This window comes from Narcine bancroftii, chromosome 2 (assembly GCF_036971445.1).
Source record: "Narcine bancroftii isolate sNarBan1 chromosome 2, sNarBan1.hap1, whole genome shotgun sequence".
NCBI classification, from domain to species: domain Eukaryota; kingdom Metazoa; phylum Chordata; class Chondrichthyes; order Torpediniformes; family Narcinidae; genus Narcine; species Narcine bancroftii.
In genome coordinates, this window is record NC_091470.1 from 51781017 (window position 1) to 51852343 (window position 71327).

At 42.8% G+C, this 71327-nt stretch overlaps 4 protein-coding genes across 13 annotated transcripts in view; 3 read left to right on the forward strand and 1 right to left on the reverse strand.

The window, feature by feature from the left end:
- Window positions 1–1349: 1349 nt before the first annotated feature.
- Window positions 1350–12466, reverse strand: LOC138753533 (transmembrane protein 17-like). Of its 3 annotated transcripts, none has more exons than XR_011351227.1 (5): window positions 12276–12466; window positions 10054–10157; window positions 9439–9552; window positions 6844–9019; window positions 1350–5412 (listed from the first exon to the last, which is right to left on the reverse strand). XR_011351227.1 is itself a non-coding variant. In XM_069916668.1 (4 exons), exons 1-4 carry the CDS (start codon window positions 12307–12309, stop codon window positions 8732–8734), a joined length of 540 nt encoding a protein of 179 aa, XP_069772769.1. In that variant the 5' UTR covers window positions 12310–12466; the 3' UTR covers window positions 1350–8731. The 3 variants fall into 3 exon arrangements, 1 of the variants encoding a protein (XP_069772769.1); XR_011351228.1 differs by having other exon boundaries at window positions 1350–4117; window positions 4215–9019; XM_069916668.1 differs by having other exon boundaries at window positions 1350–9019.
- An 11625-nt stretch (window positions 12467–24091) lies between these two features.
- On the forward strand, window positions 24092–29147 carry LOC138753534 (actin, alpha cardiac muscle 1). The gene is made up of 7 exons (XM_069916669.1): window positions 24092–24196; window positions 25053–25194; window positions 25480–25804; window positions 26080–26241; window positions 26325–26516; window positions 28351–28532; window positions 28810–29147. The coding sequence occupies exons 2-7, from the start codon at window positions 25066–25068 to the stop codon at window positions 28951–28953; spliced, it is 1134 nt and encodes a 377-aa protein (XP_069772770.1). The 5' UTR covers window positions 24092–24196; window positions 25053–25065; the 3' UTR covers window positions 28954–29147.
- Window positions 29148–48284: 19137 nt separating this feature from the next.
- On the forward strand, window positions 48285–51550 carry LOC138753539 (gap junction delta-2 protein-like). Its single transcript, XM_069916683.1, is given in 3 exon segments — window positions 48285–48478; window positions 48704–48717; window positions 48893–51550. Coding segments are annotated over 3 exon segments (957 nt in total). The 5' UTR covers window positions 48285–48364; the 3' UTR covers window positions 49722–51550.
- An 817-nt stretch (window positions 51551–52367) lies between these two features.
- The window catches only part of LOC138753536 (uncharacterized), a 107644-nt gene continuing 88684 nt past the window's right edge, over window positions 52368–71327 (forward strand). For 2 of the 8 annotated variants that reach the window (XR_011351230.1, XM_069916675.1), the window contains exons 1-4: window positions 52370–52520; window positions 68862–68948; window positions 69561–69669; window positions 70055–70272. Coding sequence is in view for 7 of the 8 variants with exons in the window: in XM_069916675.1 (XP_069772776.1) it covers window positions 68895–68948; window positions 69561–69669; window positions 70055–70272 (381 nt within the window). In the remaining variant the exon portion in view is untranslated. Of the gene's footprint in view, window positions 52521–67680; window positions 67707–68861; window positions 68949–69560; window positions 69670–70054; window positions 70273–71327 lie in introns of all 8 variants that reach the window. The other 6 variants (XM_069916671.1, XM_069916674.1, XM_069916670.1 and 3 more) reach the window with 6 other exon arrangements.

The following is a 71327-nucleotide window of genomic DNA, read 5'->3' on the forward strand; positions in this document are numbered from 1 at the left end:
TCTGATTATCTACTAGTATCTTATTCTACACCTTGTAGCTCTTTTAAAGCTGGTGAACAGCACATGAAGTGTTGGAGAAAATCAGCTGGTCATGGATCATCCATAGAAAGTAAAAGGCACACGATGATTTGGATAATGTAATTAATACTACCACACCTCACCAATGAAGCCAACTGAATATATCCATGTAGGATTAATGTCTTCCCTGCCTGCAGCCCAATGATGTCGTTGCCACTGGCTGTATAGAAATCATGAAGAGGGATTTTCTAGTATATAATGGGGTGGGGGGGAGGAGGGAACATCAGAATTCTTTATGTAAATTTGTGATATTGTTTGCCTCACTGGCTATTAAGTAACAGCTAACATTGTAATACCATCCCCTTTTTTTCACCTCCCTATGTTACAAGCTCAGCACTATGTATCAAATTGTCCAAAGGGGTTGTCTCCCTTTCTCTCTGAGTAATAAATCACACATCCCCATTTGGGTAGGTATTATGAGCCACTCTTCCTGCAGATATCCAAGAATGATAAACCCATAAATTTGTGTTTGCTTTAAGAGGGTTTTATGATATGTTATGCACTGACTTTCTTTCTTTCTTTTTATTTTTTTTTATTGAGTTTAATCCTATATACATGTTCTACTAATGGAACAAAGGAATATCATAACATATATCATATAATTTACATAAATGCACTTTACAACAAATTTCACCATAATTGTTAATTTGACTTAATTTGTTAAAATAATTAAGAATATAAACTACTTGAGTTACATTATACCAACATTCGTCATACCTTGGTGTAATACCTAAGTATTTGTTATAATTCATTCCCATCATAATTAAACCATATATGATCAACTTATCTAAAAAAAACTAATACTAATCTAACCCCTCCCTCTAATCAAGGTTATGTAATAGGACCAAAAGAAATATGAAAATGGATCAAGTAGCAACCCTCAGAGGGTAGACGGAGCACCTCTAGAGCATCCAAATGACCTAAAACTGCCAATTGTGATAGCATTCTATGAATGGGCCCAACATTTTTTCAAACTGAAACTTTCTACCTTTAATATTTTATCTAATTTTCTCTAAACTTGGACATGTCATTACATCACGTAACCATTGTGCATGAGTTGGTGAGAGTTCATCTTTTCATTTCTTTAAAACTCCTCATCTGGCTATCAACATGCTAAAAGCAATAACTTTCTCTTAAGATGCCAACAAAAGTTTATCTGGTTCGTGAGAAAAGCCAAACAAGGCAATTAAAAGGCACAGGTCTATTTGAATCTTAAAAATCATTGATAAAGATCGAAAGATAATCTCCCAAAACATATGAAACAATGAGGCTTCAAAAAATGCACTTTTAATACAGTGAGTCAACATCTGAATAAAAACGAGATCATTTCAGTTTAGACATATGTATTCTGTGTACCACCTTAAATTGTAATAAATAGGGCCTTGCACAAAATGAAGAATCATTGATTAAATTAAGAGGGGAATATCAATCCTCATCAGAGAATATTATTGAGATCACACTCCCAATCATTTTTAATTCAAGCCATTGAGGCTGATTTTAAATCATTATAAATATGTGATATCAATCCACTGTGAACAAACTTTAAGTCAAGAAATACATCAAGAATATTTGAATCTGCAATTTGAGGAAAATCATGTAGTTTAGACTGAATAAAATGCCTAACTTGCAAATTTCTTTTAAAAAAAAGTCTATTAGAGAGATTAAATTTAACTGATAACTTTGCCGCTTTTGAACAATTATCTTAAATAAATAAATCTTTATAACTTTTAATGCCTAATCTGTACCATTCCTTAAATCCTCCATCTAAAATGGTGGGTGGGAAAAGATGGTTATCTATAATCGGACTAGCTAGAGAAAAACTGTTATAACCAAAAGATGTCCACATTCTCAACCTATTTCTCATTATCAGATTATGTGTCAATTTAGAAAATGAAAAGGGTAACACTAAACCTAAAATTGCCAACATTTCCATTTCTAACCAAAGTGGGCGGGTTACTAATTAATCAAATTTTAATAAATAAAAGTAAACTGTGTATATTAATTGCTCAATAATAGAATCAAAAATATGGAAGTGATAATCTCCCATTCCTTATAGTTTTCTGAAGATGGGCTTTATTTAAATGTGGTTGTTTTTCCTGCTATATATAAGAAGAAATAACCAAATCCAATGAATTGAAGAAGGATTTTGGGATAAAAACTGGTAAGGCTTGAAAAATGTACAAATATTTAGGTAGAATGTTCATTTTAATCAAATTAATTTGTACAATCAATGTAATCAAAAGTGGTGACCATCCCAATAGTAAAACTTTAATTTGATTAAATAATACTTCAAAATTTTCTTTCATAAACTTTTTAGAACTTTTTGTGATTGTAATTCATAAATATTGGAATTGGTCTTTCACTATTTTAAATGTAAAATTAGGATACATAGAAAAAGATCCCCTTAAAGGTAAAAGTTCATTCTTGTGCAAATTTACTTTATAACCTGAAAATTTTCCAAATTGAGTGAGCATAATTAATATATTTGGTCTAGAAATCTGGTTTGAAGAAAAAAGCAATAGACCATCTGTATAAAGAGATTCTTGATGTTCAATTCAGTTTCTGGTTATTCCTTTAAATTCTCTACATTGTCAAAGGGCAACCACTAATGGTTTTAATACTCTATCAAAAAAGTAAAGGACTTAATGGCCTAAACATTTTCAACTGTGGTAAATTCAAATTAATTGAAGCCATAGGACATGAATATAATAATTTAATCCAATTTTAAAAATATGGACCAAAATTAAATGTCTTTAAAGTAGCAAATAAATATTCCCATTCTGCCCAATGAAACATTTTTTTAGCGTCTAATGAAACAGCTTATTCTGTCATAGGGATAGAGGGAAAATATAGTTATTCAATATGTGATAGATAAGGATAATGATTTTTAATAAAACCTGTTTGGTCAGAGTTAATCATTATTGATAGAGTAGTTTCTAATCTGTATGCTTAAATTTTAGATAAAAATCTAATGAAATTGGTCTGTAAAAAGCACCTTCTGTGGCTACTTCCCTTTTTTCCAAAATAAGAGAAATACTAGCCTCATTAAAGGAAGAAGGTAGCTTTCCCTCTTTAAATGAATCTTGCAACACAGAACTTAAGTTAGGTACAGGCCATTTAGAGAAGGGTTTATAAAATTCTACAGAGAAGCTATCTGGTCCTGGAGATTTGCCAGACTGCAATGAAGAGATAGCAAGAGAAATTTCCTCCTGAGAAATAGGTACATGCAGCCTTATATGGTTGTCCAGTGATAAGGTGGGTAAATTTATTCAATCTAGAAAATCTGACATTGAAGTAAAATTATTCTTAAATTCAGAATTTTAGAGATTAGAATAAAATTGCCTAAATGTCTTGTTAATTTTAGAATGATCTGTCATTATTGCACCATCTCTCATCTCAATTATTTTTTTAAAACTGCAATACCTTCCTGCAGTATTTTTCACCATGAATATAAAAGTGGCTCTTACTTCTCAACAATTGTTATTCAATAGGGTATGTAGAAAGAAGATCATATTTGGTTTTAAGTTCAACTTGTAGTCTCACTAACCACACAGTGAGTGAAAAACCACACAGTCGAAAGTGAGTTTAACCAACTGCTTTACTGATTTAAAAGCCGTGCACTTAAGACCCCTCTCCCAGCAGCCTCTGCGACCTGCAGGGTGGAACTGATGTCAGCAACCAGGCTGTGGGCTTACCCCACACCCAGAGCTCTTACAGTCAGATCTTCCAGAGTTGCCTGTGAGCCAGTTAGCTTTCTGCGTGGGTGAGCCACCACATGACTCCCTACCCCACACCCCAGGACTGGGATTAGGAGGTGTAGAGTCCACGACCAACACTTCTAGTCTGTTTAGGCAGCCAACCTCATCAGCGTCGGGGTGGCACAGTCACAGGGTGTTCCAGGTCAAGGTTCACCGGCTTGAGGTGGTCAATGGTGAAGGTCTCCTCATGGCCATTCATGTTGACGAATGTGGTTCTGTTCTGATCCACCACCTTGTGCTGACCCATGTACAGCTGCTGCAGTGGAGTCCAGTGTATTCCCCTGTGAATGAAAATGTAGTTGTAGCCCCAGAGGTCCTGGAGACAAAGGAAGGTGTCAGGCCATGGCATAAGGTTGGAACAGGAGTTAGTGTTCCTACCTTCTCTTGGAGTCCTGGGTGTCTCCTCTGTGCCATTGGTTGTTGGCACAAACTTGCCTGGAACCATCAGTAGAGCATCATATACCAATTCCGCCAACGATGTGGCTGTCTTCTTTGGGAGCCAGACGTATGCCAAGAAGCACCCATGGGAGCTTGTCAACTCAATCCAGGCTTCAGAGGCACGTCATCAGGGCCAACAAGGTACCGGTGGAAAGACTCTACCAGGCCTTTGGACTACAAATGCTAGGCCATGGTGTCATGAAGCTGGATCCCAAATAGATGTGCCAGTGCCGACCATAGGCTGGATGTGAACTGCAACTCCCTGTCTGAGGTGATGTTGGCAGGCAGGCCAAAACATACAAATCAGATTGCAATGAGGGCTCTGGCACAGGACTCAATGGATGTGTCAGTCAGTGGTACAGCTTTTGCCCAGCTGATGAACCTGTTGACCATGGTGAACAGGTACCTTGCCCTCCAGGAGTCCAGAGGCAGACCAACTACGTCCACATGGACATGCTCAAACCTTTTGTGCATCTGCTGGAAGGGTTGGGGGGTGCATTCACGTGCCTTTGGACTTTGGAGGTCTGACAGTGTATGCATGTCCTGGCCCAGTGCCCAACTTGCTTGCGTAGGATGTGCCAAGCAAATATATCTGCCACCAGTCAGATGATTGTCAGAATAGACTGGTGAGCCAAGCCACGTATTGCATTCCTCCAAGTGGCAGGAACAATGGGCCAGGATTGGCTGGTGGACACGTCACAGAGGAGCTTACTGCCTGTTCAAACTAGACCTGTTGTGGCTGTAGGTCCAAGAAGTCAGCAGTTTCAGTGAAAGTGCTTGGGTCATTCATCATTGGATCCAAATACCACTCGGGGTCACCAATGTAGTCGTGCTAGCCACACGGCGAATGAAAAACCACGCAGAGTCAAAGTTCAACCAACTACTTGAATGATTCAAAAGCCATGCACTTGGAACTGACATCAGCCGCCAGGGTCTGGGCTTGCCCCACACCCGGAGCTCTCAGTCAGATCTGCCACAGATTTGCCCATGACTCCGTGAGCCAGTTCATCTGTTGCTTGGGTAAGCCATCACAAACTCTTCTTTGTCATCTGTTGCTTGGGTGAGCCATCACAAACTCTTCTTTGTCATCTGTTGCTTGGGTGAGCCATCACAAACTCTTCTTTGTATAGTTCTGGACCTTTATTTTGAGCAAATAGTATATCAATTTGTTTAATCTGATTAAGTCCAATCTTTATTAGCTGTTTACAAAATAATTTGTCCCCTCAAATAAGCTTTCGTAATATCCCAAACAATCAAATTGGGCATCAATGAGGAGGAAGTAGTATTAAAGAAAAACTATATTTGTTGTTCCAAAAATCTTAAAAATCCTTTATCTCTAAGTAAAATGGTATTCAATCTCCATTGTTTTTTAAAAACAGGAATATTAGAAAAATTGAAGGATAAAACTACAGGAGCGTGATCAGATATATTGCATGGTAGTCACGTTTTGGTTGAACACTGTACATTCAAGAAAAATGAATATTCTCTGCTATTAGGATTTTAAAAATCTGAAACACTAAAATTTGATAAAAAGGAATGAATGAAAATTGCCAATTTAGAAAAAATAGCAGATCTCGAAGAGTGATCTAAACCCACATCTAAACAACTGTTTAGAACATCAGGACCCGAGATCAATGAGTTGTGATTTAAATCGGGTAAGGCTGAGAAAAAAAAAAATACAGGTTCAGTACATAAACTTTGGCCAATACAATCAATTTGTGAGATAATGACTTTATTCCCCAAATGTCGTTTTCTTTCCACTGACTTCTCCTTCTTTAGGATCCTATTTGAAAGCCTAAACTTGTCACTCTTGCTCAGAGTGCCTTTGACTTTGGATCCAACTCTGTTTAATCAAGCCTCCACAAGCATCTTGGTGAGTCTTCACAAGCTCCTGTTTAATCAAGCCTCCACAAGCATCTTGGTGAGTCTTCACAAGCTCCTGTTTAATCAAGCCTCCACAAGCATCTTGGTGAGTCTTCACAAGCTCCTGTTTAATCAAGCCTCCACAAGCATCTTGGTGTGTCTTCACAAGCTCCTGTTTAATCAAGCCTCCACAAGCATCTTGGTGAGTCTTCACAAGCTCCTGTTGAAATGCCAACTTAATGTGATGGACTCATTTTGAAAATATTGTCCATCATCCCTTGAACGATGAGACTTAAATGTTTTTAAAGTATGATTTCAAAGATCTTTTGATGGCTCTACTTTCATCAAAAGGAGCCAAGAACACTTAAGTGTAATAATCTGACATTTGACACTATTGATAGGTATCTTTGTGCTGTAATTGTTCGAGTTGCTTTGTGATGTCATCTTATCACTGTGACTTCCTGCTTCATGTATATTTTTTCTTCTCCTCCAGCTGTAAGTTGCCGTGAGTATCTGAAGTATATTGAGTCACTCGAACTGCTCTGATTTTAGTCGATCTACATTGTTTCGCTTCCTGCCATTAAATCGCTGGAAAGGAAGTGACTGCAAGGTTCCAGCAAAGGAACCCTGCCCATGTCGTGAGCTTGGAATCTTTTAACACATTATTTAGTCAATCGAAGGTAAATTCTTGTCTGCTTATACTTACCGTTAATAGATTCCAATTAATATGGATTAATCGCCCTCAGAAGTATCAGTGCTGATGGATGTTTTTATACCAATAAGATTGTTCTGTTCCTTTCTTTATGGAAGAGACTTGCACTCAGTTGCACTGTATATGAAAGCTTGTAGAAGAGATTTAAGGGGGTTATAAATCCAAATTAAGAGCAACACGCTTGACAAGTCGTCATTCAGCAAGTTCCACTGGTTACTTAAATGTGTTTAAGTTCAAAATGGAGATGGGAGTTGCGTAATAAACTTATTCGAGGATTTTAACTTGTTTCCATATGTTTTAAAGTATTTTCTTCCTGGTTGCTGTGACTCGAACCGTCAGCTAAGCCACCCCAGCTTTTATTTTATTGTAGTTTTAACAAAATAACTCTTTCACAAGTGAATTCCCCATTTTGTGCAGCCTTGCTTAAGGGAGGTGCAAAAATAAACTCGATTTGTAAATTGTGATCGCAGTATATTTGGCTGAGCAGGGCGCAGTTTCATATAGAGTCACTTGTTGAAAAATAGCGAAGTTATCTTGCATTAGGATCTCATATTAAATCACGGAACTTGTCGGTGCAAGATTTTAAACCAATTTGTTTTGTCTGTAAAACACAAAAAAGTGGCAAAACAACAATGAGTTGCTGGTGGGACTCCCAAGGTCAGAAGGCATCTGTGGAGGGAAATGGGGTTGACGTTTTGGGTCAAGACCCTTCATCAGGACTGAATGTGCAGGTGGAGATGGTCACTACAAGGAGCAAAGGTGGATGGATGAGGCAAGGCTCATTAGGTAGTTGATGGATGGAGGAGGGGTTAAGGATGACGGATCGAAACATAATCACATATAAAGAGGCTGGGTTAAGGATGACGGATCGAAACATAACCACATATAAAGGGGCTGATGGTCTATTGAACACAAGTCAAAAGTAACATATTTGTGTTCCCTGAGGGACGACATGTACCAGCAACAAGAGTGAAAACAAATAGTATTATCCTGTTGATGTCACATTGCAGAAAAAAACCCAATGGCAATGTTAACTTGTGGAGATTGGGTCACTCATAAAAATATCTTCAATGACCCGTGAGAAAATAGCTGGCATTATAAATAAGATTTGCTATTCACATCAATATTTAATGCAAAGTGCATTTCTTAGCAATTGAAGTATATTGTTTCAATAATTTTTTGTTTTCTTCTCTCTAGTACTTGGTATTCAGCCAGATCCAGTCTGCCAACCTTCAAGGCAACATGCCCAGCTGCGGGGAGCTCTTATGGTCACTTTTCTGGCTTATTGTATTGTTCTTTATCGGCTGGCCACTCAGTATATTCTTCGGAGGCATCTATGGGTTTTTGTCACCACTGACTACATGTGTTGGATTGGATCAGGTCACAGATATTCTGCTCAAAGGTGCAAATATAGGCAGATCCTGTGCTGAGAATATTAGATCAAGCAAAGCCCTCTGCTAAAAAATTACATCAGCTGCCTTTTCAGTGATGAAGAAATGCCATCTCAACTTCGAGCTGTCCACTTCAACACAGGTTAATATGGACCAGCCAGTTCAAAAGGCAGTCAGATAATTCTCCCTCATGCTTCTGACCTAAACGAGGACCGCAGATTTTACTTTTTTTCTTTTATGGCTTATTTTAGCAGAATAATGCATTTTAGATTATTTGTAAGTGATATTGCAATAAATGGCCATCCTCTCAAATGTACCAAATAATCAATAGTTTTCCAATTCCTCATTTATATCAATGACCCATCTTATTATTTCCATGAAACTGGCTAGAGTATTGGTGTCATCAGTGAATCTAGAGGTGCTTGGCCATGCAGTCACATAGATGTGCAGGAGATACAAGGGATAGGGTACTTCCCTCAGCTCCGAACCGCTCAACCTGGATGCTGGGTGAAGGACCTCCTCTGGACGCAGGGGGAGGCTCCCTCCTGCGCTTCCCGGCCTGACAGGTGGGCCAAGTGGAAGCTGAGCTCGAGCTGGGAGGCAAGTCGGCGGAGAGCGAGAAGGCTCAACCACAGTTGGGTCAGGAGAAGTGTCAGGTAGACAAGGCCCAGACCCCACTCCAGGGGCAGGACTCTCAGCTGTGGGTTACAGAGCCCAAACAGAACCATGGGGAGCTGGAGGAGTAGAGTTAGCAGCCAGGAGCCCGCTAGGGCTGGGACCTGTGGGGAAAGAGAGAAAGAGTGGGGGAGGGGATGTGGGGGAGGGGAGATAGAGGGTGAGTGGGGGTAGGAGAGAGGGCAAGGTGGGGGTGGAAATAGGGAGGGAGGAAACACCTCAGTTTTCTCCAACACTGCAATCCCAAGACCCATCAGCACATTAATACTATCCCTCCCCACACCCAAGAGAAGGCACAGCAACATCCAACAAGCAAAAGAATGTGGTGTGAAGTCCTTCCCTCGTCACTGCCCCCTCACCCCTCCCTCACCACCTCCTCGTATGGCCCCTCATCCCCTTCCCTTCCCCCCTCTCCTCCATTCCCCTCCCCTTCCCCCTCCATTCCCCTTCCCTTCCCCTATTCTGTTTCCCTACCCTTTTGCCCCCTCCCTCAGTTCTCTCCCCTACCCCTCCCAGCCCTGACCTTCTCCTGCAGATTCCCCATGTAGCCCAGGGCCAGTCGGGCTGCTTCCACCAGGGTCATGACGACAATGAGAGCGCTGAGTATGATCCGGTAGTAGGTGCTGAGCATGTGGTACTGGGGGTAGGACAGCAGGTGAGGGGAGGGGGGGAGAGTAGAAGGGTAGTGAGTGGAAAATTAAATAATTGTTACATTGACTTCAACTTGCATTTACAGGATCTCTGGCTCCCTCTCTCTCCCCCCCCCGCCCCCCCCCCCCACTGATTCACAGACGCTCTCTCTCCATCACGACATTTAGAGGGAATCTCTCCCGATACCCATTTATAGAGGGAATCTCTCCCGATACCCATTTATAGAAGGAATCTCTATCCCATCATTCCCCATTTGTAATAGATCCCTCCTTTCCATTCCCTATTCACTTTCCTACTCTCCATTCCCCCCCCCCCCACCTCCAACAATCACAGAGGGCATCTCTATACTCATTTATAGTGGGAGTCTCTCTCTCCGTCCATCCTTTAGAGGGGTTCGCTCTCCCTCTCACCCTCACCATCCCTAATCCAGGAACCACAGGTCACTAATGGGTTGCAGGCTGATGTCTCCCCTGACAACAGAACTTACCTTCGTCTCCAACATCACCACCTGGCAAACCCACCAGAAAGGAAAGAAGAAGGTATTGAAATAGAGGGACATCTGTAGAGGGAGACTGGAGACCAAAGTCCTTCCTGAGAAAGAGAGGGGTGGGGAAATTACCCTGTGTTCCAGAAACCCTCCCACCCAGACCTCTCCATGTCTCTGTAGCCCCCTTCTATCCCCTGCACTCCTCCAAGTCCCCACAGTCCCCTACACACCCCTCTCCTCCCCTCTTTCTCCCTTCCCCTCTCTCCCTTCTCCTCTCCCTCCCTCCCTCTCCTCTCTTCCCCTTCCCTCTCTCCTCTCTTCCCCTCCCTCTCCTCTCTTCCCCTTCCCTCTCTCTTCCCCTTCCCTCTCTCCTCCCCTTCCCTCTCCTCTCTTCCCCTTCCCTCTCCTCTCTTCCCCTTCCCTCTCCTCTCTTCCCCTCCCTCTCCTCTCTTCCCCTTTCCTCTCCTCTCTTCCCCTTCCCTCTCCTCTCTTCCCCTTCCCTCTCCTCTCTTCCCCTTCCCTCTCCTCTCTTCCCCTTCCCTCTCCTCTCTTCCCCTTCCCTCTCTCCTCTCTTCCCCTTCCCTCTCCTCTCTTCCCCTTCCCTCTCTCCTCTCTTCCCCTTCCCTCTCCTCTCTTCCCCTTCCCTCTCTCCTCTCTTCCCCTTCCCTCTCTCCTCTCTTCCCCTTCCCTCTCCTCTCTTCCCCTTCCCTCTCCTCTCTTCCCCTTCCCTCTCTCCTCTCTTCCCCTTCCCTCTCCTCTCTTCCCCTTCCCTCTCCTCTCTTCCCCTTCCCTCTCCTCTCTTCCCCTTCCCTCTCCTCTCTTCCCCTTCCCTCTCTCCTCTCTTCCCCTTCCCTCTCCTCTCTTCCCCTTCCCTCTCTCCTCTCTTCCCCTTCCCTCTCCTCTCTTCCCCTTCCCTCTCTCCTCTCTTCCCCTTCCCTCTCTCCTCTCTTCCCCTTCCCTCTCCTCTCTTCCCCTTCCCTCTCCTCTCTTCCCCTTCCCTCTCTCCTCTCTTCCCCTTCCCTCTCCTCTCTTCCCCTTCCCTCTCTCCTCTCTTCCCCTTCCCTCTCCTCTCTTCCCCTTCCCTCTCCTCTCTTCCCCTTCCCTCTCCTCTCTTCCCCTTCCCTCTCCTCTCTTCCCCTTCCCTCTCTCCTCTCTTCCCCTTCCCTCTCCTCTCTTCCCCTTCCCTCTCTCCTCTCTTCCCCTTCCCTCTCCTCTCTTCCCCTTCCCTCTCTCCTCTCTTCCCCTTCCCTCTCTCCTCTCTTCCCCTTCCCTCTCCTCTCTTCCCCTTCCCTCTCCTCTCTTCCCCTTCCCTCTCTCCTCTCTTCCCCTTCCCTCTCCTCTCTTCCCCTTCCCTCTCCTCTCTTCCCCTTCCCTCTCCTCTCTTCCCCTTCCCTCTCCTCTCTTCCCCTTCCCTCTCTCCTCTCTTCCCCTTCCCTCTCCTCTCTTCCCCTTCCCTCTCTCCTCTCTTCCCCTTCCCTCTCCTCTCTTCCCCTTCCCTCTCTCCTCTCTTCCCCTTCCCTCTCTCCTCTCTTCCCCTTCCCTCTCCTCTCTTCCCCTTCCCTCTCCTCTCTTCCCCTTCCCTCTCTCCTCTCTTCCCCTTCCCTCTCCTCTCTTCCCCTTCCCTCTCTCCTCTCTTCCCCTTCCCTCTCCTCTCTTCCCCTTCCCTCTCTCCTCTCTTCCCCTTCCCTCTCTCCTCTCTTCCCCTTCCCTCTCCTCTCTTCCCCTTCCCTCTCCTCTCTTCCCCTTCCCTCTCTCCTCTCTTCCCCTTCCCTCTCCTCTCTTCCCCTTCCCTCTCTCCTCTCTTCCCCTTCCCTCTCCTCTCTTCCCCTTCCCTCTCCTCTCTTCCCCTTCCCTCTCCTCTCTTCCCCTTCCCTCTCCTCTCTTCCCCTTCCCTCTCTCCTCTCTTCCCCTTCCCTCTCCTCTCTTCCCCTTCCCTCTCTCCTCTCTTCCCCTTCCCTCTCCTCTCTTCCCCTTCCCTCTCTCCTCTCTTCCCCTTCCCTCTCTCCTCTCTTCCCCTTCCCTCTCCTCTCTTCCCCTTCCCTCTCCTCTCTTCCCCTTCCCTCTCTCCTCTCTTCCCCTTCCCTCTCCTCTCTTCCCCTTCCCTCTCTCCTCTCTTCCCCTTCCCTCTCCTCTCTTCCCCTTCCCTCTCCTCTCTTCCCCTTCCCTCTCCTACCACTCTCTTCCCTTCCTCTCTCTTTGCCCCCACCCCTGCCTCTTCTCACCAGGGTAACAATTCAGAGCTGGGTTTCCCTCCATGGCGACAGGGGTGGACCCAGGCTTGCTCCCCTCCCTCAGACGTTTTTCGGTAATCAGACGCTAATGTCGGGGCGGCCCCCTCGCCGTTGGTAACCAGTCGGGGCGGGGGAGAGCAAAGATGCTACCGCCGAGGGGCTTCTGCGCTGGCGCATTCGCGTTTTCGAGACGTCTTCGACGTCGACCAGCCGGTGCCCATCACAAAGATGGCCACCAGGGCACTGACCGCCATCTTTGGTCCTGGCCAGTAGAAAAACAGTTGGCCATTCAGGTCAACTTAAGTCTAGTATTGGGACATTTAAATTTTTTTTAGAGAGAATATAACTTTAAGTGTAATGATTTTATAGAATACAGTACATTAATCTAAAGTAGTGTACCACATGGTTAATATAACGATACATAATTAACTCCATATTTAAGATAATATACAAACATTAAAATAAATTAATGTCTTCAAAGGAATGGGGGTTACAGAGATAAGGAGGGTTGTAAGGAAACAGAAAAGGTCACAGAGACAAATGAAATCAAGTCAACTTTATTTATCATTCACACCATGCGTGCACGGTAGGATGAGATAGCGTTTCTCCAGGACCACAGAGCATATTTACATAGCAGTTAACACATTAAAATATTAAGGTTTTAAGACATATACACTGAAAGTCTACGGTGCACTATGTGGGAGTTCAGGAGCCTGATGCTTGGGACAAAAGCTGTTTCCCACTGTGGATGCAAAGGCCCGAGTGCTTCAGTACCTCCTGCCAGATGGCAGAAGGAAGAACAGTTTACACGCGGGAAGTTTGGAGTCTTTCACAATGTTTATTGCTTTTTGCCTGCATCGAATATAGTAGATGTCCTCAATGCTAGGAAGACATTCCCCAATGGTCTTTTCCACTGAACTCACTATCCTCTGCAGGGTCTTGCGGTCCAAAGTGCTATAGCTTCCAAACCAGGCGGTGATAGAGTTGCATAGGATGCTCTCAATACATCCTCTGTAGAATGTAGTGAGGATGAAGGGTGGGAGATGGACTTTCCTCAGCCTTCACAGGAAGTAGAGGTGCTGATGCGCTTTCTTGGCAATGGAGCTGGTGATAAGGGACCAGGTGAGGTTCTCCGCCAGGTGCACACTGAGGAACTTGATACTCTTGATGACCTCAACAGTAGAGGTATCAATGGTCAGGGGGGAGCATGATCTCCCTGGGCCCTCCTGAAGTTGACAACCATCTCTTTTGCTTTTTTTTACATTCAGATACAAGTTTTTTGCTCTGCATCAGTTCATTGGTGTCTGCACTTTCTCTCTGTATGCTGCCTCCTCGTTCTTACTGATAAGGTCTACGCTGTTGTGTCTTCAGCGAACTTGATGTGGTTCGAGCTGTGTTTGGCTGCACTATTGATGGTCAGCAGATTGAACAGCAATGGAGTAAGCATGCAGTTCTGGGGAGGGATGTGATGGTCAGTGTGATGGTCTTGGAGAGGTTGTTTCCAATCCGGACTGCTTGAGGTCTCCCCATCAGGAAGTTGAGAATCAAATTGCAGAGGGAGGTGTTTAGTCTCAGCAGGCCCACCTTCCCTGTCAGGTACTGAGGTATAATCGTGTTGAATGCCGAACTGAAGTCAATAAACAGCATTTGAACATGCAAGTCTTTATTTTCCAGGTGGGCGAGGGCTAGATGAAGGGCAGTGGTGATAGCATCCTCCGTGGAGCAGTTGGATCTATATTTGAACTGCAGGGGTTCTAATGATAGGGACAGCAGGAGCTTGATGTCCTCCATGACAAGCATCTCGAAGTACTTCATGATGCTGGACGTGAGTGCGACAGGGCGGTAGTCATTGAGGCAGGGCACAGATGACTTCTTTGTCACAGGGACAATGGTGGTGGTTTTGAAGCACGTTGGGACCATGGCGCTCCTCAGGGAGATGTTAAAGATGTCAGTGAGAACATCTGGTAGCTGAGCTTCACAACTCCTGAGCACTTTGCCAGGAATGTTACCCGGTCCAGTAGCTTTCCTTGGGTTGGCTTTGCCTAATTCAATCTTAATATCAGCCACTGTAAGACACAACACCTGATCATTTGAAGGAGAGGTGGTTTTCTCTGCTGCCACATCGTTTTTCACCTCAAATCACATGCAGAAGTTGTTCAGTTCACCTGGAGGAATTAGAGAGAACTGGAAATGGTTACAGAGACAGGAAGGGGTGTAGGGAGCAGGAGGGTCCATGTTACAGAGACAGGGAGGGATGTAGGGAGCTAGAGGATCAATGTTACAGAAACAGGGAGGGGTGTAAGGAACTGGAGGATCCATGTTACAGAGACAGGGAGGGGTGTTCAGAACTGGAGATAGGTTTACAGAGACAGGAAGGAGTGTAGGAGACCAGAGTTGGGTCACTAGAGAGAGGAAGGGGTGTAGGGGACTGGAGTGGGTCTTCAGAGACAGAGGGGTTTAGGGAACTGGAGCAGGTTTACAGAAACAGGGAGAAGTGTAGGGGCTGGAGTTGGGTTTATAGAGACAAAGAAGGGTGGGGGTGTTACAGAGACAGGGAAGGTTGTAGGGGGGTTACATAGGCAGGGAGGGTTGTAAGGAACTGGAAGTGGGTTAGAGAGACAGGGAGGGGAGGAGGGGGGGTGGTTTACAAAGACAGGTGTGTAGAGGGGACTGGAGTGGGTGAGGAAGGAGACCATGGATATACTCAAAGGACAGTACCTGTCTAAAATCAATGTCGTCTACACCAAACACATTCTAGCGACTCGTAAACAATGACATGGTGAGTGCAATGGTGAATTTATTTGGGCCTTGTGAGCACTTGGATGGGCCTGTGAATGCAAGGCCGTGTCCACTGCAGAGTTACACAGAGGACCTGATCAGGGACGCTTGGGTCGCGGAGATCAGGTTGAACTACATGTGACAGAAACTCTTAGAGCAAGGGGAGCTCAGTCTCCGGAGGGCAGTTGAGCTGGCTGGTATGCTGGATGTGACTCTCCAGAACATGGAGGCTTACTTGACCGACAATGCAGCCACCTCGTAGTTATCCTGGGCGCCACCACCTTGGGACGTGCCGCCACCCCTTCGCTAACAGCGAACACAGCAGCAGTGCTCTGCGACCACCTCCTATCACTTTGGTCCGGCTCCAGTGGTGATCCAAACACAGCTGAGGTGGTACAGGAGCACCCAAAATGCTACTTCTGTGGCCTGGGTAAGCATCAGAGATAACACTGCCCAGCTGAAGATTTAACTTCCTATAGCTGCGGGAAGAAGGGCCACTATGCCAAAATGTGCAAGTCAAAACCCCTTCCTAGCAGTGCCATATATATATCATTGGGGTCACTGTCCTAGACACAGTCATCACCTGGAGCCAGCAACGCCATGTGCAATCTGTGGGGGCCACCATCTTGGGTGCCAACTTCGGGACCCAGCAGCGCTGTATGTGGGCCATGGTGGCTACCATCTTCTGGATCACGCAGTGCTGCGTGCCAGCCCTGTTGGCCACCATCTTGGACATCACCATCTTCCACAGCAGTGATGTGCAGTGTCTTGACAATGGCCTGCATTACATTCGACCAGGACAGCCCACATCAACTTGCCAGGTCGATGATGGATATTCAGGTAAACAGCCATGAGATGAGTTGCTTATTCGATAGTGGGAACACAGAGGGCTTTATACACCCAGATACAGTGTGATGCCTTTCCCTTACAGTATTGCCAGTGAGCCAGAAGGTCTCCTTGGCATCCAAGTTGCACACAGTGGACGTCTGGAGCTTGTGCGTAGTGACTCTAACAGTGCGGGGTACTGAATGCAAGGACTTTAAGCTGATGGTAATGCCGCAGCTCTGTACTGCTGTGCTATTGGGACTGGATTTTCAGTGTCACCTTAAAAGCTCAATGATGGAGTTTAATGGGCCCCAACCACCCCTCACTGTGTAGAACAAGCAATTTTCAAACTGACCACTGCACGCTACCCACCCGCTGCAACCCCCCCCCCCCCCCCCCCCATTGCACACTGCCAACAACCCAACTGTTCACCACGTATGACCTGCAGGCTTTCCACACTTAAAATTAGCCCCCCCCCCCCCACCGTCATTATTCGCCAACCTCACTCTCAACTGTAAACCTATCGTCACTAAAAGTAGGTGGCATACTGCCAGGGTCAGGGCTTTCATCCAGGCAGAGGTACTGCACTTATTCAAATAGGGATTATCAAAACCAGCACAAGCCCCTGGAGAGCACAGGCAGTGGTAGTATTGAATGGGGAAAAGAATAGGATGATCATCGACTACAGTCAGACCATCAAGAGATGCATGCAATTGGATGCATACCCCCTCCCACATATTGCCAACAAGATCAACCAAATTGTGCAGTATCAGGTCTTTTCGACCACTGACCTGAAATCGGCATATCACCAGCTCCCTATCCAGATTATTTAATAGATAGTGTTCCCGTCGTATGTAAAGCAAATGATTTGGGACCCAGTCTGCTGGAATAATAAAAGAGTTTAGGAGCCCCCCACTGTCCCATGAATCCTGACGAGCACAACATCACCTAGCAGCAGTGCAGACACCGGACTACCTATTGTCCAAGTTGGGGGATAGGTAGTTTGGTGCCTGTTGCCGGCAGTGCCAGGTCGTGTTGTGCTAGATTGGGGGGGGCACCTAAACTCTTCCTTGTTATCCAGCATACAGGAGATTATAGGCAGGATTCAACCCCCACCCCTCCAAACCTCCACATTTCCTTCAAAGTATTAGATTTTTAACCTCTCTCCGACCAAAATGGATGTTAAAAGGGACCTTGGGGTATGAGGGTAGGATACGGTGAATGGTGAGGACTGTCAAGGAACATATATAACCCATATGAAGCTCCTGAGGAGAATCAAGATGGGGAAGTCCCAATGTAATATACCAAGGAAGCCAAGAGATGGTTCTAGACAAACAAGTGAGTGTCGAGACATGGAGGGACATCAGGGCATGAGGGTGGATGCACAGTGTGTTTACTGATAGAGGGGCCTTAGAGTATGAGGGTGGGGAGTATAGAGGGATGGAGGGATCTCAGGGTATGTGGGTGGGATATGACACTCCCTGCCATTTACTAGTGAGGAGTGTTGCAGAATCTCTAGATTCAACCCATTTGAAGCCAGTGGAAGGATCGAGATGGGCTATAGGGGGAGTCGCCAATGTGAAAACAAGACATGATTCCAGAAGAACAATGGAGTGCTGAGGGATGGAGGGACTGGGGAGGGGGGGGGGTTTGAGGACATGGTGAATAGAGGGGAGTGTTGAGGGATGGTGGGTCCTCAGATTATGAGGGTGGGACACAAGGAAAATGCTTATGAAACAAAATTGTAATGATTTTTCTTCCTACACAGAAGAAATCCTCTCTATTCATCAGATCCATGTAATGACACACAAGGTAAATAGATCAGTCTCAGTCCTCCTCCCTGTAAGCCTGCTATTTTATTTCCTCCCACATGCCCATTAGTTCTCCTCAATACTTTTGCCACTTGCATACACAAAAGGCAGCCATCACGTTGTTAGGATGTTGGAAGAAAGCATAGCACTTTGGCTAAGATGACACAAATAGCACCCAAGCTCAAGGCCAAACCAGACACACTACATCTGTTCTCAGGATCTTTCTCACCTTCTTCTGTTGGTTCTCACATGCTGTCATGTGGATGAGAGGGTTATGGAAGGATGTGGTCAGTGCAGGTCAATGAGTCTAGGCTGAACAATAGCTTGGCACAGACTAGAAGGGGCGAAGGACCTGTTTCTGTTCCATGGTTCTATTCAAACTTACACCTTGCAGACTAAAAAAAATGATGTTGCTTCCTCTGTTATGCAGGTCCCAAATGCCCAGCAGAGGGCACCACCCCGTATCACAAGCTTGGTGATCATCTGTTGAAAGAATGGTAAGTGGAATTTGTTAGCAAATGGCCACAGTCATAGCTCTTACAAGTTGTGTTGTTTGGTTGATGGGTAAAAGGGAATATATTCCAACATTGGTTGATACTGAACAGTAAACGTAAAATAATTTCACAGGTCAACAAACTCATTCACTTCAATTTTCCTTCAAAAAATAATTTAATCCACTGACTTCTGGAATTTTAAGGATTGTGATGGCAATGTACTGGGAGATCTAACTTAAATGACCACTGTCACAATTATACATTTAGTAATATGATAGGAAACCGATAAAAACATGAACAGTTTTAGTTATCTGTATGTACTTGTGTTGAAGTGTGGCATATGGTTACACTGGATCATGATAGTTTGGACTGACAAGATTCTTACTCAAAAATGCAAATGAAAATTATTATGTCAGGATACAGATTGTGACTTGACAGTCTAATTGCAGAAATAGAAAGATGACCAAAAATGTTGAAATTTTCAAGCAAGATACCCTCCCTGTAAGAGAGCTTTCCTATTTCTGTGCTAGAGTGAAGATGATGCAACAAGTTTGGGATTAATTGTTGAACAACTGCACTAAAGGCTTTCTTGACTGTGCCTCAGTCCTGAGCAATAACAGGTGGTTAGAACAGCTGATATTGGCAGGAGGATAATGTCTGGGAAATAATTTGGGCTTCATGTGATCATAGTGCACTTTCAAGAATTACATTTGCTCTGTCAGTTGTTGGTGTAACTCTAAATTTATTATTGCTTTTTAAAAATATATATAGTTCCCATCCATTCCAATATTGCTGCAGGTGCTAAATTACAGAGAGCAGTTGATAATCTAGAATCCACTGCGTAAAAGGATCCATTGGTGCTTTGCAATGTGAATTGGATGGGCAGTTTGAAGAGCTCCAGGGAAAGAACAGAAATTGGACTGATGAGAATATCGATAACAGGCTTGAATGTAATAAGATGATTGGTTTCTTGTTATGCTATAAATCTATGATAACATCCAAGCCACAAGTGCCAGCTAACAACTAATTCTGTTGGTCAAACACGTTATCATTCTGGGTCCATCAACATTCCGGGGTTATCAGTGACCAGGATCTGAGTGAGAGCACTTTCCATCTCATCAAAGTTTGTCTACCATTCACATGGTACTGCTTAGGAATATTATAGAATATTCTCCACTTGCCTGGATGCGTAGTCTCAAGAACTGTAATAATGTGGTGAAGATGTGGGATCTTTTATACATTCAACATAGTCTTATCCCTATGTGAGACCTTTTTGGGTGACTATAGGTAACTTTTTTGGAACAAGTTACAGGAGTTGTTTCTTTCCACTAAATCCCGATTTATTTTTGTTAGGAAATATTGAAGGTTCAAGTCCTAAATTGAAATTAGCAATTTATCAATTGAAATTTGTTAAATTAGTATTAGCGGTAGCAAAAAAATATATTGTAATTAGTTGGAAATCGAATTCATCGTTAACTGTGCCAAGGTGGCACGCTGAAATTCAAAGTTGTATTCCTTTGGAAAAAAAAATTACATATAATTTAAGAAATAAATATTCTATGATTTTACAAATTTGGTACCCATACACTCAAATAATGGGATTAAATTTGCAGTGATATCCTTATTCCTCTAGCCCACAGAATTATCCTCTGTATGTTTATGTTTGAACTGATGAGTTGTACTGCATGACATCTCTCTCTGCAATCCAAAGATTTTTTTTAAACTTTCTGTTTGCTTTCTTATCTTTTTATACCTGTGATCGATTATATTTTATATTTCACAAACAAACACAAGCACTTCACAAAACAGATCTCATTTAAGATGCCAGAGCTTTTCTCAAGCCAGACAATCCAGGCTTCGAGTGCCTTTGTAAAGACAATAAAAACTGTTTTGCTAGAGGTTTTTATGAGGTGCAAATAGAAGAAACTGAGCTCAAGAGACTTCACAAGTAGGTGTTAATTGGACATACTGTGGAGTAATGGATTATTGTTTTGAAAACAATAGTTGAACAGGCTCAGATGTTTGGGTCCAGTGCCACAATCTGTCTGGTTGCAGTTTGCTGTTCTAAGAAAGTCACGTGGTTTTGCAAGCAGAGAGCGAGAGAGACCAAACAGGCTTTCTCTGAGAGAGAGAGAGAGAGAGAAAGCTGGTTTTTCTGCAGTGGCTTTTGGAGGCTGTAACAACAAGCTGGCAGCTTCTTTAAACCCCATTTTGAAGATGGGTTGTGAGTTCTGAGTTCAATCTGTTGAAAACCCTTGTGGTCCGTACAAGAGGAAATGGCTGGCTAGAGTGTTTCACCTGAAATAAGGGGAACAAAAGGAACTTTGTGGTGACCTGCAGAAAAAGAGGTTATCATTTAGGAAAACCCTGATGGGACAAATTTCTTCGGCAAGACACTGAAGTGGCTAATCAGAAGGAATCAGTTTGTGGGTGTCCAACAAGCAACAAATCTCTCTCTGAAACCAACAAGAACCTTTCTGAGCAGTAACCAATTACCTTTAAAAACTAGAGCTTGGTGAAAATTCATAAATGTTAAATTCTGTGCACAGTATAAGAATTACCTGATACCGGTGAACTCGGAAGAGTGAGAATGAGATTGGACTGTGAATCAAATAACTTTTCTGCGCTTACGTACACATTACATACATATGCGCTTAGAATTAGAAGGGGGCTAAGTTAGGTTAATGGTGATAAGTTAAAGTGTGATCCTGTTTTCACGTTTAAAGATAATTAAAAATGACTTTTGTTTAAGTAACCATTTGTCTTGGTGAATTTCTATTGCTGCTGGGTTTTGGGGTCCTCTGGCCCTATTTTTTTGTAAACTTTTCTCAACTTGTATTTTTTTGGGGAGGGGTGAAAACCATCATCTATATAATAATTTGTTCTTTTGTTGATATATGTACCATTATAATAATTGTAGTTACTGCATATGGAATATTAAATTAATTTTTTTTGGACTGTAATAATTTTCATGAAAAATGAGTCCATTTTGCTGCACGCACCATTTTCTGCTTTAAATCCACCCACAGGATGGTCCTTAGGTGGTCATACATGCAGTTAAAATGTGAAAACTAAAAGTTACTGTCCAAAACATGATGCATTTTCAAAATATATCGAAGAGTATGAAGATCTTGGATGTACCAGAGAGACAAGGACTAAATTCACCAGAAAACTTCCAGTCTTGTCCATTCCAGCAAAGTAACAGTCTAGCAAATGTTAGTCACTGTGAAATGAGTCTTCTAGCACTTAAAGTTGTATTTTCCATTTGTAGAATCTTAAAATTGTAACTATTATTGAATACTTTAAGTTTCCTTTCCCTTCTCTTTCTGTCTCTTGTCCATCATTAATCCATTCATTTCTTTCACTTTATTTCATTAGTTGTATCTGATGTAAAATTGACTTAGAATATTCCAAATGCTGCTCAATAAGAGTCCTGCAGCTGGATTGGTAGAGGTTGCTTTTCCTTTTTTCATGTCCCTTTGATTTTGTTGCTCTCGGGTTACAGTTAGTTCCATTGCCATCACTAGATAGTCTCTGGGCTAACACGGGGGGTGGGGGAAAAGGAAAGCAGAGCAAATTCTGCCCCAGCTGCATTATATAACGCCATTTAATCTTTTCATTAAAATCCGCAGGAGGAACATAAAGGTCCAAATATTTTCTGCATTCCAAACAGACTGTATCATCCAAATCATAACCCTGCCATCCAAGCCTGACTGTGTGACAGCTGAGACGACACATTACATCAAATTCAGCATTTCATTTGAACCATCACCTCTCTATTCTGCTGATAGGTCATCAACCTGAAATCCCAACCATGCCTCTCTGCAGATGTTGCCTGACCTGCTGAGTGTTTACAGCATTTTCTGTGCTTAATCCACTGATCACCCATGGCAGAAACATAAGAAATAGGCCATCCGGCCCATTGAGCCTGCTCCGCCATTCAATAAGATCATTGACTCAACTGCCTTTTCCCCAAATCCCTTTATGTAAAAATCTAACTGAACCTTAACTATGTTTAATAAAGTAGTCTCAACCGCTTCCCTGGGCAGAGAATTCTACATAATCACTACTCCCTGGGAAAAACAGTTTTCCCTCATCTCCATCTTAAACCTACGCCCCTGAATATTGAGGCTGTGTCCCCTAGTTCTGGTCTCACCTACCAGTGAAAACAATTTCCCTTGCATAATTTTATATGTTTCTATAAGATCTCCCCTCATTCTTTTGAATTCTAGTGAGTATAATCCCAGACAATTTAGCCTCTCCTCATAGGTCAACTCCCTCATCTCTGGGATCAACCTCCTCTGGACTGCCTCCAAGTATGGAGACCAGAACTGTGCACAGTACTCCAGGCGTGGCCTCACCAGTCCCTTGTACAGTTGCAACATGACCTCACTGCTCTTGAATTCAATTGCTCTAGTGATGAAGGCCAACATTTCATTTGCCTTCTTAATAACCTGTTGTACCCGCAACCCAACTTTTTGCGATTCATGCACAAGCACTCCCAAGTCCTTCTGCACAACAGCTTTTCACTACTTCAATAATAATTTGCTCTTTTATTGTTCCTACCAAAGTTGGATGACCTCCCATTTACTAATGTTGTACTCCATCTGCTAGATCTTTGCCCACTTGCCTCATTTAATTATAGCCTTCCGCAGCCTCTCCACATCCTCTGCACAATTTGTTTTTCCATTCAATTTAGTATCATCCGCAAACTTGGCTAGAATTCTGGGTGAAGTTCTCAAATTCTAGGAAATGTCTGTGATGTCTTTACACTTTCAATGATTTTAATGGGGGTAAAAGCTCAAAAGAACAATCCTACTGAAAGACGATGCACATTGACTGTGACTGGTTGTCCCTTCACTTGGGCTCTCTAGAAATCTGGAAGCACCACTGATGATCAACGCGCTAATTTTGTTCGAGGCATTCACTCTGCCATAGCCACTGGCCAGTTGTAAGGCATTTTTTTTGGAGGGGGGGGGGGAATCACCTTGATTCATAATGAGAGAATTAAGAACGAACAATCAATGGGTCTTGCAGAGGGAGGTTGGCCCAATGTAACGTTTCTAAAACATATCCTCAATCTAAGAAAAACTAACTCTAATTCCACCGGTTATTCTCACTTTATGTATTTTCCTGGCAACAAACTGGAATTCAGGTGTGCTCAATAACTCTGCGGATTGCTCCAGTGAAGCCGGATCGTTGCCGCCAGCCGCTTGACCCAGCTGGGGTGGTCCCGGAAAATTCCTCGCTCTTTTGGTTATTTTGAGTAACCAAACTATCAGCCGCTGGAAGACGTTTCAGAATATGCCACACTGGCGACAACAAAGGGATGCATCTCCAGTCAAGGCCACCTTATCTGTCATGTTTGAAGCCCCCCCTCACTGACATAACTCTTAACCGGAACGTCAGAGGTCGGACCCCCCCCCCCCCCGCGACCCCAAATGGTTCACGGCCTCAGAAAGGTGCCCGGATCATTCACCCGAATTATGCACAGAAAGGTTTGCATTGATGCCAGTTGCACAAGAAAACAAAAACCTTCTAAAATAGAGGTTACAGCAAGAGTCGAGACACTTGTGGCACGGCGGACTCGCCCACAACAGCAAGCTCGGCTCGCTGTCCTCTTTTTGTCTTGCCCTGACATTCCCACCTTTCGGCAGTCGCGAATGTTTTCACTTGCAATTCCCTATTTGGCCATTCCTTTGATGTTTCTGTCTGGAGCGCTTCAGAGTTGCAGGCGCCCAAACCCAAGTCTCCTTACATGGGCTCCGGCAGCAGTGGCTGGGACTGCGAGCAGGCTCTGCCTGCCCCACCGCCGCTGTCTCCATTAATGGATCCACACAGACTCGGTGGCGTGAAAGCTACCAAATAAGGGCAAGGTCCCGGGCTCTTCCTCAAGGGGCTTTCTGTTTCACCAGCACGTCGGGGATTATAAATCCTTGTCTCCCTCACACTCAGTCTCGACCTCAGCCTCGCAGAGGAGCGTGGAACTGAAGGTGCTGACCTGGTGAGTTCTTCAACTCGATCCAACTCACGGGGGTGAGGTGAGAGGGGAGTCCTCCCAACTGGAACCGCTTCCAACTTCCACATTGCTCGAACGGAACCGAAGAGTTAAAGCCGAGTCTTTACTACTCTTTAAAGGAAATTTAATTGAAAGACCAGCTCTCGAAGAAGTGTTCATTGTTAAAGAACGGGGGGTATTTTTTGTTTTCAAAGGGGAAACCATCTAAAGGTTTTAATTATCATCTAATGCTGGTTGGTTGTCATATACCCAATCTTTTTAAACGATTTGACAGGTTTCCTTTAGGGAAATATAAAGATTTAAATACACATCTTAACTTTGGTGGGACATAATAGAGGACATATTTCCTGGACTTTGATAACAGTATTCTAAACAAATCATGGAATTGCAACACTTCAGCGACCTTGAGTTCACTGTTTTATTTGTGGAACTTACAATTTTAGCCGCCTAATTAACCTGTGAAGAAGTGAATTGAAATTGTAAAGGACTATTTAACCCATGTTTCTTATTTGCTGTAACTTTCTTTGTATTCAGTGATGTGGCATCAATGAGAGGAATGCCAGGCCAACCGGATACAGTCCCAACGAACTTTAATGGAAGGAGTTGAGCTATAATTGTAATCAATATATGTTAATTATGCCAGACTGTGCTTTTTTTTTAAAGAGGGCTTTCCGAACAAATTTCTCAAGTCGTTAACTTCTTAAATGTGTAAAATCCATGAAAAGCTAAATTATATCATGGCTGAATTTTTTGAAACTGTACATAGATCCATCATGTTTTATTCTGTAGTGCAGTGTCATTGCCTACAATAGCTTGCCACCATCTCTTGTTATCCTTTTAGATCCCAAATCACCATGTGCGACGACGAGGAGACAACCGCCTTAGTGTGCGACAATGGATCTGGTCTGGTGAAAGCTGGATTCGCTGGAGATGATGCTCCCCGAGCTGTCTTTCCATCCATCGTCGGCCGCCCTCGCCATCAGGTATTCATTCCTGCTGTAGTTTCGCACCATGCCACGCAACACTCCCAACCTCCCCCGGAAAATGTGAAGCATGTGGATATTGGTTGCATTATGTTCATTGTTGTGTTTTGCACATTTGATAAGCTTTTCCCCCACAAGGATCTGCAAAGTTGCATTCCAAGCATTCGCCTCACTAAAGAATTATTTTTCATATTCATGATCAAAATGCTTCTTTGTGGATGCTAACATCAATGTGAAAATAGTGGCAAGGTTCATGCTGTTAACAGAGTTATTTATATTTCATAGGGTGTCATGGTTGGCATGGGTCAGAAGGATTCCTATGTTGGTGATGAAGCTCAGAGCAAGAGAGGTATCTTGACTCTAAAGTATCCCATCGAGCACGGTATCATCACTAACTGGGATGACATGGAGAAAATCTGGCATCACACCTTCTACAATGAGCTTCGTGTGGCACCTGAAGAGCACCCTACACTTCTTACTGAGGCTCCTCTGAACCCCAAGGCTAACCGTGAGAAAATGACTCAAATCATGTTTGAGACCTTCAACGTCCCAGCCATGTATGTCGCTATCCAGGCTGTCCTCTCCCTGTACGCATCTGGTCGTACCACAGGTAAGTGAAAAAAGGCCAAGGTGGTAGTGCTTTCTCTCTGACCCACCAGGCACTTCAGACAATCATTGCTCTAACTTTGCAATGCAATACTGAGGAAATCATAAAACATAAAGAATTTTGACATTATATTTAAATTTAATAACAAATATTCATTATTTTATTAAGTGCACTAATAAGCCTTATCAGTATGCATTTGGACTAAATATACCATTTCTGATTTCTTTGGACATTCAATGGAGTCTATAAACATATAAAATTGATCTTCTCTTCTTTAGGTATTGTGCTGGATTCTGGTGACGGTGTCACTCACAATGTTCCAATCTATGAGGGATATGCTCTCCCACATGCCATTATGCGTTTGGATCTGGCTGGAAGAGATCTGACCGACTATCTCATGAAGATCCTCACTGAACGTGGATACTCCTTTGTGACAACCGGTATGTGGCAATCAAGTTGCTAGAACCTCCCATGAATTGCATTCACCCAGGGCTATCTCAGTGATTTCCTTGTCTGTCCACAGCTGAGCGTGAGATCGTCCGTGATATCAAGGAGAAGCTCTGTTACGTTGCCCTGGACTTTGAGAATGAAATGGCCACAGCAGCTTCTTCATCTTCCCTGGAAAAGAGCTATGAATTGCCTGATGGTCAAGTCATCACCATTGGTAATGAGCGTTTCCGTTGCCCCGAGACCCTCTTCCAACCATCTTTCATTGGTAAATATTCAGTTTTACTCACATTGAGTACATTATTTATGACTTTTGTATTGCTTGGTTGGACATTTTAAAATATAAGACCAGAGGACCATGAGATATAGGAGCAGAATTAAGCCATTCAGCCCATCAAGTCTGCTCGGCATTCAAATCATGGCTGATGTATTTTTTCATCTCAACCCCATTTTCCTGCTTTCCCCCCCTAACCTTTGACACCTTTACTAATCAAGAACCAATCAACTGCTTTAAATCTACCCAATGATAGCCTCCACAGTGGTTTATGGCGACGAATTCCACAGATTCACCATTCCTTCACTGAAGAAATTTCTCCCCATCTCTGTTCTAAAGGGATATCCTTTTTTTTATGAGACTGTACTCTCGGGTCCTAGATTCTCCCAGTACTGAAAACACCCTCCCCATGTCCACTCTACCCTGCCCTTTCAATATTCAATAGGTTTGAATGAAATTCCCCCTTCCACCCCCCCACCCCCCACCCCTTCATCCTTCTAAACTCCAGCAAGGGAGTACAAGCCCAGAAGCATCCAAATGCTCCAGCAGAGCATAGATGTATAATTCAGAAATATTCCTGGCCGTAACACCTAACTTTTATGAGTGCAAGGCTCAGGATGTCCCCAAGATCTTGCTGCTGCAGCCCCTCCTCAGACTGGAGCAGTCTGTAAGAGACATCTGGCCTCTGGCAGTGGGTTCTGAGAACTCGTACCTCGGCTATCTTGACGACCTGTCAGAATGTGCCTTCGCAGGCCTTTTCATCTGCTTAAAAATATCTCTGACTAGAACCATGCAAAATACATACAGTTACTTAAACACAGGATAAAATTATTTTTAAACTCTGTAACAAATGAAAATAAATTTAGTTAAAAATAAATTAAATGGGGCACAATGATAGCGCAAGTTGTATAGCTCCAGAGATCCAGTTCACTCCTGACCTCCTGTGATGTCTGTATGCACAATTTCCCAGTGACTGCCTGTGTTTCCCTACAGATACTCTGGTTTCCTTCCACGTCCCAAAAATGTGGATATTGGTCGAATAGTTGTCCACTGTAATTTGCACCTTGTTTTTTTCGCTGAGGGGTTGTATCTGCTGGGAGGTGATGTGAATTTGGGGAAGATAAGATCAGATCAGTGTGTGGGGTGCTTGATGGTCAGCACAGAGTTGGTGGGCCAAAGGGCCTTTTACTGTGCACTAATGCTCCACGATTCCATGCTAACTACAGTAAACTCATTTAAAATGTAAATATAAATTAAAGACTTTGCTTTTTTGTGAAAGTTTGGTGGCACCATTCAGACATATAAGCTCCGTTAGCCATGATTTGCATTAAGTTTAGGTGCCATAACCAGCCCTTTAGCTCTGGTTGATCAAGGCCTGCCCTGGATTCAGTGTTGAGTCAAGTTACTTCTGTATGGCAATATGTGGCCATGGAATTAATGAACATGCTAAACTGTTGGGGGGGTGGGGGAAGAAAAAAAACATAACCAATGGTCCCTTAATGAACTGCTGATCAAAGATAGATTCAATCCAGCCAGAAAATCAATTCAGTCAGACTTCTCCAATAAGTCTGAGCCTCAAAGTCATATGTTATGTGGTAGCAACAACCTGATAGTGCAGCCTGCCTTTGGCCTGCATTAGAGGTAAGACACCAGATTTTCTGATATCCCATTGATAGAGCAGCTGTCAGTGTTCAGATACTAAATCAAGCTTCACCTGAATAATTGCACAGTGTTGTTCTCTCCAAATCATGTGGCATCATTTTCCTGTTTTCCCTCTTGTAGATTTTCATATAATGTATTTCTAAGACTCAATCTATTTGCACATCAGGTATGGAGTCTGCAGGCATTCATGAAACTACATATAACAGCATCATGAAGTGTGACATTGACATCCGTAAGGATCTGTATGCTAACAACGTCCTGTCTGGAGGTACCACCATGTACCCAGGTATTGCTGACCGAATGCAAAAGGAAATCACTGCCCTGGCCCCCAGCACTATGAAGATCAAGGTAAATGATGCAAAACAACAACGAACAGTCAATATCAACTTAAATCTCAGTTCAAGTCAAATAAGAAAAACCAATACATTATGTCCATAACAGCAATATAGTGTGGGAAATGATCTGCTCTTGCAATGCATAATAATTTGAAAGCATTTACTCATTAATCATCATTGTTAACATTTCATTATTATTCAAAATATTCTTTCACTGCACTTGTATGTTGCTTCTGTGACAATGAATTTACTTTCATGGGTTCCTAATGACCTTTTCTTTAATATTCCAGATCATTGCACCACCTGAGCGTAAATATTCCGTCTGGATCGGAGGCTCTATTCTGGCTTCTCTGTCCACCTTCCAGCAGATGTGGATCAGCAAGCAGGAGTATGATGAAGCTGGCCCCTCCATCGTACATCGCAAATGCTTCTAAGCACCATGATTTTAAATTCGTTTCATCTCAGGTTGACAAGGTTGCACCTCTGATTACATTGAATCAAAAGGCCATTGGGAAACACAAAATAGTTTTAAAACTATTTTCATTGTACAGTTTGTTTACACATGGGCAATTTATTTGTGACAATAATATTTATTGATCTATGAATAAAACAAGACCGGGACTTGCAATTTACGATCAATGTCTTAATTAGGGTTTGGTGAACGGAAACTGGATGTGCGAGTAGTTCACCACCATGACACTTCCCAGACTATTCTCAGAACACTTGCATTTTCAATAGTTTGCCATTGAGAGTTATGTTTGCACACATATCCAACTATCCAACTGAATTCAAAACCACTAACACAAATTGTTCTAGTCTATGAAGGTAACAATAACTTATTTTTGTCTTCCTGGAAATGCCGTTCAGTAAAGAATATAACCATGCTGCTGTAATATTTTTAAAAAGCAGAATGATACACTGAAGACTGAGAAAGAAAATGAGGGAAATACTCAGTGGGTCAACAGCAGCTCTGATCAGGGAAACAATGTTTCACTGACCTGAAAGATGTCCTACTGACTGGTGGCTCTGACATTCACCATTATGATGTGCTTTGAGAGGCAAATCCTGGCTTACATCAACTCCAGCCTCTCAGCCAGTCTTGACCCACTTTAGTTTTCCTCCTATCTAAACAGATCCACAGGGGAAACCATGTTCCTTTTCCTTCACTTGCCCTGGAACACCTGGACACTAAGCTCACCTATTGGTTATGGACTATAGCTCTACCTTCAGTACCATTGTCCCTAAACTGACCTCCTGTGATCAGTGCCCCCCTCTGGAACTAGATCCTTGACTTCCTGTCTGAAGACCACAATCAGTGAAAATGGATAAATAACTTCTCTATGATCACATTTAGCACTGGTACTCCTCAAGGATATGTACTCAGTCCCTTTCTATACTCCCTCAACACACATGACTATGCAGTCAAACACTGTTCCAATTCCAAAATCAAGATTTCTTTATTATCATGTACACAAAATTTGGTCTCCTCTTTATTTGCCCCGTAAAGGCACACAGAGAAGTGCACTTGTTCAATGCCACTATCAAGATGCAAAAGAGAGTTCCTGCAGAGACATCATCTGAGGACCTCACCTCCTCTGATGCTATGATCTCCTGCACTCCTGAAACATCAATAGCCACAAGGCCTTCTGACCATCCCAGTGGTGATCCTGAGCCTAAGCTTTGTCTTTAATTAATTGGTGACATCACAGTAGTAGGCCAGGTATCAAATAATAATGAGATGGAAGGTGGGAAGGAAAGTGAAATGATGTGTAGAATAACAATCCCTCTCTCGTCCATCTAAGATAAAGGAGATGATGAGGAGTCATGTGATAGAGTAGTGGCCGGACAGGAAAACTAGCCCTCTCCAGGAAAATAGGAAAAAAGTTAGGAAAAAGCAAAGCATAACCAAAATAAAATATAAGAAATAGATAAAGATACAGAGAAGAGAAAGAAGATAGCTTCCAAGAAGGAGAAAGTAAGAACAATTGGAAAAAAAGAAGTAGAAAGGTCACCAGAGAAGAAAGAAGAAGGACTTACCTGCAAGAAGGTGCTGTGGTGGCGAGGAATGCCCGACCCTCGAGGTCAGTGCCTGCCCTGTGGAGTCGCGACTCACCAGCTGGTGGACTACAAAAATGGCTCTCAGAGTCAAACAAAAGTGCGCAGTGTGCAATCAAAGGAGAAAGAGGACATTGGCGGGAGGGGGGCTCAGCAGAGGAGCGGGCTGCCACAGCGCGAACAGCTGAGGGATGCCCGAAACCAGGGCGCTCAGCTGGAGAATGAGGAAGGCAGCAGAAGAGGGAGCGATGAAACAGACGTGGGAGATAGAGGGAGGGGTGACCGACAAGAAGATCAACGTCAGGAAGCACAACAGACGAGCAGCCCAGGAGGGGAGGACCAGCAACAAGAGGCCCAGCAAGAAGAGGCACGACAAAGAGATGCAAGCAGCTCATCAGGAAAAACAGAAGAGACAGACACAAAGAAGAGAAGAAGAAAACACAAACACAGGTACAGACACAGAAGAAGAGGAAGAAGAAGACCAAGATCTTTACAGAGAAATAGAAGGTAAAACTGATAGACAAAGAGAAATAAAAGGTAAAACTGATGAACAGAATATAGTTTTTTTTGAAGAACAAATGAGATCACTAAAAGAATGGTTATCATTAGAATTTAATGCAATTAAAAGGAAAATGAAAAGAACAGAAGATAAAATGCAAAGTTTAGAACTGGAAATGACAGAAATAGGGAAAAGAGTAGAGAATGTGGAAGAGCGGGACACGGCTGTAGAAATGGAAGTGAATGACTTAAGAGAAAAATTGGAACAAAGTGACAAAAAAAATTAGAGACACAAGAGTGTTATCTCAGAAAATTGATATGTTGGAAAATTATAGTAGGCAAAACAATATAAAAATAGTGGGCCTGAAGGAGGGTGAAGAAGGCACATACATGAAGGAATTTATAAAAGGATGGATCCCGAAGGTCCTGGGAACAACAGAAATGCAGGAAAAAATGGAAATAGAAAGGGCACACAGAGCATTAGCTCCAAAACCACAGGCACATCAAAAACCAAGATCCATCCTAGTAAAATTTTGAGATACATGACAAGAGAAAATATACTGGAACAGGCAAGGAATAAAGTTAGAGAAGATAATAAACCATTGGAATACAAGGGTCAAAAATATTTTTTTACCCAGACACAAGTTTTGAACTCTTAAAGAGGAGGAACGAGTTTAATACAGCAAAATCGATTTTATGGAAAAAAGGTTACAAATTCATGTTAAGACATCCAGCCGTGCTTAAAATATTTATACCCGGGAAGCAAAACAGACTGTTCTTGGATCCAGAGAAAGCACAAGAATTTGCAGAATGTTTGCAGGGCAGGAGAAGAGATGAAGAGATGTAACAAGAATGAAGAACGGTGATAAAGTATATATAAAGATGTAAAAACAATGTATATGTAAAGAACTAAAGAGGGAAAAGAGAAGGGAAGGAAGGGAGTAAGGGGGGGAAAGAAGAGAGAGAGCTTTGTTATATGTGTTTTAAAAAAAGTGTTTTCTGGACAGGGCTGGGTAGAGGGGGAATAACCGTCACTGCAAAATCAGTTGATGCTGCGAACAAGAACACAATCCAAATGAAAAGGGGAGTTGTGGTTGCCCGGCAAGGGGTATGGGGCAACTCAGAGAGGGGGGGGGGAACTTTTGGGTTTAAGATATTAGTGGATGTGGGAACTGCGGGGGTACTTTATGTCTTAAATGTGTTGTCATACATTAAGTGTAATTAAGAGATGAAAAGGGGGATGGAGGTGGCAAAATGGTGGAAAAGAGGTGTATGGAAGATATAAGATGGCCATGTTGAACTATATGACTATAAACATTAATGGATTACATAACCAAATTAAAAGGAAGAGGCTACTAAATTTATTGAAGAAGGAAAAAATAGATATAGCATTTGTGCAGGAAATGCATCTAACTGAAGCGGAACATAACAAATTAAAGAGAGACTGGGTAGGACATGTAACAGCAGAATCCTATAATTCAAAAGCTAGAAGCGTAACCATACTAATTAACAAAAATGTACCAATCAAAATAGTGGAGGAAATAATAGATCTGGCAGGGAGATATGTAATGATAAAGTGTCAGATATACTCAGAATTTTGGAATTTGCTCAATATATATGGACCTAACGAGGAGGATCAAAAGTTTATGCAGGATATTTTTTTAAAGATTGCCAACACACAAGGAAATATTATTGATAGAAGGGGATTTTTACCTTAATTTGGACTCAATGTTGGATAAAACTGGACAAAAGACAAGTAAAAAGAATAAAGTAGCCCAATTTATGGTTAAATCAATGCAGGAAATGAAACATGGATATATGGAGGAGGAAACACCCAAGAGAGAAGAAATTTTCATATTATTCAAGTAAGCACAAAACTTACTCAAGGATTGATATTTTTTTGTTGTCAGCCCATATTCAAGGGAGAGTTAGGAAAACTGAATACAAATCTAGACTACTATCAGATCATTCACCCCTATTATTAGCAATAGAACTGGAGGACATCCCACCAAGAACATATAGATGGAGGTTAAGCTCCATGCTACTTAAAAGACAGGAATTTAGGGAGTTTATTGAATGCCAAATTAAAACATATTTTGAAATAAACACAGGATCAGTGAAAGACAAATTTATATTATGGGACGCAATGAAAGCCTTCATTAGAGGGCAGATAATAAGTTATGTGACTAAGATGAAAAAGGACTAAAATCGGGAAATCTTCTTCTTCTTCTTCTCTTTGGCTTGGCTTCGCGGACGAAGATTTATGGAGGGGGTAAAAAGTCCACGTCAGCTGCAGACTCGTTTGTGGCTGACAAGTCCGATGCGGGACAGGCAGACACGATTGCAGCGGTTGCAGGGGAAAATTGGTTGGTTGGGGATGGGTGTTGGGTTTTTCCTCCTTTGCCTTTTGTCAGTGAGGTAGGCTCTGCGGTCTTCTTCAAAGGAGGTTGCTGCCCGCCAAACTGTGAGGCGCCAAGATGCACGGTTTGAGGCGATATCAGCCCACTGGCGGTGGTCAATGTGGCAGGCACCAAGAGATTTCTTTAGGCAGTCCTTGTACCTTTTCTTTGGTGCACCTCTGTCACGGTGGCCAGTGGAGAGCTCGTCATATAACACGATCTTGGGAAGGCGATGGTCCTCCATTCTGGAGACGTGACCCATCCAGCGCAGCTGGATCTTCAGCAGCGTGGACTCGATGCTGTCGACCTCTGCCATCTCGAGTACTTCGACGTTAGGGATGTAAGCGCTCCAATGGATGTTGAGGATGGAGCGGAGACAACGCTGGTGGAAGCGTTCTAGGAGCCGTAGGTGGTGCCGGTAGAGGACCCATGATTCGGAGCCGAACAGGAGTGTGGGTATGACAACGGCTCTGTATACGCTTATCTTTGTGAGGTTTTTCAGTTGGTTGTTTTTCCAGACTCTTTTGTGTAGTCTTCCAAAGGCGCTATTTGCCTTGGCGAGTCTGTTGTCTATCTCATTGTCGATCCTTGCATCTGATGAAATGGTGCAGCCGAGATAGGTAAACTGGTTGACCGTTTTGAGTTTTGTGTGCCCGATGGAGATGTGGGGGGGCTGGTAATCATGGTGGGGAGCTGGCTGATGGAGGACCTCAGTTTTCTTCAGGCTGACTTCCAGGCCAAACATTTTGGCAGTTTCCGCAAAGCAGGACGTCAAGCGCTGAAGAGCTGGCTCTGAATGGGCAACTAAAGCGGCATCGTCTGCAAAGAGTAGTTCACGGACAAGTTTCTCTTGTGTCTTGGTGTGAGCTTGCAGGCGCCTCTGATTGAAGAGACTGCCATCCGTGCGGTACCGGATGTAAACAGCGTCTTCATTGTTGGGGTCTTTCATGGCTTGGTTCAGCATCATGCTGAAGAAGATTGAAAAGAGGGTTGGTGCGAGAACACAGCCTTGCTTCACGCCATTGTTAATGGAGAAGGGTTCAGAGAGCTCATTGCTGTATCTGACCCGACCTTGTTGGTTTTCGTGCAGTTGGATAATCGGGAAATAGAGCAGTTGGAAAGGGAGATAATAAGTACAGAAAAGGAATTAGTAAAAAGGGATGATATAACAAAAGGGAGAGAATTGGCGGACAAAAAAATTAAATACAAAACATTACAAACGTACAAGGTGGAGAAGAACATAATGAAAACAAAGCAAAAGTATTAGGAACTGGGAGAAAAAACACATAAAATATTAGCCTGGCAACTTAAAACAGAACAAGTTAAAAGAACAATACTGGCATCAAGGAAAAAGGACAAACAAATTACATATAATCCAACAGAGATTAATAAAAATTTTAAGGAATTTTATGAACAATTGTATCAAACTGAGAATGAGGGGAAAGATAATAAAATAGAAGAGTTTTTAGCTAAAATTAAAATGCCGAAATTGCAAGAAGAGGAACAAAACAAATTAATAAAACTATTTTAAATAGAGGAAGTACAGGATATATTAGAAAAGCTGCCCAACAATAAAACACCAGGAGCGGATGGATTTCCAATAGAATTTTATAAAACATTTAGAGTTATTAATTCCTCCTCTCCTGGAAGTAATGAACCAGATAGAAGAAACACAAAACTTGCCAGATTCATGCAAGACAGCAATAATTACAGTAATACTAAAGATAGGGAAGGATCTATTAACACCAGCATCATATAGACCAATATCTCTACTTAACACAGACTATAAAATAATAGCAAAATTATTAACAAACAGATTGCCTGATTATGTACCTAAAATAGTAAAACAAGATCAAACTGGATTTATTAAGAAAAGTCAACAGCGGATAATGTCTGTAAACTTATTAATCTAATTCATGCAGTTCAAGGAAATAAGAAATCAACAGTAGCTGTTGCTCTAGACGCAGATAAAGCCTTTGACAGAGTAGAGTGGAACTACTTATTTAAAGTATTACAGAAGTTCAATCTACCAGAAAAATATATAAATTGGATTAAAGCATTGTATAATGGACTGTTGGTGAAGGTAACAGTAAATGGGTATGTATAGTGTAACTTTAAATTAAGTAGGTCAACTAAACAGGGATGTCGACTTTCTCCCTCATTGTCACCTTAGTAATAGAACCTTTGGCAGAACTGATAAGAACAGAAAATAAAAGGGATAAAAATAAAGAATAAGGAGTACAAAATCATCTTATTTGCAGATGACATCATAGTATACTTAACAGAACCAGTATCAGTAAAAGAATTACATAAGAAATTGAAGGAATATGGAGAAATATCGGGATACACGATCAACGCAAATAAAAGTGAAGTGATGCCAATGAGTAACGCAGACTGTACAGAATTTAAAAAAGAATCACCATTTAAATGGCAAGCACAAGCAATCCGATACCTCGGGCCACTTAAGCCACTTGTACAAACTAAATTATCAGCCACTAATAAAGAAATTGCAGGAAGACTTAGAACATTGGAAAGAATTACCGCTAACATTGAGAGGGAGGGTAAACTGCATTAAAATGAATGTGTTCCCAAGGATACATACTTATTTCAAACATTACCAATTCCTTTAACAGAAATATTCTTTAATGAACTAAAGAGAGTAATAAGGAAATTTTTGTGGAAAGGGAGGAAACCAAGGGTAACATTAGATAAATTAGCAGAGAGGTATAATCAAGGTGGTTTGCAGTTCCAAATTTTAGAAATTATTATAGAGCCACACAATTAAGATATTTATCAGATTTTTACCAGACAAGGGAAAAACCAGACTGGACTAAGATGGAACTAGATAAAATAGGGAAGAAGGTACCGGAACATATACTTTATAAGTGGGTTGAAAAGCTGTTGCAATATAAAAATTCACCAATACTGCATCATTTACTTAATACATGGAAGAAGATCCACTTAGAAAGAAAAAAAATGAACTATCAAATACCAAAATTATTATTGACGCAAAATCCGGTAATCCTTTTTACAATAGACAACCTTTCCTTTGGAGAATGGGAGAGAAAAAGAATCAAAAGAATAGAAAATTGTTTTTTGGGAAATAATTTATTAACATTTGAACAGTTGAAGTACAAATATGGAATAACTCATGGTACAATGTTTGCATATCATCAATTGAAAGCTTATTTAAAGGATAAATTGGGAAACAACTTGAGATTACCTGAAGGAAGCAACTTGGAATATGTGATTTCAGACACAATGATCATTAAAAGATTTATAACCAACATGTACATTAAGCTGCAAGATAAGTAAAATGAAATAAACTATAAACCTAAGCAGAAATGTGAAAAGGATCTAAACATAAAAGATAAAAATGAAGTATGGGAAAAGTTATGTTCTGGAACTATGAAGAATACAATAAACACAAGGTTATGCTTGATACAGTATAATTGGTTACACAGGGTATATATAACTCCTCAAAAATTAAAAAAATGGGATTCAACATTATCGGATAGATGTTTTCGCTGCAAGAAGGAAATGGGAACAACATTACATGCAACTTGGGCATGTACGAAAGTTAATACGTTTTGGGAAGAATTAAATCAGATACTAAATAAATTACAAAAAATAACATACCAAAAAAAAACAGATATTTCTTTTAAGTAGAATTAGGCCTCAAATTGGATAAAATGCAAAATAAATTCATTATGATAGCCTTAGCAATAGCAAAAAAATGTATAATGTCAAATTGGAAAATGGAAGAGAGCATGAGTCTCGAGCAATGGTTCATGGAAATGCATAAATGTATTCCATTGGAAAAAAGAACATATAATTTAAAAAAATAAAGTCACAATGTTTGTACAAATTTGGGAACCATACATGGAACATATCAGAGAGAGCTTGCCTATGACCTCCATCCCCTAAAATGAGAATGAAAATGATAAGAAGACAAAACGACTAGATTCAGTGTGTAATAAATAGATGAAGCATTTTTCTTGTTTATTTTCATTTGTGCAAAGATATTGTTTTATGGTTTTATTGGATTGTATATGTTGAATATTTATGGGTTTTGGAGGGGGGTGGGTAGAGGGGAGGGAGGGAAAGGGGGGGGAAGGGGAGAAAAGACCACTGTGTAAATTTAATGAGAAACATTTGTACGTATTTTGGTTGATATGGTTAATAGGGTAAAATTAAAAAAAATAATAAAAAAAAAGATAAAGGAGATGATCATTGACTTCAGGAGAGGAGCAGTCCACACTCCTATCCACAATAATGGTGCAGAAGTCAAAAACGTGGATAGCTTCAATTTCTTGGGAATAAACATACTCTAGTGACCTTGACCTGGGAGATGCACATTGACATGATGGTCAAGAAAGTCCACTGAAAACTTTCCTCAAAAGAAGTTCAGCATGACCCTCTTGTCTTTCAATGACTGTACAGGTGCACCATGAAAACACACTTTCTGGATGCTTCACATCATCTTATGGGAAATGCTTTGTTCTGCAAAACAGTTGTAGAAGATGGTGAATGCATCTTAGAACATCTACAAAGTTCCTTCACCTCCATGCACTCCATCAGAATCTCCCACTGCCTCAGGAAGGCAGCTAATGTACTGAAGGACCCATCACACCCTGGACAAACTCTTCTTCTGCCTCCCTTTGGGGTGAAGGCACAAGAGTGTGATTGCGCTTTCTGAAAAGACTGAAGTGGGTGGGCTACCGGTCATCAATATGTCAACCTTCTACACAAGCTCCATGGAGAGCATCAGGGCCAGATGCATCACAGAATGGCATGATTGCTGCAGAGAAATGGATCGGAAATCAAGTCAATTCACGTCAAGTTTATTGTCATATGATTGCATAAGTACAACCTGATGAAACAGTATTCACCAGTCCTCAGTACAAAACATGTAGACATACAACCAGACATAACACACATACAGACAAACAATGCATATGCAGGACAATTATTTCATAAAAATAAATAAATAAACATTACTTCATGAATATGAGAGTCTTGGGTGGTTAGTGTGAGCAGTTCCTTTGGTCGTTCACATTCTCACTGCCAGTGGGAAGAAACTGTTTCTCAGCCTGGTAGTGCTGGCTCTGATAATCTTCTATCTCTATCCTGATGGGAGCAGCTAAAAGATGCAGTTGTCAGCATACTTTCCACCACACATCTGTAGACATTTGCCAGGGTTTTTGATGTCATACCAAACCTCCACAAACTCCTTGTGAAGTAAAGGCAATGACGTGCTTTCTTCATGATGCCATTAGTGTGTTGGGTCCAGGAAATATCCTCTGAGATAGAGAATCCCAGGAACTTAAATTTGCTCACCCATTCCACCTCTGATCCCCAATAATCACTGGATCATACACATCTGGCTTTTTCTTCCTGAATTCAACAATCAGCTGCTTGGTTTTGGTGACATTGAGTGCGAGGTTGTTGTTGATGCACCATTCAGCCAAGTTTTCAATCATCTTCCTGTATGCTGACTCAGCACCCCTTTTTATACAACCCACTATCGTGGTCTTGTCAGTGAATTTGTAGATGGTGCTGTTGTCATATCAAGCTACTCAGTCACAGGTGTGTAGAAGGTAGAGCAGAGGGATAAGAACACAGTCTTGTAGTACTCCAGTACTTATGGTATGGAGGAGAGGAAATCACACAGTGGCGTGTTGAGTCTCAGGGCTTGGAGTTTGCTGATCAGTTTTGAGGGAATGGCGATGTTAACTGCGGAACTGTAGTTGATAAAGGGCATCCTGATGTATGCATCTTTGCTGTCCAGATGTTCCAGGGCTTTGAGTTGAGCCAATGAGATGGTATCTGCCATCAACCTGTTGCTATGATAGGCAAATCTGAACAAATCCATGTTGGCACTTAGACAGGGGCAGATCTGCTTCAACACTAGCATTTCAAAACACTTCATCACTGATGATGTGAGTGCCATTGGTCGATAGTCATTAAGGCAGGTTACCATACTTTTCTTAGACACCATTATGATCGGTGGCTGTTTGAAACAGGTGCATACTATACCCTGCCAGAATGAGATGCTGAAGATATCTGTAAATATGTTGGTAAATTGGTCAGCACAGATTTCTAATACTTGGCCAGATGCTTTCCTCAGATTCACTTTCCTGAAGGCAGCTCATATGTCATCCTTGGATACGGACAGGATGGGATCATCAGAGGATATGGGGGTGTGCACTGGTGATTCTTTCTTGTTCTTGTGGTCGAATCAGCTGTAGAAGGCATTAAGTCCCTTCTGACATCGATCCTGGTAGATCACGTCGATCGGGGGAGGGAGATTCCAATGACCCTCTCTGCCACTCTTATGGTCCTGTGGATTGACCTCTGATCCATTTCTCTGCAGCAACCATACCACACTGTGATGCAACCAGCCAGGATGTTCTCGATAGAGCTCCTATAGAAGGTTGACATAATGGTGATCAGTAGCATTGCTCGCTTCAGCTTTCTTGGGATGTGCAGTCACTGTTATGCCTTCCTGACAAGTGTGGAGATATTGAGTGTCCACGATTGGTCACTAGTTAAGTGAACTCCAAGGTACTTGGTGATCTCCATTCTCTCTACTACAGAGGTGTTGATGTCTCACAGAGGCTGGTAATTCCTGGTCCTCCTGAAGTCCACGATCATCTCCTTTGTCTCATCCACGTTGAGACTCAGGTTGTTACTGTCGCACGATTTCACAAGATTTTTCACCTCTTCTCTGTAGTTGCTGATGAGGCCAACTACTGTGTGTCATCTGCAAACTTGATGACACTATTGGAGCTGGATCTGGCAATGCCCTCATGGTTTAGTAGTGTGAACTGGAGTGGGCTGAGCACACAGCCCTGAGGTGCGCCAGTGTTCAGCTTGATGGTGCTCGATATTCCGCTACTGACCCAACAGACTGTGGTCTTTGTGTTAGGAAGCCCAGAATCCAGTTACAGAGGGGTGCTAAATCCGAGAGGGAACATTTTCTCCACCAGCCTCTGAGGAATTATCATATTAAACGTTGTGTTGAAGTCAATGAACAGTATAAAGCGTCATCCTCCAAGTGGTCAAGACGTCTGTTCAACAGTTTCTTCTATAAGTGGATTTAAATGGGTTCACAGGACCATAAGTGTGACAGAGAGGGTCACTGGAGTCTCCCTCCCCCAACAACTTTGTTGTTTGAAGAGGGTACATAAAATAATTGAGGACCCCTTCCATCCCATGCACAGCATCTTTCAGCTGCTCCTATTGGGAAAGAGATAGAGGAATATCAGAGCCAGCACCACCAGGCTGAGGAACAGCTTCTTCCCATGGGCAATGAGACTCCTGAACGACCAAAGGAACTGCTCATATTCACCATCTGAGGCTCTCATACTTACAAAACAAAATCTTTATTTATTTGTTTGTATTGATGAAATACTTGTCCTGCTTATGTATTGTTTGTCCTTATGTGTGCTATATCTCATGTTTTGCACTGAGGATTGGATAACAGGTTATACTTGTGCATCAAATGACAATAAACTTGACTTGACTTGAAATATGGTAATTTCAAGTAAATTATAACAGGATCTAGATAAACTGGAACAGTGAGCTGATGAAATTTAACTCTGTGCAAGATATTGCATTTTGATCGGTTAAACCTGGGCAGGACATACAGTGAACAGTAGAGCTCTGGAGAGTGTTGTAGGACAGAAATCGGTACATAGTTCCATGAAAGTTGTAACACAGGTAGAAAGGGTGGTGACGAAGGCATTTGGTACACTTGCTTTCATTGGTCAGCAGAGTACAAGAGAAGGATGTCACGTTACAACTGTATAAGACATTGATGAGACTGCACTTGGAGTATTGTGCACAATTCTGGTCACCCAGTTATAGGAAAGATACCATGAAGCTGGAGAGGATACAGAAAAGATTCACAAGAATGTTATCATGACTGATGGTTTAAAAAGATAAGGGAATGAATTGAAAGGCTTGGACTTTTCTTCTTGGAAATTCATTAAATCATGAGGGACATAGATAAGTTAAATAGTTATGGACACTTTTTCTCAGTGGAGGGGAAACTAAAACTAGACTAATTATTCTTTGAGTCCTACTAAATAAAATGTATTTAGATCCTGGAAACAATACCTTTGAATTATAACAATGTTAGAAAAAGAACCCATGAGTTTAGCATGAGTTCAGGATAAAGAAATAGCTGCTTTTTGGATTGAGAAACAGAAATAGAAATTGAAGCCATTTTCATTACCTATAAATACAAATTGATTTTCACTGTAAAAGTAGCTTTTTGCTGATTCATCTGCAATATTTTCGAGTAATATTATCAACTGCATGCAGTTGAATGTCTCAACAGCTAAAGTCATAGAAAAGTGAATTGGGAATCTGTTGCAATATATTGAGTTACACAATTAACTGTTGACAGTTGAATTTCATTCCTCAGGAACCAATTTTATATAATGTATATTAATGACATAGTTGTAAAGACAACTATAAAGGTGCTTACAGATGATGCAAAAATTGACTGTTTCATTGACAGTGAGGAAAAAGAACAAATTACACAGATATGAATGGGTTTGGTCAACTAAAAAGAAAAATTGCAAATTAAATTTAACCCAGACAAGTGTGAGGTAATGTGTTAGGGAGAGTGAGAACAGTGATGGAACATTGAATGGGGTGGAGGAACAGGGCCTTGGAAGAATGTTTGTCGATTCTTATAAATCACCATTGTATTCATTTTATAAAATTTTTAAAGGCTTCAAAAAAAAATTTGCAAAGTTGTCATATTGCATTTCGAATGATTCCCACAGGTCAACTGATATCAACATTGTACTGCTCCCAATAATTAAGATGAAACTTCTCATCCCTTTAACAAATATTCAACCACCTCTGTCTTCAATACTCAAAGACTCTGCTTACTCTTGTCACTTGAAGAAGAATTCCAAAGTAGCCAACCTACTGAAAACAATAAATGCCTACTATTTTAAGGGGAAAAATGGTTGCAAACCTGATGATCAGACAATGGTGTTCACCTTCTAAAGAAAAAAAAACATGGGCAGTGGTAAATCAATTCTTTTTATATTGCCTCAAATATTTTCTCAATGGCCTCCAGAGTTGTAAATTTTCTTAGACATTTATATCAGCAGTGTGCTGTGGCTCTTCAACTACCACCAACAGGATGGGCCCAATGGCCTCCAGAGTTGTAAATTTTCTTAGACATTTATTATCAGCAGTGTGCTGTGGCTCTTCAACTTCAATGTGATCATTGCACACTTCCTTCTCAAGTGCATTCAGGATTAATTTTACCCACAATTATACTTCCTCTTTATTTGTATAATCTCCAGGTTAAACGAGGGACAAGTTTACATTTAGAAGTATACAAAGCAAAGTTCTAATTGCAATTCCAAGCTTGGTCAATTGGAAGTAACTAAGACAAGAGTGAAGGATTATAAAACAGGAACTCAGAAATGAGTTTAATCGTAAATTCTAGTTCGGTGCAGTGGATTGGAATTATATCCAAAGTAAATGCTTTTAAATAACATAAATCAATATTAAACCATGTCCAGTATTCTGTTAGAATTGAGGACAACACAACTAAGCTGTTTTGTTTCAGGTTCTTCTTTTGCACGTGAAAACATTTTGGGTATTGAGTTATTTCTTGGGATTTTTGTTTGTAAACAAAATAAGTTAAAAAAAAACTTCAACAAAGAAGACACTCACTGAGAAATGAGTTCCTGAACAATAATGAAATGGTGGAATTCTCAGCTGATGAACAGGCAGACAATTGTCCCACTTAAGTTTATTGTGCAGGATGACCCTATTTCCCTCAAAGTATGATAAGAGATGTCACCTTCAAGATCTTGTTTGAACAGAGTACCTGAAATTTCTTTTTCCATTGATGAAATAGTATGGAAATGAGAGAAAGAAACAAAACAAAGAAAATGAATCAATAATTGAATTCTAAAATGTTAAAAAGTGAACCTTAATTTCTTTTGAACACTCTAGTTGGCCAGAGGGGTGGTAATGGATACTGATATAATAGGGACATTTAAAAGATTCTTAGCTCAGCACATGCATGTAAGAAAAACAGTGTTATGAATATGAGTAGTGAAGGATTAGATTGTTGACGAGTATGTTTATATAGGTTGACACAACAACACGGACTATGTGTACTATGCTCTAATGTTCTATGTAAATAACTTGATTGTTTCATGAAATGACTGGATACCACAAACTTAATTTTAGAATGATGAGATAGAATGAAGTACAATGAACAAATGTGGTTCACCTGTAATGCACTCTCAATTTTATATCAGCCAGGTTTACTATTACGATAAGCTTGATGACATTATTGTGAATAGTTACATAATGATGCAGGTATATAATCAACGTAATATTGAATTAGATACCCAAAAAAGTAAAGACAAAAAAACCCCACTCATTCATGGATGAAGACAACCTGGCTACAGCCAGTAATTTTAGGCCAAACCTCAGTAAGGTGAGGGTGAGCAGGCGAATGGAAATCTTGCATTCTGTGTGTAAAAGTTCCTTAATAGTGGTAAGTTAAGAGTTGTAGGATTTTGAACCACAGACACTAAAAAAAAAGGTATTAAGTTTGCAAGCAACACTTGCAAGTGAAGTATTCCATCCTCGTGCTTGCCCTTGGTCTTCTTAAAAGGAGAATTGCTGGTTTATGAGGTGTTATTCAAGAAAGCTTAGCAAGGGTCTCTCATGTATCTTGTAGATATACAAAAGGAATCCAGACCACATCAGTTCTGCATGTTAAACTTTTTAACTTTTGATAGATAACCACTTAGGCAAACAAGTGGCGATTACTATCATACTCCAGTCTTCTGGATGGAAGAAAGGCTTGCAGCCACAGTGTTTAGTTGACCCAGGATGTTGAAGACGACTGTCACAACAATTGTGACATTGAATGTCAATAGGTGAACAATCATTGCCTGGATCCGTGTGGCATGAAGATTAGATACCACTTACCAGCCAAATGTGTAGGATTTTCCTATATATTTGGGAAAGGCAGGAAATGGGAGAATTTGTGGAAAATCCCCCTGATGTATTGGCCAACCATATATCAAAATTATGTCTGGGTTTTATTGCTTGAGATCTGAGGAATGTGAGTGGAAATGAACATTGCTCAGTAAACATGGCTACTTCTAGGAAAGGCCATTAATGAAGCAATTGAAGACGGCTGAACCGGCTCTCTTACTTTTGATGTTGTGCAAGAGGATGGACCTAACATTCAACATCCACAAGATCAGAGAAACAAATAAGACTGGAGATACTGGAATCTGGAGCAAAAGTGTTTCAGGTTGAGATCCTGCATCAGGACCAGATGCAGGGTCTTGAGTCAAAATGTCAACCATCCCTTTGCCTCCATAGATGCAGCCTAGCCAACTGAGTTCCTCCAGCTGCTGATCTACCAACCTGTAGATCAACCAATTTGATCTACCAACCTGTCCCTGCTATAATGTGTTGTTCTTTGGCAAAAAGATTTCATTGTGAGACTCCTTCCCATTTGCCAGGAGCCACCTCTCAGCTAACTTGGACATAGTGATAAAATTCATTTCAGCATTTGGTCAATTGAGGAAAAAGACATTTGTAGATCAAAACCTCAGAACTGGCAGAAAGGTTAAGGTCTACAGAAAATAAAGATCTCTACTGTCTCCTATTTGCTTCTGGGACCTGGACCATCGAATCAGATTTTCATGATTTCTGATTTATTGTCAGATTTCAGTCATCACAATGAAAAATAATACACATGCTGTCTTCTCAAAATCCTTTGAATTCATTGGAAAAACAATTCTCATTTCCCATCACAGTAGCCTCAATTATCAATGTTATTTGCATTTTCCATGCGAGAATCCTGAAGCAGACATTCCACTGAGAGCTCTATTCTGAAAAAACATTGTGAGGTGAATGGAGAAAAAAAATTAAGAAGGATGTGCTCAGAGTCTCCTTCCCTCTCTTACACTCTCTCCTGGGAATTTCTGTCCCATGGCTGCAGAAAGTGGAGAAGGAGCTTTGGCAATACTTTTGAGAACATTAATCCATGCACCAGAAGCAAACAGAGGTCCTGGGTGAATGGCAGAATGAGCAGGGCATCTCCCACAGCAGCCTCATTGGTCATCTCAGAACCCCCACACTCAAGCAGAAGAATCAGTACCGAGATACAGTGAAAATCTTTGTTTCATGTGCTATCAAGATGTCACCCCATATTTATATATAGGAGGGAGAGCAATAATAAAACAAACATGCAGGGTGTCATATTATGGTAAGCCACAATAATCCAGGGGCATAGTGTTGCAAATTCAATGCAGGGTAAAGAGAAAAGTGCAGTTACAACAATGTAAGGACATTATCTTTTACCAATAAGAAGTCCATTCAAGAGTTGTACAGTTCCACAGCCCAGAAAGAGGCCCTTTGGCCCAACTTGTCCATCTTAACCAAGCTTGTCCCATTTGCCTGTGTTCAGTCAAGAGTTTGATAACAGCAGGAAAGGAACTATCCTTGAATTGGGAGGCTTCTATATTAAAGTTCATGTACCTTCTGCCTGGTGAGGGAATGGAAAGTGTGTGACTGAGATGAAATGAGTCCATTAATACATTGGCCCTTTTCCTCAGACAGTAGGAAGTATAGACAGAATCAATATGTGTGTGAAGGGGTTGGGTGGGGGAAGGTTTTAGGCAATGGCCTGAACTGAATTTTCTTGTGGTCTTGGGCTGAAGAGTTCCTACAACAAGCTCTGATGCATGGTCAGTCCTCATGGACTGCTGACAAAGGCCAGAAATATGTGATATTTGAGTTGGAAGGGAACTTGAAGCAGATGTGAACTGATTATAAATTCCAGAATTTATCAGAATCAGAATTTATTGTCATGAGCATGTGTTTGTTGTTTTGCTGCAGTGTTACAGATGTAAAATCATTATACATTACATTGTTTTAAAATTAAATACATTAGTGAAAAAGAAGAGAAAAAATGGGTAGTGTCTGAGGTTTATTGTCCATTGAGAAATCTGATAACAGAGGGGAGAAAACTGTTGCTGTACTATTGGGTGTTCATCTTCAGGCTCCTGTATCTCCTTCCTGATGGTAGCCATGAGAAGAGGGCATGGCTTGGATGGTGAAGGTTCTTAAGGACAGAGTGTGCTTTCCTGAGACACTGCCTCTTGTAGATGTCCTTAATGGAGTAAAGACTAATACCCATAATGGCACTAACCGAGTATACATCACTCTGTAGTCTTTCCCTGGGAGAAAATTAAAAATACCCAGACTCAAAGGGACCTGGGAGTCCTCATGCAGGATAGCCTGATGGTAAATGTTGAGGACGTGGTGAAGAAGACAAATGCAATGCTGCCATTCATTTTAAGAGGAAAAGATCAAAAGGACAGGGATGTGATGTTTGGGCACGAGAGACCTCACAGTATTGTGAGTAGTTTGGGGTTCCTCATTTAAGAAAAGATGTGCTGACATTGGAGAGGATTCAGACGAGTTTCACAAAGATTAATTCGGGCATGAAATGATTATAATTTAAAAATAAACAATACTGTAACAGAAGTAAAATATTTATATTTAAGCATTTGACGTATTTTGGCCTGTACTTCTTGGAATTTAGGAGAATGAAGAAGGATCTCACTGAAACATTTTAAATGTTGAAAGGCATGGACAGAGTCGATGCAGATATGTTGTTTCCCATGGTGGGAAAGTCTACAACAAGAGGGCACAACTTCAGTACTGAAGGGCATTCACTTAGAAAAGAGATGTGAAAGATTTTCTTTAGCCAGAGGGTGAAAAGTCTGGGGAATTTATTGTCTGTTATGGGGGCCATCATTGGGTGTATTTAAGGAAGTGATTGATAGGTTCTTAATTAGCCAGGGCATCAAAGGTTTTAGGCAATGGCCTGAACTGAATTTTCTTGTGGTCTTGGGCTGAAGAGTTCCTACAACAAGCTCGGTGGGGCCGAGGGAAAATGGACCAGCTCATGATTAAATGGTGGGGCAGATGCGATGGCCTGAATAATCTATTTCTGCTCCTATGACTTATGGTCTTATAGAAGCCACAAGGGCACATGAGCGAATGAATAAAAGACGAACAAATCCTGCAGATGCTGTAAATCTAAAAGAAATCCGTGAGCACGGGTCGAATGAGGAGGTGTAACTGCAGAGAACGAAGACTCCGTTCTCAGTGAAAGACCTGTCCTCGGAACTGAATTGAACGTTGATTTTTTTAAAAAAGCTTCAGAGCACGGAGGGAACTTTAAATACAGCGTCCAGAACTTTAAATACAGCGTCCAGTCTTTCCACTCATTTTGCAGTCCTCTCGGTTGAATGTTAACTTCAACCCGTTCCGATTAGTGTCGTCTCCCCAAACGGACACTTGGTTCAGGGACCGCTTCTTCCTGACCTGCTCACGGTCTCCAGATTTTGGTGACAATTCTTACTTCGATCATTCGGTTACACTGCACGCCAGGTATTTCGGGAATATAAGATTACCATGCAAATGTTACTGCAAATTAATCTGTCCTGGGATATTTCAAAATAATGAAATCGAGAAAATCCTTCTTCATTTAGCTGATGTCTACAAAAAAAAAACCCCTGCTGTACGTGACGCAGGAGGAAAGTATTTAAAGGAAGATTAAAGCCCGCATGACTCTAAGTACCATCCTCCCCCATTCGAACTGCTTCAACCTGCTGTCCAAAACGAACGAGATTACATTAATCGGCACTTCAGACTCACGACTCGAAGGCGCTGTGTTGACAGGTATAGTGCGTTGACCCTTCGCCCGGCCGTGCGAAAGCGACGTTTTGCCCAGGTTTTGAGTCGTTTCAATCAACGCAGGGTGAAATCCTGCTTTAGCCCCATTCTTCTCGCCGGATGCACAGAGATGGGAGAATGGACAATTCTGGAGAGGTTGTTGGAGGCGGCCGTCCAGCAGCATTCCACTATGATAGGAAGGTAAGAGGATTGTCAAGATCTGCAAAATCAGCAAATGAACGCGGCGAACTCCCGTCGGGTGCAGCATTCATTCCGAAGACTTTAATCCATTATTATGAATCCATAATGACGGTTAACTTTGCCAGTAGAGTCTTTTCAATCCACATAATCGAACGTCTCAAGTCCATGAAATTCCAAAGGTACCTTGTAGCAGATGGGGTAAAAGTAAAGACGCGTTTGGAAGCTATTGCCTCCTTGGTACAAGTTATCTTTCGCGAAACTTTGCTAGCAGTTGGTGGATATGTGCGTTGCGGTGTAAAAGTAAGCTTCCCCTCAAAAGTTCCCGACTGTTGGTTCTTTCCAGATTTGAGTGTGGGGGTGTGCATGGGGTGGGGATATAAAACGTGTGGGGCAAATGTTCCCGAGTTTCTCGCTCGCGAATGTCAACCAGTGGGTTGATTTACTCTTCTCCCCGCAGGATCTTGCTGACCGTGGTGGTGATCTTCCGAATCCTGGTGGTGGCTATCGTGGGGGAGACGGTGTATGATGACGAGCAGACGATGTTTGTGTGTAACACTCTGCAGCCGGGCTGCAACCAGGCTTGCTATGACAAAGCGTTCCCAATTTCACATATTCGGTACTGGGTGTTCCAGATCATTATGGTGTGCACTCCCAGCCTCTGCTTTATAACCTACTCCGTGCACCAATCCTCCAAGCAGCGGGAGAGGCAGTACTCTACCGTCTTCATCTCCCTGGACAAAGAAAGGAAGCGGGAAGACAGCAAGATTAAAAAGACAACGGTGAACGGGGTTCTGCAGAACTCGGAGATTTCCACCAAAGAGATGCGGTCAGACTTTTTAGAAATGCAAAACTCGGCTGCCAGGAACAGTAAAATGTCGAAGATGCGGCGGCAGGAAGGGATCTCCCGCTTCTATATCATCCAGGTTGTTTTTAGGAATGCTTTGGAGATCGGTTTCCTGATGGGGCAGTATTTCCTCTACGGACTGAACGTGCCGTCGATGTATGAGTGTGACCGATACCCGTGCATTAAGGCGGTCGAGTGTTACGTGTCCCGACCCACGGAAAAGACGGTCTTCCTCGTCTTCATGTTCGCGGTGAGTGGACTTTGCGTCGTCCTCAATCTGGCTGAATTGAATCATTTGGGTTGGAGAAAGATCAAGACGGCGGTGAGGGGGGCACAAGAACGGCGGAAATCCATCTACGAAATCAGGAACAAAGACTCGCCGCACAGGATCGGGGTGCCCAACTTCGGGCGAACTCAGTCCAGTGACTCCGCCTATGTGTGAAAGGCAAACTCGCCCTTGCTATTTCTTCGTCCGTTCGGCTTGCAGGCGAAATGGTTTGAGTGTCCCAACAAGCGTTGCCAACGATGGCTCTGCGGCCACTGCTCTCTCACCGTGTCAATTTCGGGGAAGCTGTCTGGTGGAATCTAAAACCTGCCGAACACCAGACTGAGCACCGTGCAATGCGCCTTGCCGAATAATAAATGGGCTGTCATCTCGCCAATTTTGTAGTGCATTTTAAAATGCTCACATCGCTCCTTTCCAACTGCAGTGTCGATGAACTGAGGGCAAACCGCGCCGTATCTTGGACTGGAATGAAATTGCTTCTTTCATATTTGTACGTGAAGACGCCACAACTCACTGCGAGTTATATCCCGCGCTCACATTATTTCCACGGTGGCTTGTGTAAAATTATTGACATTTTATACCATTAGTGGTATAATTCAACCGTCGGCTGGATCAGAAAGCTGCGACTGTCACCGATTTTAACAAACGTGCAATGTTTGATTTTCCAATGGAGCAGACAAGTTCTGCTTGAAGCTGTGCGTTTTAGCACTGGCGAGTGAATTCTGGATAGAGTAGATCCGTACATTTTCTTACTCTAGGCGACGTCTAATAACGAATAGTCGCATATTCATGGTCACGAATCCATTCCGAAAACTAAATCGCTCGGAGCGTCCCAGTGTCTGCAGAATTTAGAAATTCTTGTCCTATGTTTGCTTATCTGTCCCCACCATTAACCTTAACTTGTGTACACTTTCGTTTCTACGAGATATCATGGCCTGCATTACACGCTTTCATCAAACAGTGGCCATGTAACTTTTAGTTCAAGTGTTCTGATTAACTGTGTAACTGGAAGGATCGAAGTATCTGAAACGTCGACAGTGGGATAAGTTTCGAAGAAGGGCATTGATTCAAGGTGCCCGAGCCATGGTTTATTTCTTTATCAGGTCGGCAAGTCTGCGGGCGGGGTCCAGATATTTATTGCGCTGGGGGGGAAAAAAAGGTTATCTCAATTAGTTCCATCATCATAGCACATATAGGACATTCCGTTCCACTGATCGCTTCTGGTGATTTAGCGTCCTCCCACCCCCAACCCTCACATTGCTTGGTCTTATCTCGGTGCTCTTCATGGTCCTTGCTGACCACAAAAGTGATCTCGTCGTTTTTACAATGAAATACGATTGAAACATCAGGAGGTCATCAAAACGCCGAAATATATAGTTTTTGAAACTCAGAAATGTCATCCTGATACCGTTGATTTTTTTCCCGAGTGCCATATGTGAGATGCTACAAATACCTCAAATGGGATAAAATTAAGTTAAACAATATTGAATTGGGTGTGCGTTCCCTGATGTCGACCTGCTATCATTTATTTGCAGCACCTGTACAAATTGTCATACAAAATAAACCTTTGTAAATAGAGCTCGTTTATTTAGGTTCTGTTAAACAGAGAGATTGAAATAAACCGTGGACCAACCAGCTAGCCTGGAAACAGCATTCGGGTTTTGGAAACAAAGGACACCACGGAGAGAGAAAAAGTAGATGATGTCATTTGAAAAGCAAATTGTTTGCTGTCGCAACTACCAAGATTAAAAGAAAATTAGATGTCAAGGAAACATTTGCTGCATTATATGATGGGGAACGATTGTGAGAGGGAGAAGACCTCAGCTACAAATTTGCAAGATCCACCTACGCCTGTTAAATAAACATCTGTGCACAGCAATATTGAGGGTTGTTAAAACCGATTACCATTTTACTCAGTGCAAATGAGGTTTACATTTTGTTGACACAAATATTTTGTATGTTTCTATACAATCAAATACATTTTTTATGAAGAACAAAATAAACATCAAAGAATGGAGTGGCAAAGTATTTATTTTGCTTCCGCCCAGGGTAGCAATCAAAGTGCTGGATAAAGTTTGACCTTTTCTACCTTCACTGTGGCATTTGTAACCTTCCTCTCGACTCGTTGGCTTCCTTTCTTCGGGTCATTTTAAGGTGCAAATCTGAGCCCAACAAACCCTCTTTGTCACTCTTGGACGGCTCTGGCTGGACTGCCAATTGTAAGCACTCTGCCCACCCAAAAGGTTGCCACACCTGCCTTTTTGTTTTGTGCTCTCCAATGTTTGGTCGTTGCCATGGTCTCCACACTTTGCTATTCTTAGTGACTTAAGACCCCGTTTGGTTTCTAAATCTTCCCAGTTCCGATGCAAAGTCACCAACCGAATTCTGTTTGCCGTCTCATCTGATTTTAAATGCTGGAATGGGCTGGCTTGAGTGGCAGGGTAGGAGCTTGTGGATGTGGGGAATGGAGTCTTTCTGCTCACTCCACTTTCTTTCTCTGGCAACTTTTAACAGCCGCACGGGGTGGAGCCTCGGTCACCACAGTCAGAACTGTGCCGGATGGCGTGGAATGATCTCGGGGTTGGTTCAACTTTCAGAGCTCTAGGCTTCCATGTTTAAAAGTTAGCAATGAGAACCTCAGCGCCCAGACATTAGCGTGCCTCTTCATGCCGCAGGCTGTGACTGGTGTTGGACAAGCTGGCACTGTCGTATGGAGTGTTTGCATCGGTACGCGCCGGCGCAGGTCCCAAGCCCGCCCGACGTGCGCCCTGCAGGTGACGGCAGACGCACCGAACGTCGGTGCTCCACGCCTCCCCTAGCAACGCGTCTCTCGGTCGCCGGGCCACGGCTCGCGTGGTCTCCCCCCAGGTTCGCCCGGTGCGCTGACGTCACGTGGCGTGAGTTCCTCTGCCAGAACGTCGCGACCGAGAGAGGTGGAGCAGCCGCAGCTTTCCGGTGAGATACTTTGCCTCGTCGACCAAGGAAGAAGTTTTCCTGTCCCCATTACGTGACCCTGCAAACATTAACTGCCCCTGGAAAGTTTTGCCCAAGGGCGTCCAGTTGGCCCCCTTGTAGGATTTGCTCGCCTTAATTCGTTATTGCTCTTATTGGAGAATTGATAGGACGCATTAGGTTCGAAAAGGTTCAATGTCCGTCGTGTTTAAGGACAAATACGGGGGTAAAATTTTAAATGCGTTATTCTGTTTGTCGCCTAAAATATTGGGCTTGGAAGGAATAACCTCCAGGTGTTGTCGGTCTCCGCCTATTGCAGAATGTAACCGTCGTTGTGCCGTTTTGTTCAGCGTGGACTCGTCCTCTGCCTTGAATTGTGGCTCCACAATTATTGAAAGTTAAGCCATTTGCCTCCATTGAGTCTTCACTGTTCAATGATCTTTGCTCATGTACTTCCACCATTCTTTTTTTCTTTCTGACTTCCTCTAGACATTTCAGAAGGCCACAATGAAATGAGCAGTTTATTTAAAGGAATTCCAAAAGTTTACAACCCATTCGAGTAGCGTAATCTCTTTTATACCTCACCCAAACTGGAAATGCTTTATTAACTTCCATTTTTAAGCTCCACTGTTATGAATAAACCCCTCAAGAGCTTTTATCCTCTCGGGCCCTTTTATTTCTTTCAGTGCTATTTTGTTTTCTTGATGACCCCGCAGTGCAGGATTTGATCTTGCGATTGCACCCCTTTTAAAAATGGAGCTGGATGAGATTGCTCCAGGATGGGTCTCACTGAGACTTTAGTGAGGCCCAATCTTTGTTATTCAGGCTGGAATTTTTGGTGTGTCCTTCCAGCAGTGATGTGCACTTTTCCAATTCCAAATTGCAAATGTCAAAAGCTCTTTCACTTTGCATGGGTATTTTTCAAAAGATGTAGGGTTTTGGTTGGCCTCTTATTGCAGCGACTGGGTCCTTGGTTGTTACAAAAATCAAATTAACTTAGTAATAAAGATCAACATAAATTTTGTTTTCCTAATTGCTTGGTCTGTACCTGCAGACAGATGTTTTGTTGTGTTTAAAACATAAAGATAGAGACTGGGGAATGCTTGTACATGACCACAATTTTTATCTCTTACTGTAACAAGTGTAAATTCAAATAGCAAAGGGATATCTTCATGTTTCTTCAGGTAATACTTCAACTATGATGCTCTTACACAAGCTTTTGTCTGTATCTCTTTGCAAACTCTTCGTGCTACCTCGAGCTAACGTTCACAAATAGATTTTTTTCTTTCCTTCACCCATTTCCTGGATACACATATTTACATGTTCTTGACTCTTCATAACATTTCAGGTTATTGATATAAATGGCCCAAGCACCGATCCTTGCTGTATCCCATTAGTGGCTGATCTACTGTTTTATATTTGTTAACATTTTCATAATCTTTGTTTATATATTCAACTATTTCCATTTTCACATCGTCTTGTTTTCTTTAATTTAACTTTTTTTTAAAATTTAGAGATTTAATTTAGTATGTATTACAAATGTAGGTCATCAGTAAATAGTCTTACAAATTAATTACAGATAATGTAGAAATGGCTGAAGCTATGAGCAGGTATTATGTTTTCATTTGAAGAAATGGATAACATGTCGATGTTAAGAAGCAATATAATCACTAAAGAGTTAGAGTTGCAAATAATGGATGCATTAGTGGTAATTTACTAAAATTCTCTGGACAATTTCCTGTGGAAGATAGCAAATGTAATACCATATTTCAAAAAAGGAGATAGGCAAAAGACAGGCTGGTTAACTACCATCTGTAGTTGGTTAAATGTTTGAAGCTGTTATTAAAGAGAAACTATGAGACATTGGGATAGAAATTGTTCCATCGAGCAGGTTTGTATTATGGATTCAGGAAGGGTGGGTTAACTAATTTACTGGAGTTCTTTGAATATGTAACAAGACCACTGGATAGAGAGGAACAACTATGTGGCATACTTGGATCTCAAGAAGGTGATTTGCTAAGGTTCCGTACAAAGATTTTTGGATTAGATAACATGCACAGAGTTGAGGGCTAATGTATTAGCATGGATAAAGGATTAGTCAACTAATAGATAAGTAGGTGCATTTCTGGTTGGGAGTCTGTGGTTAGGGGTGTGTTGTAGGCATCAGGACTGAGTCCAGATCAAAATGCACATAAATGATTGGAGGTGGGGGCCAGATGTATTGTTTCTAAGTTTGCTGATAATACAAAAGTGAGTGGAGAAGCAAATTATATGTTGGATACAGAATCTTCAGGTTGGTGTAGATAGATTAAGTGAGTGGGCAAGAATCTGGCAGATGGAGTGTAACATTGGTAAAAGTGAGGAGACCCACTTTGGAAAGAAAAGAGAAAGTTAAGACTATTATTTGTATAATGAAAAATTGCCAGATGCTGTATGTAGAGAGACTAAGGACTTCTTGTACATGATTTTCAGGTGCAATAAGTAATCAAGAAGGCAAATGGAATATTGGTATTCATTGCTTGAGGGATTAAGAATAGAATGGATCTATGGCAATTTACTGAGAATAGTGAGACTGCACGTAGGGTACTGAATGCATTTCTAGTCTTTCTACTTGAGAGAGGATGTACTGGCTTTGGAGGCAATGCAGAGAATATTCACCAGCTTGATTCTGGAGATGAGGTGGTGAGCTTACAAGAAGAGATTGAATAGCCTGGATCTATCCCCATTGGAGTAGAGAAGGATATAAACATAATAAATGAGATGGAAGCAGGGAGGTGATTTCCATTGGCAGGTGATACTAGAATGATACTAGCTCCAAAATTCAGGTGAGAGATGAGGAGGAACTACTCCCAGAAAGTTGTGAATCCATTGTATTTTTCTGCCCAATGAAGCAGTTGAGACAGCTCGTTAAATGTTTTTAAATAATAGAGGAATTGAGAGTTATGGGGAATAGGGTGGTAAGTAGAGCTGAGTCCACAGGCAGATCTGCTGTGATCTTATGAATGATGGAGCAGGCTTGATGGACCACGAGGCCTACTTCTGCTCCTGAATCTTGTGTTTTTATGCTTTGTTTTTATGTTGCTGTGTTTATTGATGACTCTGATCTTGGGGTCCAAGTCCATAGTTCCCTAAAAGTGGCCATGTGAATGGAAACAAGGCTTCCCCTCCGCTACCATCAACTCATTCCTTATCCACACCTTCTCTATAATCCTGCATTCTTGCCCTGGTTCCCTCCACCCCAAGACACAATTAGGACAGGATTCCATTTGTCCTCACCTACCACACACAAACCTCCACATCGGCCATATTATCTTCTGCAATTTATCCACCTCCAATGTGATCCTACCACCAGATACATTTTACCCTCTCCTTCCCTCTCTGCTTTCTGCAGGGTCTGCTCCTTCTGAAACACTCTTGTCCACTCATCCCTTCCTACCATTTACCCCCTCGGTACACCGCTATGTTTAGAGAAAATGCTACATGCATCCACATCTCCTCCCTCACCACCAAACAGTCCTTCCAAGTGAAGCAACACGTGACTCTCCGGGAATTGTCTACTGCATCCAGTACTCCCATTGTGGCTTCCTCTCCATTGGTGACATTGGATGCAGACTGGGAGATCATTTTGTTGAGTACCTTCACTCTGCTGCAATAATAGGGAGCTCCCAGTGGTCAACTACTTTAATTCCAAACACCATTCCCACATGGCCCCATCCAATGTCAAACCAAGGCAACACACAAATTGGAAGAACAACACCTAATATTTCATCTGAGCACTCTCCAACTGATGGCATTAGCGTAAACTTTTACAGTTTCCATTGAACCTCTTCCCCCATGTCTTTCTTTTTCCTATCCCTTTGTCTCCATTCCTCCAGCTCCCACCCCTTCCTTTTCCTCTCTATTCCCCTTCAGCACTTCTCAGCTTTTTTTATTTTCTCTGCTCTCACACCTGTATCCACCAATGACCTCTTACCTGTTAATCTGTGCTCTTCTTCAAGCTCTCCTCTCCTACCCCCTATTTATTCATGTGCTTGCCAGCTTCTTGCTTGTTACCTTGATGAAGGGCTCAGGCCCAAAACATTAATTACCTTTTGCTGCATGATCTGCTGAGTTTGTCCAGCACTTTTGAGTATTGCGCTACAAATACATTGTCTGCAGTCTTTCTGTTTAACACTGTTGGCTTGTTTCCTTCATTGGTGGGAGCATTGCGTATTGGAGAAAGAAAGTCATGGTGTTTGAAACATGCACAGTTTGGGGGGGTGGGGGTCAAAAAAAATTTGCTGAGGGATTCAGCAAATGGGAGAAAAAGAACTTGATGTTTCTGGTCAAGCTTCTCATCAAGACTGAGTGCAGAGGGGAGAAGAGGATGGGAGCTACCTCGCTTATTACCTCTTGGCACCCTAGTTCCCACCCTGTCCTCATACTGGCTATCTTCCCTCTTGCACCCTTAGTTTTGATGAAGGTTTCCTATCTCATTGACAGTTTTTCTCACACTGATAATCCTCTGATTTCATTCATTTTTTTGTTGCTCAAGATTCTGCCATCTGCCTCTTGTGACTCCAGTATATAAAACTTTGGTGAGGTTATATATAGAGTATTCTGTGTAGTTCTGGTCACCCCATTACAGGAAGGACATTGAGTCTTTGGAAAGAATACAGTAGAGATTTAAATTTAATTAGACATGCAGCTCAGTAACAGGCCATTTTGGCCCATAAGGCCATGCCACCCAGTTACACCCAATTGACGTACAACCCCGGTACGTTTTGAATGGCGGGAGGGAACCGGAGCACCCAGAGGAAACCCACAGAGACATGGGCAGATGTACAAACTCCTTATTGACAATGCAATTTGAACCATGGTTCTGATCGCTGGTGCTGTAACAGCGTTGTACTAACCGCTACGCTAACTGTACCATCCCATTTACCAGAATGCTGCCTGGATGGTATGAGATGTAAGAAGAGGTTGCACAAACTTTGGGCGTTTTCTCTGGGGCATTGGAGGCTGAGGAGAGACTTGAGAGAAGTTGATAAAATTAAGAGAGACATTGATAGTCAGTATCTTCTTCCCTGGGTGAAAATGTTAAATACTCAAGGAGATGCACTCAAGGTGAGAGGAGGAAAATTTAGAGGAGTTTAGATATATGGTGCAAGTTTGTTTTTTTTTACCCAGTGGTAGGTACCTGGAACAGGTTGCCGGGGTAGTGGTGGAAGCAGGGATGGCCATGGCATTCAGAGGCTTCTAGATCAATGTATGAGAATGTGTCGGGAGCGGATATTTAGTTTGGGATCATGTTAGCATAGATACCAAGGGCCAAAAGACCTGTTCATGTGCTGTACTGTTCTGTGATTCATAAAAGCAGCCCTGCCCCTTTTATAATCTGCCATACACCCAATTTTCATTAAATCAATGACATGATCTAGGGATCATGACTAAAGTCACTGTATGTTTCCTTGCAACTATCATCTCACATATAGAAGGTGAGGTTAAGTTAATTGTAAAACAGAAGATAGTAAAGTAAATAAGGATAAAACAATGTTCCTGTGAAGTACATCTTTTACTTTGCCTTTCTTTGTAGTGAAATAGAACACATCTCTCCCCACCCAGCCCCCCCCCACCTCCAATCATGTCTGGCTTAGCTCTCAAAGGCTGCATATCTAAAGCAAGCATTACCTAACGCAAAGATGGTGGATATTTATCATCAACCACTTGATGTTGTTTGTGGAACTCAGTGGCAAGATTATTGACCTAAAGCGTTACACACTGCCCCTAGAGGCAGTCAATGGTATGTCGTGTGTATCTAAAATTCTGCTTTATTTCCAGCATGTTGTTTCAATGCTGATAAATAATGCATATTGAAACATTTTATGACTTTCCTATCCAGCTATCACCTAATCAGCATTCCACATCCCTTGAGTAGTTTGTGAGGTGGGTTCTATGCTTCCACAGTTTACACTGGGCTTTTGTGTTCTCCTGAATGATCGGAGAGGTCTTGATTCTGCCCCCTTTTTTGAGTGGTCATGGGCCCGGGGTTGCCAGGAGAGGCTGGCAACATGAATCCTTGTGACGTGCAGCATTACATATGGTTAGCCTTCCCCACGATGTTGCAGTCGGGTGCATCTGCAACATATCTGCCTTATTACTCTTCTTTACATTGGAACCTGATCAGTAACTTTACTGCCATCTCGAATATCAGAATTGTCTCAAGTTACACTCACTCAATCTTCATTTGGTATATCCTCAACCAGTTTTTCGATGTTCTCACACCAGTATGAATTTTATCTATTAATTCCTCTGTAAAATATTTATATGAATTAAAAATATATATTCTCTGTAATGTGTATATTTAATAAAAATATAAATATGTATTGATATCACTCTTATTGGTGTTGCCTGGGGAGAGAGGGCGACTGCAGAGAGCACAAGCTATTGTTCTCTCCCGAAAAGGCGGCAATCTTATCAGCTCCAGCCTACTGCTACTTTGGTAGCTGTATGGCCCCCTGCTGGCCCCCTGCTGGCCCCCTGCTGGCCCCCTGCTGGCCCCCTGCTGGCCCCCTGCTGGCCCCCTGCTGGCCCCCTGCTGGCCCCCTGCTGGCCCCCCTGCTGGCCCCCCTGCTGGCCCCCCTGCTGGCCCCCCTGCTGGCCCCCCTGCTGGCCCCCCTGCTGGCCCCCCTGCTGGCCCCCCTGCTGGCCCCCCTGCTGGCCCCCCTGCTGGCCCCCCTGCTGGCCCCCCTGCTGGCCCCCCTGCTGGCCCCCCTGCTGGCCCCCCTGCTGGCCCCCCTGCTGGCCCCCCTGCTGGCCCCCCTGCTGGCCCCCCTGCTGGCCCCCCTGCTGGCCCCCCTGCTGGCCCCCCTGCTGGCCCCCCTGCTGGCCCCCCTGCTGGCCCCCCTGCTGGCCCCCCTGCTGGCCCCCCTGCTGGCCCCCCTGCTGGCCCCCCTGCTGGCCCCCCTGCTGGCCCCCCTGCTGGCCCCCCTGCTGGCCCCCCTGCTGGCCCCCCTGCTGGCCCCCCTGCTGGCCCCCCTGCTGGCCCCCCTGCTGGCCCCCCTGCTGGCCCCCCTGCTGGCCCCCCTGCTGGCCCCCCTGCTGGCCCCCCTGCTGGCCCCCCTGCTGGCCCCCCTGCTGGCCCCCCTGCTGGCCCCCCTGCTGGCCCCCCTGCTGGCCCCCCTGCTGGCCCCCCTGCTGGCCCCCCTGCTGGCCCCCCTGCTGGCCCCCCTGCTGGCCCCCCTGCTGGCCCCCCTGCTGGCCCCCCTGCTGGCCCCCCTGCTGGCCCCCCTGCTGGCCCCCCTGCTGGCCCCCCTGCTGGCCCCCCTGCTGGCCCCCCTGCTGGCCCCCCTGCTGGCCCCCCTGCTGGCCCCCCTGCTGGCCCCCCTGCTGGCCCCCCTGCTGGCCCCCCTGCTGGCCCCCCTGCTGGCCCCCCTGCTGGCCCCCCTGCTGGCCCCCCTGCTGGCCCCCCTGCTGGCCCCCCTGCTGGCCCCCCTGCTGGCCCCCCTGCTGGCCCCCCTGCTGGCCCCCCTGCTGGCCCCCCTGCTGGCCCCCCTGCTGGCCCCCCTGCTGGCCCCCCTGCTGGCCCCCCTGCTGGCCCCCCTGCTGGCCCCCCTGCTGGCCCCCCTGCTGGCCCCCCTGCTGGCCCCCCTGCTGGCCCCCCTGCTGGCCCCCCTGCTGGCCCCCCTGCTGGCCCCCCTGCTGGCCCCCCTGCTGGCCCCCCTGCTGGCCCCCCTGCTGGCCCCCCTGCTGGCCCCCCTGCTGGCCCCCCTGCTGGCCCCCCTGCTGGCCCCCCTGCTGGCCCCCCTGCTGGCCCCCCTGCTGGCCCCCCTGCTGGCCCCCCTGCTGGCCCCCCTGCTGGCCCCCCTGCTGGCCCCCCTGCTGGCCCCCCTGCTGGCCCCCCTGCTGGCCCCCCTGCTGGCCCCCCTGCTGGCCCCCCTGCTGGCCCCCCTGCTGGCCCCCCTGCTGGCCCCCCTGCTGGCCCCCCTGCTGGCCCCCCTGCTGGCCCCCCTGCTGGCCCCCCTGCTGGCCCCCCTGCTGGCCCCCCTGCTGGCCCCCCTGCTGGCCCCCCTGCTGGCCCCCCTGCTGGCCCCCCTGCTGGCCCCCCTGCTGGCCCCCCTGCTGGCCCCCCTGCTGGCCCCCCTGCTGGCCCCCCTGCTGGCCCCCCTGCTGGCCCCCCTGCTGGCCCCCCTGCTGGCCCCCCTGCTGGCCCCCCTGCTGGCCCCCCTGCTGGCCCCCCTGCTGGCCCCCCTGCTGGCCCCCCTGCTGGCCCCCCTGCTGGCCCCCCTGCTGGCCCCCCTGCTGGCCCCCCTGCTGGCCCCCCTGCTGGCCCCCCTGCTGGCCCCCCTGCTGGCCCCCCTGCTGGCCCCCCTGCTGGCCCCCCTGCTGGCCCCCCTGCTGGCCCCCCTGCTGGCCCCCCTGCTGGCCCCCCTGCTGGCCCCCCTGCTGGCCCCCCTGCTGGCCCCCCTGCTGGCCCCCCTGCTGGCCCCCCTGCTGGCCCCCCTGCTGGCCCCCCTGCTGGCCCCCCTGCTGGCCCCCCTGCTGGCCCCCCTGCTGGCCCCCCTGCTGGCCCCCCTGCTGGCCCCCCTGCTGGCCCCCCTGCTGGCCCCCCTGCTGGCCCCCCTGCTGGCCCCCCTGCTGGCCCCCCTGCTGGCCCCCCTGCTGGCCCCCCTGCTGGCCCCCCTGCTGGCCCCCCTGCTGGCCCCCCTGCTGGCCCCCCTGCTGGCCCCCCTGCTGGCCAGCCAGGACCTACTGTTGCCCATGGAGAAGTGTTTCCACCGGCACCAGCTCTCATCGAAAGTCAGACTGCTATTGGTTATTCCTGCTCCAGCTGCTGGGATAATACTGAATTGGAGCAGGAGAACAGGGAGTGTTGCAAAAGAATCACTTTGCCTCAAAGAGAAATAGTTGGAAGTTGAGGATGGGTGAAGTGTGGATGGACAGAGGGTCTGTGTGATTCTGTTCAGACATGCACTCTTTGAGGCAGAAATGGGCAGACCTGCATCCTTGCTCTTCCTTAACTGCTTGCCTTCGAGCCTGATGTCATGGCTATCTCTTCAAGTTGAACCAAATATGAGGAAGTGACTGCAATGTGGACTGATAGACCTGCTTGTGTTTAATGCTGGTGGTGAGGGTGAATCTCTGCATTTTATGCATTGTGTGAAAGCAATGTCTCAGACAAAAGATTTAGTTTGTATTTGAGGGAGATATTCTGCTATGTATCAGTTAGTCAACATCAATTAAAAGAAGTAATTTAGACACTAATTACTAGCATACCAAATAATAAAATGAATGAACTTTAGCTCACCATTGCTGTCAAATGGCTTGAGCTGTGAATGACTCCATATAAATACTAGTTTTCTTTATGCTTGGTTATTTTTGAATTTGACCAGCCAAAAATCCATAAAATACACCCAGAACTGTTCAGGAAGCAAAACCTTCATTGTCCAGAGAAATCAAACAAACTGGAAATCTGACTAAATGACAGAGAGCATTGAAAAGACTCAGCAGGTCAGGCAGCATCAGTGGGAAGAGAAATAGAGTTAACAATGTGAAAGATTTTCTGTTTTCTGTTCTGTAGATGAGACTTGTAAAGGACTTGCTGTCTAATGCAAGTGGGAGGTCCCCTGGTAAACAGGGTGTTGCCACCCATCATGGAGCAGACTTGGTTCAGAAAAATGGGCATTTGAAATCCCATTCCAGGCAAATATGGAGGGGGTGGGAAGTTGTTGGGGGTATGGGCAGCTCAATGCTTCAAGTCATTCTGGACGACTGAAGCATGCATACATACACTCGTACAGATCAATTTATTATATCTTATCAACTCAAAAGTTTCTGAAGCATTTGGATATAAATAGATCTGCTATTTTGTTTCATTTGTAAATTTTATTTTTAATTTGCATCGATGACAAATTCAACATATTTATCCATAATCATGCAGAATAATAAAACGATGCAAAAAGAATACATAATTTTATATTTTCTCCCCTCCTATCCTCTCCATCCCTCCCCAAAAAAGTAGGAAAAAAAGGAAAAATGCTTACCTGAATTTATCATATCATTCATTTATTAAATTTCAAATTTACAAATATAATCTTAAAACTTAAATTAAAAATTAACTCGGGTGAGTTGAAGTGGGAGCAGCGGATGCTGTAGATGTACTCTCTTACCAATGAAATCCATGTAAGGTTTTCAAATCTTATAAAATTTTTCTGGTTGATTCTGTAACTTAAATGTTATTTTCTCTAATGGTATACAATTTTGTAATTCCATTTGCCATCTATTCAACCCCACATTATTGTCTAATTTCCATGCTACCGCCATACATTATTTTGGTACTGCTATTGCTCCATTTAAAAACACTTCCTCTGATAAATATCTAACTTGATATCATGAATATCACTTGACAATAATATTTTTGTGTCTTTCGGAACTTGTATCTTCATAATTTCTCTCAATAAAATACTCAAATTGTCCCAAATTTTTCAACATTTTCATATTGCCAAACTGCATGTAAAAAGGTTCCTATCTCTCTATTACATCTAAAACATTGATCAAGTCCATGTAATTTAAGTGGAGTACAATATTGATGTAAATAATTAAATTGTACCATTTGATATCTGCCATTATTTGTGTGAGTTACACTTTCATGACATAATTTTGACCCTACTTCTTCTAGGATTTGTATATTTAAATCTCTTTCCCATCTCAATTTAGATTTAAATAGATCTTTTTCTTCATAGTATCTTGCAATTTTATATACATATTAGTAATAAATCTTTTAATAAACATGTCAGTTATTAAATATTCAAATTGACTTTGTTCAGGTAATCTAAAATTCAATCCAAACTTTCTTTTTAAATATGATTTAAGTTGATAATAAGAAAAAATAGTATTATTTGATATATTTGTCTTTCTTGTCAAAAGTTTTTAAAAAAAAAAACCCCAAAATCATTCCTTTATCCTTTTTTATTCCACAGTTATGCCAAATATCAAAAAATAAATTGTCAATTGTAAAAGGAGTTAAGGATTTTGTTTTAATCACATTTTGGCTATTTGGTAATTCTTCATTCCTCTTTCTACATGGATTCCATTCCATACTTTAAGTATATGTTTCAAAATTAGTAAAGCTATTTGCCCTTTCAACAGTCACAATGCCATTTATACAAAATAAGTTTGGAATTATTTTCTCCCATTTTACTCATTTCAATTTGTACCCATGCTGTCTTTTCACCAGTCTGATATCAGGAAGACAAGAATCTAAGTTGAGGTGTTTTATAATAATTTTTAAAATTAGGCATTCATAGTCCCCCTGATCATATTTCCATGTTAAATTTTCCAATGCCATCCTAGGCATTTTGTCTTACCAAATAAATTTTCTTAAATTTTTATTTAAATCTTAAAAAATGTAATTGGTAGAGAAATTGGTAATGATTGGAATAGGTATTGTATTCTAGGAAAAATATTCATCTTCACACAATTTATCCTTCCTGTTAAAGAAATTGGTAAATCCTTTCATCTTATTGACTTCTTTAATTTTCTTCAATAAAGGTATATAATTTAATTTAAATAAATTATTCAAATTCTTATCAATATTAATTCCTAAATATGTAAATAACTGCCTCCTTCTGCCATTTAAATGTTGTCATTTTCTTAATTTGAGTATAATCAGTCTTGATCATTGGCATCACTTCACTTTTATCAATATTTACTTTATAACCTGATATTAACCCATACTCTGCCAATCGTACATTTTTAAAAATGAAACTTCAGGTTTTGTAAGATATATTACATCATCTGCAAAAAAACCTAATTTTATGTTCTTTATCTTTTATCTTAAAGCCCTTAATCTCATTATCTCTTCTTAACACCTCTAAAGTTATTGATTCCTATATTTATAGGACTGCTAGATCAAATGAACAACTCCTGTGATTTACTGGAGTTGTTTAAAACAGCGTTAATAACCGTCATTCCAAAAAAAGGAAGTATCCTTTGCTTCCATCTTCATATAGACCAATATCATTATTGAATACAGATGATAAAATTAATACTAATAGATTAGCTAAATGTTTACCTAAATTGATAAATATGGACCAAGCAGGTTTCATCAAGAATAGATCAGCTGATAATATTGTTAATTTTTAAAATTTATTAAATGTAGCTCAAAAAAGAAAAATACCATCAGTATTTTGGATTTAGATGCAGAAAAAACATTTGATAGATTAGAATGGGACTATTTATTTAAAGTATTGAAAGTTTTTGGAATTCCAATAAATTTTATAAATTGGATAAAGGCATTATATAATCGGCCAAAGGCTAAAGTAGTTACAAATGAACAAATATCAAAACCTCTCTTATAGGAAAGATCATCTAAATAAGGTTGTCCATTATCACTTTTTTATTTGCTTTATTTTGTTTCATTTGTGAAGTGTTCATAGCATCGAACTATATACTTTAAATTACTGCTCAAGGTATTGATAATTTAAAAAAAACGCCCCTGAGTCTTTTATTTTTTCCTGTTCTTCATTGTGGGTGCCTTTCTCTCTTCATCTCTGCACACATTACTCAACACCATTTTTTGACTGACTTTTCAGTCGAGACAATTTAGGTGTTTAGGTAGAACGTGGCACTGCTCCTTCTGCCTGCATGCAGACACAGCTTATAAAGAGACGCTCCGGAGATCAGGTGGTCACAGGAGGCTGAAGAATGGTTACAGGATTGCCTTGAGCCAGTGGATTGCATGGTGTTCAAGACCTCAGCTGAAGATCTGAATGATTACACCAGGGCTGTTTCAGACTTTATCAAAACAGCTGCATCCCCAACAAATCGTTCAGAGTTTTCCCCAGAAGCCCTGGATACACAATGAAATCCAGAAGCTGTGAGCCAGATCACAGGCATTTTAAGTCCGGAGATCTAGTACACTGCACAAGCAGCAGGTACAACCTATGGAAAGCTATCTCCTGGGTGAAATGGAGAATCCAGGCGAGAATGGAAACAACAAAGGGCACCCAACAGCTGTGGCAGGGCCTAAATGACATGATCTGCTGTAAGACCAAATCCAGTGCCATAGGAGATAGCTATGCTTCACTTTCAGATGAATTCGATGCCCAATTTGACTACCAGAGCAAGGAACAACTACCCCTTATCCCCTAATGATCCTCATTCGTCATTATCTGAAGATGATGTGAAGGCTGAGTTTAGGAGAGTGAATCCAAGGTAAGTATGCAGCCAAGAACTGGAAATCTGTGCTGACCAACTGACCAATGTATTCATGGATAACATCAACATCTCACTCTGACAGGGTGTGGTATCCACCTGATTTGAACCAGTGCCCAAGAAGAGTGCAGTAACCTGCCTAAATGACTACTGATAAGTAGCACTCACATCCACAGTTTTGAAGTATATCAGTTCCTGTCTGAGTAGCGACATGGATTTGTTCCAATTCATCTGCCGCAGATGCCATCTCACAGGCTCTACACTAAGTCTTGGAACACCTGGACAGCAAAGATGCATACATCAGGATGCTCTTTATTGACCACAGTTCAGCATTCAACACCATCATCCTCTCAAAACTAATTACCAAACTCCAAGACTTGGGCCTTAACACCCACTGTGTAATTGGATTCTGGAAGTCCTTGCCTCTCCAAATCAGTGTGGATTGGCAAGAACATCTCCTCCACAATCTTCATCAGCACTGAGCACTACAGGGCCACTTAGTCACTCCCTTTTTCTACTTAATTAAGACCTATGACTGTGGCTCGGTATGAAAACAACATCATTACAAATTTGCTGATGAGATCACAGTAGTGGGATGTATGAAAAGGGGCAATGAGTCAGCAAGGGAGGTTGAAAGTTTAGCTGTATAGTAATAATGTCTCACTGAATGTCACTGAAACCAAAGAGCTGATTGTAGACTTTATGAAGGGGAAACCAAAGTTGTATGATCCAGTGATCTTTGGGGGATCAGAGGTGGAGGGTGAGCTGTTATGGACCTTTTGATCTGTGGACTGTCATTATAAAGGATGTATTTCTGCAAAGAACTCTGTGCAGCTTGTGGGGGAGCTGAGTGCTGACTCACTAATCACTTGTAACTTTTGAGAACAAAGGGAGAATCCAGCTTGAAGCAGACAGCGGCAGCTGGAGCGCAGAATGGCATTTGGAATGGTAGATGGAGCAGCAGAAGGCAGCTGGAGAGCTGTGTGAAATGCACGTCTCATAAATGAGGTTTTGTAAGTTTACGGCAAGGTGACATCAGCCCTTTCTCTCTCCAACGTTCAATACGGTGTCCTTTGTTGTCAGTTAAAGAACTGAACTTGGACATTGAACTTTGAGATTGAATTCTGTGGACTTTTTTTTGGACTGACCTACTTGACTGACTGACCTGGGGTTTTGGGAGACTTTTCCTCTTTGAAAATTGGGCACAGATTGTAATGGTCTGGGTTTTTCACATGCCCACTGTTTATAAATATATGATATCTGTATATTTGTTATAATTGGGTTAATTATGTTAAGACATTATATTGTTAATAAATATAGATTTAAAATTTAATCCTTTTCAATTGCGTCTTCTGTTGGTGGTTTGAGACTTAGAGCAAATTTATATTCCTGGGCATCACTATCTTTGAGGGCCTTTCCTGGGACCAACAATAATGTCATCTTGAAGAAGTACATCAGTACCTCTACTTCCTCAGGTGTTGGTGGAGGTTATGTATGACATCAGAATCCTTGGGAAATTCTACAGATGTGTCGTGAAAAATGTACAGACTAGCTGCATTACAGCTAGTATGAGGCACTAGTGTACCTGAGCCACTAGTACTCTAGTGTATCTGATGCACCCCAGGCATCATAGGCAAAACTCTCCCCACCATGGAGAGCATCTACTGGGAAAGCTGCCATTGGAGAGTAGCATCAACGATACACACCACCCAAGCTCTATTCTTGCTGATGCCATCAGAAAAGAGGTAAAGGTGCCACAAGACTTGTACCATTAGATTCAGGAACAGCTGCTATCCCTCCACCATCAGACTCCTAAACAACAGACTCAGAGACTCATTTTAAGGGCTCATTATTATTTCTGAACTTTATTTTTATTGTATTGCACAGTCAGTTTGTTTACATTTCTATCTAATGTAAATGTATATTTTTTCTGAGTACAGTTTACAGTTAGAAATTGTCTTGCCCGCAGGAAAAAGAATCTCGGGGTGATGCCACGTATGTACTCTGACAATAACATCGAGCTGCACTAATTATCGATAGATACAAGTTTTATTGCTATTGTTACATCAGATATTGTTCATTTGTTTTTTTTCTAACTTGATTGCTGATGAACAAACCATCTCACATACAAGTTTAATGAAAAATATACATGTACTTAATATTTTCTAATAATGACAATGTTTTGTGATTTCAATATCAGTTTGGAATTGCAAAATAAAATTGAAGGCTCAATTTAGTATAAAGCCATCCCTCTGAACAGACCATAAGTTGTTTGCATTCTTTCAAATTGTCAAAATGTTGTTATTTAACTTCTCTGTGATCAAGATTCCTTTATTATCCTGTAATAAAACAAGTGTGTAACATTACACAAAATTGACTTTAGTCTGCTATAAAGCAGACAGATTCGCCATCAGCAGAAATTGCGCGGTGCTCCTTAGTCAGGAAAAAAATAAATCCCCCCCCCTCCCCCCCATCCCCAGAGTCACTGAGAATCCATTAATTTGTCTCCAGCACCTCCCACAGTCCCTGCCACCACACAGATTCCTGTTCAAGTCGGCAGCTCCAGATCTAAACTTCCAACAAAATTAGGAAGCCTTCAGCACCCGAGGTACCCTCTCGCATCCCTGCTCCAATTTTCAGTCTCCCTGCAGCCAGTTTGAGCCAATATCCAGCAGCCTGCAGGCTGGTGTGAATCCTTTGACCGCAGTTATGCATGGGTTTCTCCAACAGTTCAGCGCCTATGTATTCTTCAGCTGCAGAGCCCCTCACTGGTCCGTTTCTGTGGTCACCACTCTGCTTCTTTTCAAATAGGAGTTGGTCTCCCCATTTTCTGGGGCCCTGTGCCAGACTGCTGCTTCCCTGGAGTCTGCAACCCTTTGAGGCTGCTGCTGAACACAGGCGCCACCATATTGGGCTCAGACCCTGCAGTGGAAGGATCTTAAAATCAACCACCGTCAGCTCCTTTAACAGGCTTTCGGAGATCAGGAGGGGTGGTAGAACCCTGCGGAGGAGTGATGCATCTCCTCGCTCACTTTAGGTGCAGACCAGCAGCACCATCATTTTTTTACCATGTGATCTCAAACAAAAAGTGAACAATATTTTTAAAATGTGTAATTATGTAGCATTGACAATTCCAAATCCATTTCATAGGAGCTGCCCAGAAAGGTTAAATGTCTGTGAGGAATGGATAAAGCATTGGTGGATGAAGTACCTACATATAATCATTGGACCTCCAGAGTAAGTCAATTTCCATGCAGTATTGCAGTTTATTTGTGTTTCACGTTCTTACCTCCCTCTCCTATTTTATTTATTGTGTCATTGTGAATCATGGTATTGTAGCTCCCCCATTCCATTTCAGAAAAAACTACCATAATATAAAAATATTCAATATTAGCTTTTACAAATTAAAGTAATTCTAAAGAAATTGAATTCTAAGGTTTTGCTATAATAAACTATTCAAGGAGAGAAAAGTACAATGATATAATTGCTTAATACAAGATTTGGGTATCACAGTACTGGAGACCCAGTTTCATTCCTTACCTTGGGTGCTGTCTGTACGAAGATAGTATGCTTTTTCTGTGACTGTGTGGGTTTTCTCGGTTAATTGGCCACTTTACATTGTCCCTTGTGTGTAGGTGAGTGTTGAATCTGGGAAGTTATTGAAGAGAATGTGGAATGATTTTTAAAAAAATGACATTAATGTCAGATTAGTGTAAAATGTGTGCTTGATGGTGCAGACTAATGGGTGAAGGGCCTGTTTCTGTGATGTGCATCTTTGTGAAGGTCTCAATTATTCTTGCAGAATATCGTACATAGTTTTTTAAAAATTGTATTGCTTTGTTTTTCAAGAATTATGTTATCCATAAGAGGTGGTCACTGAATGATACCAAAACATCATCAGTCCAACAGGATTTGAGTAACTCAGTCTATCGACTGCATTCTGAAGAAATAAAATCAGGTATGTGCTATTTACATCACTGTTTTGTAAGATCTTCTTAAATAACAGTTTACAAAGCAAAATAAATTTGTAGGTTTATATTATCATAAAGAGTGTGAACTCAATGATTGGATGAGGGAGTGAAACAGTTCTCAGTCTTTCAACTGTAAGGATTTTTACAAAACTAGTCTTTCCATTGAATTTTCCTGATCAGGTGGATGAATAGTACTGTGTGTAGAGTTACATGAATGAGGCCATTTCAGTGATCAGTGCTGCATATGGAGTCCTACAAACTGGTAACTACAATGAATGAACAATGATTATTGGGGGAAAGAGGAATATATCTGAGATAATGTATCATGAGAGCACAGGCATTTTCCAATATATTCTTCTTCACTCCCTCTAGTAGGTTCACAAGCTGTCAAGAGAATCTCTCATCTTGGATCTATTGTGAGCAAAAGGAGGGCATTTTTTGAATCTGCTATGAAGTTACCAGTGCCATTTACACAGGAGCAAGTGAAGTGTAGCAGAGACCCATCTACACTGAAAGCCTGCAACCCAAATACAGCTGGCACCTGTCATCTTTTGAAGGATGGTGGAAATGAAGAAATCATGACAAATAAGGTAAATTTACTGAGCAAACAGGGTTGTTGTGTTACCGAAGGAGGAGAGTGAAGTGGGAGCTGCTCCCTCATGTCAGAGGGGAAGGTAGAAAAAGGAATTTGTTTGGTCACTGACTCTTATGTCTGGTTTCTCTGTCTTGGCTGGCAAATGTGACCACTCTTACCACGAATATCTGCAAGCAGGCAGTACAAGGTCATCCATCAGGTGCTAGAGCTCTCTCTTGGCTTGCGCATCACGCATCTTGGGGCTCCTTAAGCACAGAGCCCAGGTGCCTGTCGCTGTGTTATCCCATATTGAGGCAGGGGGCTGTCTGGCAGGCATACATCCAGGGTGTACCCGATGTGCCCCATTTTTCTGGGCTGTCATTTGACACCAGGATGCCGTTCTAGCTTGCACTCTTTTCAAATGGGTGCCGCAAGTGCATGTGTTGGATCCCTGTAACGATAGCCAGGAGGAGTCAGGACTGAACGTTAGCCAATTTAGTGTTTTTAAATAAAACTCTCAAAGCCTCCACCCCATGAGGTGTTTTTCTATTAATGGGAGTTCTGGGGCAATGATTTCATTGTTAAATGAAACAAAATATATACATTTCTTAGGATGGTTTGATCAATGACACCATACTTATAAACTGTAACTTTGAATCTACAAATTGTAACAATGAATCTATAACTTGTAACTTTAATTCCCTGACACTACTTTTTTTTGATTATTTATAATTTTTCTATCAAACTCCAAATAATTGTCAATATCATTAATACCATTATCAACAATATCAATCATTTCATATTTGTTAATTCCATACCATCTTTGGAGTTTGTTTCTTTTTATCCCCTTCCACCCCCAACATTGAACATTTACATTCAACTAATTATACTTGCACACAACAACTAACACACTTACAACAAAAGTATGAGATTCATATTTGGGGATTTATGGGTTTGTCACGTGACAGCATTCAGTGCATAGACTGAATTCCCTGACACTATTTCTAACTATCATTACTACAGCTCAGAGAGATTGAAAAAGAGAGAAAAAGCACAAAAGGTCCATTACAA

What these genes read in the sequence shown, in the direction of transcription:
- LOC138753533 (XM_069916668.1), bottom strand. Translation starts at nt 12,309, where the DNA reads ATGGAGGGAAACCCAGCTCTGAATTGTTACCCTG. An exon ending in TGGTGATGTTGGAGACGAAG is followed by an intron (nt 9,553 to 10,053) that starts GTAAGTTCTGTT and finishes TCCTACCCCCAG; the next exon opens with TACCACATGCTCAGCACCTA. An exon ending in TGGGGAATCTGCAGGAGAAG is followed by an intron (nt 9,020 to 9,438) that starts GTCAGGGCTGGG and finishes CTTTCCCCACAG; the next exon opens with GTCCCAGCCCTAGCGGGCTC.
- LOC138753534 (XM_069916669.1), top strand. Translation starts at nt 25,066, where the DNA reads ATGTGCGACGACGAGGAGACAACCGCCTTAGTGTGCGACAATGGATCT. An exon ending in TCGGCCGCCCTCGCCATCAG is followed by an intron (nt 25,195 to 25,479) that starts GTATTCATTCCT and finishes TATATTTCATAG; the next exon opens with GGTGTCATGGTTGGCATGGG. An exon ending in ATACTCCTTTGTGACAACCG is followed by an intron (nt 26,242 to 26,324) that starts GTATGTGGCAAT and finishes GTCTGTCCACAG; the next exon opens with CTGAGCGTGAGATCGTCCGT.